Below are 71,819 nucleotides of genomic sequence, written 5' to 3'. Positions count from 1 at the left end.
CCCTCGAGAGCAGCACGATGCATCAAATCATGCAGATACAAATCAAGAGCTTCAGTTAATGTTCACAATGTTCAAACATCAGAATGGGAAAAAAAATTGCGATCTCAAAGTGTGACTTTCTTTCACTGTGGTATGGGTGTTGGCTTGAGCCAGATGAACTGGTTTGAGTATTTCAGAAACTACTGATCTCCTGGGGTTTTCACACACAACAGTCTCTAGAGTTTACACAGAATGGTGCAGAAAACAAAAAACACTGAGTGAGCAAGCGAGCGAGTGAGCGAGCAACAGTTCTTTGGGTGGAAACAAACGCCTTGTTGATAAGAGAGGGTCAGAGGAAAATGGACAGATTGGTTCGAGCTTTTTTGCCAGGAAGGCTATACAGTGGGGCAAAAAAGTATTTAGTCAGTCACCAATTGTGCAAGTTCTCCCACTTAAAAAGATGAGAGAGGCCTGTAATTTTCATCATAGGTACACTTCAACTATGAGAGACAATATGAGAAAAAAAAATCCAGAAAATCACTTTGTCTGAATTTTAAAGAATTTATTTGCAAATTATGGTGGAAAATAAGTATTTGGTCAATAACAAAAGTTCATCTCAATACTTTGTTATATACCCTTTGTTGGCAATGACAGAGATCAAACGTTTTCTGTAAGTCTTCACAAGGTTTTCACACACTGTTGCTGGTATTTTGGCCCATTCCTCCATGCAGATCTCCTCTAGAGCAGTGATGTTTTGGGGCTGTCGCTGGGCAACACGGACTTTCAACTCCCTCCAGAGATTTTCTATGGGGTTGAGATCTGGAGACTGGCTAGGCCACTCCAGGACCTTGAAATGCTTCTTACGAAGCCACTCCTTCGTTGTCCGGGCGGTGTGTTTGGGATCATTGTCATGCTGAAAGACCCAGCCACGTTTCATCTTCAATGCCCTTGCTGATGGAAGGAGGTTTTCACTCAAAATCTCACAATACATGGCCCCATTCATTCTTTCCTTTACACGGATCAGTCGTCCTGGTCCCTTTGCAGAAAAACAGCCCCAAAGCATGATGTTTCCACCCCCATGCTTCACAGTAGGTATGGTGTTCTTTGGATGCAACTCAGCATTCTTTCTCCTCCAAACACAAGTTGAGTTTTTACCAAAAAGTTCTATTTTGGTTTCATCTGACCATATGACATTCTCCCAATCCTCTTCTGGATCATCCAAATGCTCTCTAGCAAACTTCAGACGGGCCTGGACATGTACTGGCTTAAGCAGGGGGACACATCTGGCACTGCAGGATTTGAGTCCCTGGCCGCGTAGTGTGTTACTGATGGTAGCCTTTGTTACTTTGGTCCCAGCTCTCTGCAGGTCATTCACTAGGTCCCCCCGTGTGGTTCTGGGATTTTTGCTCATCGTTCTTGTGATCATTTTGACCCCACGGGGTGAGATCTTGCGTGGAGCCCCAGATCGAGGGAGATTATCAGTGGTCTTGTATGTCTTCCATTTTCTAATAATTGCTCCCACAGTTGATTTCTTCACACCAAGCTGCTTACCTATTGCAGATTCAGTCTTCCCAGCCTGGTGCAGGTCTACAATTTTGTTTCTGGTGTCCTTTGACAGCTCTTTGGTCTTGGCCATAGTGGAGTTTGGAGTGTGACTGTTTGAGGTTGTGGACAGGTGTCTTTTATACCGATAACGAGTTCAAACAGGTGCCATTAATACAGGTAACGAGTGGAGGACAGAGGAGTCTCTTAAAGAAGAAGTTGCAGGTCTGTGAGAGCCAGAAATCTTGCTTGTTTGTAGGTGACCAAATACTTATTTTACAGAGGAATTTACCAATTAATTCATTAAAAATCCTACAATGTGATTTCCTGGATTCTTTCCCCCCATTCTGTCTCTCATAGTTGAGGTATACCTATGATGAAAATTACAGGCCTCTCTCATCTTTTTAAGTGGGAGAACTTGCACAATTGGTGGCTGACTAACTACTTTTTTGCCCCACTGTAGTAACTCATATAATCACTCTTTACAACCGTGGTGAGCAGAAAAGCATCTCAGCATGCAACAGCAGAAGAACACGTTGGGTTCCACTCCTGCAGCCAAGAACAGGGATCATAGAATCAACAACAAGTTCCTATTAAAGTGGCCGGTGAGTGTATTTCTACATACCACAAGAAAATATTTCATAATTTATAGTTTGAGGGTTTAATTCACCCTTTTTATTCGCCCTTTTAATTCACCCTAACCCTTTTTAGTTTGAGGGTTTGTATTTTTCTATACAAAAATTACAAACAGCTAAAGGTACAACCAGACAAAGGAGACAGACACGGCTGAAGTTAACAACCTGTGTGTGTGTGTGTGTGTGTGTGTGTGTGTGTGTGTGTGTGTGTGTGTGTGTGTTTTTGAAACAGAGTACATCAGTAATGGTGTGCTCATAATCATTTATTTTCTCTCTACAGTATCAGACTCAATTTTCATAAATGTTTCTGCGTGTTCTCTGAAATTCTTGGGTATAGAAACAGAAACCTCATTTGTGCTCCTGCTCCTGCCTTTACCTGGGACAGAAACACAGGACAGGAAAGAGGAAAAGTTCAGCTTTAGACTCTCTGTTAAAGCTCCACATATCAAATACAATATGTTTTGTATTATTCATTATGAACACCACACAGACCAGTAGTTACCTCATTCGCTTCATCTCTCCATCCCATCTGCACCTCTGTCATTCACCCGGCTTCTCCTGTGTCCCTCTTCCTCTCACATTCTTCCTGGTTCTTCCTTTAAACTTGTTCTGCTGACCCATGAAGTCTATCAGTAGGTGTGGCCAACCTCCAATAGGCTCCGCCCCATGTTCCATAGCATACAGTGATTCAGTTTCATTCAGTGAGTCCCTCTGGTATCTCGCCAATGACATCCTCGCTTCAGCCGAACCCTCGCTGTGGAGTAAAGATCTCCCTGAGCACTTGTCCATCATGGAGAGGTTGTGGAGGATCTGCAGAGGGATTGGAGTAGAGTGGAGGTGTTGTTCCTCACATGGGACACCAGGATGTCAGTACTGTGCTGTAAATCTCATTTAACCTCATCTCAGAGAGTAAACACCTCCGTCAGTGATCAATAGATTCAACATGAAGTCTTAATTCATTACATCTCCGCTGTAACTGATGACAATATTTCAGCATTTTCATGTTTTAGAATCTGTATTATTATCAGTTCATAATTTAGGTTACAATAATTTGTGCTCAGTGAATAATGTAATTTAAAGTAAGGTTTTATCATGATCTAAAATCACAACATGAACTTTTTGTGTACTTCTGTTTAAACGTTTACTTGTTGAAATTAATTTCACGTCAGTGGATTTACTTACTCTGGAGTTGAAGCTTTGAGGCAGTGGTTTGGATTCAACCAACACTGAGGAGGAGAGGACGAGGAGTAGGATGGAGGAAAAGAGCGATCCAGAAGGAAGAGGAGAAATGAAGAAGAAGCCGGCCATCATCACCAGCTTTGAGACACGGAGGAGAAAAAGACTGAAGTTTCTCACAAGTGCTAAACATTAGAATTAAACTTTAATCAAGTGTTGCATCTGGAAATCTGGTGAAATTAGTTTTAGTGTCTCATTAGTGGAGAAACCTGAAGTAAAAATCTGGAAATAAATGGATTAATGTGTGAGGTTTTATAGTCAGAGGTTTGAGGGACATGACGTGATGTGACGTGATGTGACATGAATACAGCCCACATGTTTGGATCATTCATGACTTGTTTGTGATATACTGTGACTTGGAGAACAAGATGAATGAAAAAAAAATGTTTGATCCTTTATGAGACCAGAACAAAGTACAGAATTAGAGAAAGAAGTTCCAGAGAGAGACAGACAGACAGACAGATAGACAGAGAGAGAGACAAACAGACAGACAGACAGACAGACAGACAGAAACAGACACCACTGGCCTGATAAAAACCACAATGTATGGAGTAGTTAAAGGTGAAATAATTGAATCCTGAATCAGTCACATGGTAACAAAAAAAGTCTGAGTTAACTTCTTTAAATTATTATTGAAAGAAACCAAACTTTGGGTGAATAAATGGAGCGTTAATGAAAGCCAAAAGATGAAAAGTAGTTAATAAAATGGATGTAATAATAAGAGGAGTGATGTTAAACCCCGTGGTGTCTTTCACTCCCCTGGGGCTCAGACTGTAAGTGGCACACAGTTCTCTCTCATTTCTGATCCACAGGAGGTTCTGATCTAAAGAATGTCTGACTGATGACTGATAGCCGCTAATTACGTGGTTAGCTTTATTAATTAGCACAGTGGCAGTTCTGAGTAACTCACACAGCCACTGGCTCCTGACCACCGACGCCTTTCAGAACCATTTTCCTTTCAGTGTTCTTCAAAGAGTTTTTTACAAATTATACATTCAGTAATCTCATGAGGATTAATAATGAAACAGGGGAAACGTCAGAGCGTAGCTGAAGGTAAAGAGAAAGTTATTAGAAAAGAAGGTGAACCGAGAGAAGAGAAAGAGCAAGAGAAGGAAAAGACCAAGCAAGAGAATAAACTGAAAGAAAAAAAGAGAAATAAAAAATAAAGAAAAGATAAATGGAGGGAAGATAAAAAGACAGAGGAAGAGAAAAGAAAGATAAAAAAGAAATAGGAAAGAAAAAAATAAACTGAGAGAAGTTAAGAAATGAGAAGAGACCAAAAAAAGAGAAGATAAATGGACAAAGGAGAATAGAATAAAATCATAGGAGAAAAGGAGAATAAACAAGAAGAGAAGAGAAAAATAAAGGAAGAGAAGAATCAAGAACAAATGAGACGTGAGAAAAGATAAACAGAGAGAACTGAAGAAATAATAAATAATGAAACAGCACTCGTTTGTTCAGGAAAAGTTTTTATTAATTTTCACATCTTTGACATTCTGTTAAAATGTGTGTAACTGCAGGACTCCAACTCAAACTGAGCCTCAGTATAAAAAGTCTTTCATGAAAACAAGTGTTTAACGCGAGTGTTTAATGCGAGTGTTTGGGACAGGTGGCGACTCGGCTCCTCGCAGCTCAGTTCACTTTGGGGTGGCGGAAATTTTTCCCCGCAAACTTGGCTTTGTCTCCCAACTGCTCCTCAATTCTGGGAAAGACAGAGTGAAGAGATGGTGAAGGACGAGTGATGAGAGAGACACAATGAAGGAAGGAAAAGAAAAGAAAACTGACCTCATCATCTGGTTGTATTTAGCCAAACGTTCAGACCTACAGGGAGCGCCAGTCTTAATCTGAGGAGGGGCGACGGGAGGTCAGGGATAAACAAAGAAGAACAGAATTATTAGTAGTAAAACTAATATAAAAGATGTAGATGAAAGCGAGAGAGAGAGAGAGAGAGAGAGAGAGAGAGAGAGAGATTGATTGTACCTGTCCTGTGCAGAGTCCAACCACCAGATCAGCAATAAAGGTATCTTCAGTTTCTCCAGAGCGATGGCTAACCATCACACCCCATCCATTTTTCTGAGCCAGTTTACATCTGCACACACACACACACACACACACACACACACACACACACACACACACACACACACACACGATAACTGCAACTCAAAGGTTCATTCATTAGTGGATTAAATTTATAAAAAGAGGATCACAATGATAGGTCCTATTGCAGAGCTGCATGAGAGGGATGTAATTAGGAGTTCTGTAAAGTGTTTGTATTTCTGTCTTCATAGGCCCTGCTGTGGAACTGCACAGTGACTATAAAGATTGGCCCTAACACAGTGCCCCGTGTTTGTAGTCCCTATTGCTTACAGAGCTGTGTTCACATAAGGATAAGTCCTATTGTGGAGCTGCGTGGAAAGACTGTATTAATATGCTCAGTTGCAGAGCTGCCTTATAATAAGTCCTGTTGCAGAACTGCGTGAGAAAATTGTATGACTATATTAGCAAATGAAATGATAAAGCTGCACAAGTGGGCAGTAAGGATAGGCCATACAACAGAGCTGTGGACAGGCCCTACTGTAGAGCTGCATGAAGGGGCTGTATTAATGTAATTACAAGCCCTATTGCAGAGCTGCATGAGAGGGCTGTATTAATGAATGGACAGGTCCTACTGAGGAGCTGCACGAGGGGGCTTTATTAATGACGAAATAGGTCCTATTGAGGCGCTGCATGAGGGGGCTGTATTAATGAATGGATAGGTCCTACTGAGGAGCTGCATGAGGGAGCTGTGTTAATGTAAGAATAGGCTCTATTGATGAGTTATGTGTAAGGATAGACTGTATTGTGGAGCTGCATGGGGGGGTTGTATAAGTGTGTGTGTGTGTGTGTGTGTGTGTGTGTGTGTGTGTGTGTGTGTGTGTGTGTATAAACTTACGCCTGGATGGACTCAGTGACTGAGCCGATCTGGTTGACTTTGAGCAGCAGGCAGTTGCAGGCTTTCTTCTCCACAGCCTGCTGAATGCGTTTGGGGTTCGTCACTGTCAGGTCGTCCCCTACGATCTGGATGTCCACAGAGCCAGTAAACTTTGTCCAGTTTTCCCAGTCGTCCTGGTCAAAAGGGTCCTCAATGGACTGAACTGGATCACAGAGGAAAGTGTGAGAATTCAGCACACTTATAAACAAAAGCTTTCATTTCAATAAACATCAGGTTCATCATTTGATCACACTGACCTGGGTAATTCTTGATGAAGCTCTTGTACAGATCTCCGAGTTGGTCTCCGGTGATGTGGCGTTTGGGATCGTCGGGGGATTTGAAGTCCAGGTCATATTTTCCATTCCTGTAGAACTCAGAGGCAGCAACGTCCATGCCGATGATGATCTTATCGGTATAGCCGGCTTTCTCAATGGCTGACTTCAGGAGCTCCAGAGCTGGAGATCCCACACAGACAGAAAGATCAGACTAGATCTAGAAAGAACATCTAGAACCAGTACAGGGAATAAAAATACCTAATAATTCATTCCTTTCTGTCTAAATTCATCTCACCCTCATTGTTCTCCAGAATGTTGGGGGCGAATCCACCCTCGTCCCCTACATTGGTGGCATCTTTTCCGTATTTGCCCTTGATGACGCTCTTCAGGTTGTGATAAACCTCAGCGCCGATGCGCATGGCCTCATGGAAGCTCGCTGCCCCGACAGGAAGAATCATAAACTCCTGCATGGCCAGTTTATTCCCGGCATGAGAGCCACCGTTAATAACGTTAAACGCCTGTGGAGGGAACGAGAGACAAACAGAGGGGGGCAGTGGATGAGTGAAGGCTTTTGGAAGATCAAAAATGTAATATTGTATTCTCGATAATATTGTGATAATATTAATACTGTAATCGTAAGATTGTTATTTTAAGCACATATTGTTGCTCTAATTATAGAAGCAACATGTACGGTAACTAGCGGTCAGCAGTTACACTTATGTGAGTGTTTAATTGGGTGTTGCCATGGAGACAGACTCACAGGAACGGGCAGAATGACATCAGCATGGCCGGCGAGGTCAGCAATGTGGCGGAACAGAGGAACACCTTTCTCCGCCGCCCCAGCCTTACACACCGCCAGAGACACACCCAGGATAGCGTTAGCACCAAATTTAGCTGAGAATCGAAAAGAAACATGTGACCGCCTGAACCACAGAGTGAATCTCACCCAATTAATGATACACTCACTATTGTTAAAATTCAACACACACACACACACACACACACACACACACACACACACACACACACACATTTGTTCTCAGTGCCATCAAGTTCCAGCATGAGCTTATCGATCTTCTCCTGGTCAACAACACTCAGCTTCTATTAGACAAAAGAAGAAACGATTCATCAATTCATCAATCACTTATCAGAAAAAAATTTTAAGTTTATATGGGAGGTGAGTGTTTATCAGGGTAAACACAAACAATTCTTTATGATGAAGCCATAATGTACCTTCAACAGGTGAAAAAACCTCGTTCATTTTTTACAAGTGAAAGAAGAGGTCAAATGGAAGAATTTCTCACTTTCTCCAGCAGCTTGGGAGCGATGTCCTTGTTTACATGATCAACAGCTTTAATCACACCTTTATTATAAACACACACACACACACACACAGAAAACATCAAGTTCATCAATGTGTCCTAAAGTGTCTTGTTTAATATAAGTGCAGGTTTGTGTCTCACCTTTGCCCAGGTAGCGAGTTTTGTCTCCATCTCTCAGCTCCAGAGCCTCATGAACACCTGTGGAGGCGCCGCTGGGGACCGCAGCCCTGAACCGACCTGAGACAGACAGACAGATAGACAGAGAAACAGTGAGAGAAAGATTAGAAATATAAAATGAGTGTTTATTGGGTGCATATGACTGAATGACTCTTTGTGTGTGTGTGTGTGTGTGTGTGTGTGTGTATGTGAGAGAGAGAGAGACCTTTCGCTGTGTAAAGATCAACCTCCACTGTAGGGTTTCCTCTGGAGTCGAGGATCTCACGAGCGTGGATCTTGACGATGGACATCCTGGCTGCAGACAGAGCTACAGAGGAGGACAACAAATATAATTCTACATATTAATATCAATCTAACATGAATGTAACCTAATCATAATAGAAATATAAATGTGATATAAATGTAATACAATGATATGAATATAAATATGATATTAAGAGTGATTGTGATGAATAATCTTGTTAACAGAGTAATAATAATAATAATAATAATAATAATAATAATAATAATAATAATAATAATACAGCAGCCTCCACAGTCCCAGTGTCCTGTCTCTGTGATAAAGTCTCTCAGTGGCACCTTTGATATTCTATTCCATAAAAATAACTTTAATATTTAACATTTCAAAACTTTAATAAGGAACTCTGTAAAATGTGGAGCTGTTCTCTGCACCTGTGCTTGTTAATCTGTGTAAAGCTCCAGCTGTTGCTCTCATTTTACACAAACCCTCTGTTCTCCTCACAACAGCGGTCAGACTTTAGAGGTGGGATCTCTGCTCTGATTGGGCTATTGAGCCAGACTCACGCTCTGATTGGCCACTGTATTCTGTCACTGTTTAAACCCGGAAGTGTAATGTTATTGGTTCTATTAATAGCAGCGGTATGTGAGTGTAATCACTACTGCAGCTTAATCACTGAACTAATCCCTCATTATTAACTTAATAACATCGTTAATAGTTTATTAATTAACTAATAGTTTATTCATAACACTTCGATAAAAACAATTCAATTCAATAAACCGATTAATAAATTGATTGACATTAAATTGTGATTAATAATTTTAAATCATTCGTTTGTTAATATTATTATTGTTAATATATGAACAATCTTAATCTTATGACAGTAATTATATAATTATAGATCCTTAGTCATTGATATTTAACATTAATATTTTATCGCTAATAGGCTACCCGTTAATAATTATTTTTAGGAAGTTATGGGATCTTAAAAAAATGTAGAGGCCTTAAGAGTTTTTCTTCTTTTTGTCAAGTGTTGTCTATCTTGAATCACAGTTAATTATCAATAAATAAAAGCTATTAACTGTACATCTTTTTTCAAAATGTATAGCTTCTGGGTAAAATGTGAATTGTTCCATTAAATGTGCTTTAGATTTGTTTGTTTGTTTGTTTGTTTGTTTGTTTGTTTGTTTTACGTGTAAATCATTCTAAGAGTTCCCATTACTCATAAATATTCTATAAAGATTATTATATTTACAATTAAAAATAAATTATTAATAATAATAATGCAATTATTTATAGTTAACATTAATAGTTTTTTTAATTCTTAACACAGCTGAATAGTTATTAAATGGTTATTATAAGTTATAGTTCTCATTTATAGACAATAATTTATCTTAAAGTTTATAAAGTAGCGTATCACTCTGGCCTGATCTGGACTTCATCATCTGCCTCGTTCCATCTCTCACATTCGTCCTGAGTGACTATGAAGTCCTTGACATTTACAGAACACAAATAGCTCAGCAAGAGTGAAACGCCATATGATCTTATCTCCTAACATCAACATCACTCATTATAACAAGACTAGGTCAGTGTCTCCTCCTCTTCATCTTCATCCTCGTCTGGCTCGTCCCTCAGTTAACCATGTTTCAGTATCATGACAATGCTCTCACCATTCCAACTCATTCACTAATTAACATGAAGTCAAAATCACTTCCAGCACCAGAGCGATGATTTATAGATAAACTGTATATGTAGCTATTATGTATATTAAAAGAGCAGTATGTATTGTCGGGCGGCACGGTGGTGTAGTGGTTAGCACTGTCGCCTCACAGCAAGAAGGTCCTGGGTTCAAGCCCCGGGGCCGGTGAGGGCCTTTCTGTGTGGAGTTTGCATGTTCTCCCCGTGTCCGCGTGGGTTTCCTCCGGGTGCTCCGGTTTCCCCCACAGTCCAAAGACATGCAGGTTAGGTTAACTGGTGACTCTAAATTGAGCGTAGGTGTGAATGTGAGTGTGAATGGTTGTCTGTGTCTATGTGTCAGCCCTGTGATGACCTGGCGACTTGTCCAGGGTGAACCCCGCCTTTCGCCCGTAGTCAGCTGGGATAGGCTCCAGCTTGCCTGCGACCCTGTAGAAGGATAAAGCGGCTACAGATAATGAGATGAGATGAGATGAGTATGTATTGTGTAGCGCCCTCTGCTGCCTGTCAGGTGAATAAAAACAAGAAAAACATGAACATTAATCCATCCATTATCTGTAGCCGCTTATCCTGTGCAGGGTCGCGGGTGGGCTGGAGCCTATCCCAGCTGACTCTGGGTGAGAGGCGGGGTTCACCCTGGACAAGTCACCAGGTCATCACAGGGCGACACACAACCATTCACACTCACATTCACATTCACATCTACAGTCAATTTAGAGCCACCAATGAGCCTAACCTGCATGTCTTTGGACTGTGGGGGAAACCGGAGCACCCGGAGGAAACCCACACAGACACGGGGAGAACATGCAAACTCCACACAGAAAGGCCCTCGCTGGGCTCAAACCCAGAACCTTCTTGCTGTGAAGCGACAGTGCTAACCACTACACCACCGTGCCGCCCCCTTTACTATTAATAACTATTTATATACACAGGAGTGTGTGTGTGTGTGTGTGTGTATGGGCAGCTGAAAGCAAATACTGTATACAGCATTGAAATAAACTCAACACACACTTACTGCCAAGTCTCTCTCTCTCTCTCTCTCTCTCTCACACACACACACACACACACACACACGTTTTCTGTCCTTCAGCTGACATAATTACTGTAGCTAATAAACACTAAACACAACTCCAACCTTAACCTCACTCACCAAAATGAAATTAGTTTTTCAAATAAAAGCTGTAAAATATATTTTAAAATCTTTAAGCTCTTGCGTGCGCACACACACACACACACTTTCATTTGAATCAACATATCGTTGTACAAATATTCAATTTTATTCAATTTAACAGCTTTCTAACTCAGGTTCTTGTATTTCCTTCACTCCACTATCCTGTAATTCTACGATATAAGACACTAAAGAAGTTTTTTTCTCATCACCGTCACCTCCTGCTCACATGTTAAAGGTCTGGATTGCTTTGTTAAATGTGCTACATAAAATATATATCATACGTTAAACACATTTCTGAAACTCTGTATTCCTGCTACAGCGACTCACACACATGATCACAGAGGAGATTTTCATTAACATTATAAATGCATTTACAACCTGCAAAAAACCTGCATGTGCAATTTTAGTAGTCATTATTACACCTGCAGCTCTGTTCAGTAACATCAACTGAGTTCCTGTCAAGTCAATTAACCCTCAAACAACATTATCTACAAAAACAAAACACAGAAAACAATGTAAACACACTCACCTGAGTGTGTGTGTGTCTAGCTTGAAGGCTCCAGCTGAGTGCTCCTCCTGGCCTTCTGGCTGCCTATTTTAAGACGCTCCCTAATGTCAGTCATCAAAAATGGATATGGCACCTCGATCAAATATGGGACCATCTCTAAACTACCCTCCTGCTGGAAAGGTCAGGGATCAGCGCAGCCTTGAAGGCGCGTATGATCACCGACACACTGAGGCTGTGGATGTTATCTAAAACCCTAAACCTTCCCAATCATGGCGTGATTTAAGATTAAATCTTATATTAATGCTGTAGTGATTTAATAATGATGAATAGTTCCTGAGGTGACCTTTGATTAAATACTGGAAATGGGAAACCAGAAAAAGGTCAAAGGTCACTTGTGCATAAGTGGGCGGTAACATGAACCTGAAGGTCATTTCAGATATAAAGGGCAGACGGATATGACCCAGATGCACTTAAGGTCTGGGGTAAAATTAGACTCCTCAGATATGCATGTGTTCATTCTTGAACTTCAGTGCACTACTGAGTGTATCATCATCATCAGGTTTTGAAAAAACGTTTACAATTTTAATGCCGTTCCACAACTGAGCTGAACGGCGATGAAGCAACATCACTACAGCTGTGGTTCGGTCATGGCCAATCGCCACCATCCTGATATACAGTGCAACAGCACATACACGAGTGTGATATCGATTTTATACAAGAAATTCATATCAAGTTTGTGACATCTCAGAAACAATGTGGCCGAAGGTTGTTTATTTTCACTTTGCAAGCAGAAACAGATCCTGAAGAAGCCACACCCACTTTAGAGCACATCAGCTAGCTAGCTAGCTAGCTCACACTGATGTATACTACACTTCCAATAAAGGCGTGTCCGGTAAAACTGGCATCCCATTGTTTCGTCTTTAGCTTTCATATTTGAAAAAAAAAGTTACATTCCTGAAAAGTACTGACTGCAATGTTGGCTAATGATGTCACTAACAGTACTGTAGAAATCGTTTCAAACTAGGAAGTGGTATTTCAGGCAGCACGGTGGTGTAGTGGTTAGCACTGTCACCTCACAGCAAGAAGGTTCTGGGTTTGAGCCCAGTGGCCGACGGGGGCCTTTCTGTGTGGAGTTTGCATGTTCTTCCTGTGTCTGTGTGGGTTTCCTCCGGGTGCTCCGATTTCCCCCACAGTCCAAAGACATGCAGGTTAGGTTAATTGGTGGCTCTAAATGGAATGGAATGGAAAAGGCAAATGAGCTGAATCTCTACTTTAACAGATTCGATGGCGTGACCCCAACCCACCACCATCACTCTTCTGCGGGATGGCTACAACCACACACTTTACATTCTCTCCCCTCCCCCGCCTCTTCTTGCAGGAAAATCAGCAGGCCCGGATGGTGTTAGCCCCAGGACCCTGAAGACCTGTGCCCTCCAGCTAAGTGGAGTACTTCAGCATGTCTTCAACATGAGCTTGGGTCTTCAGAGGGTCCCCGTGCTGTAGAAGACGTCATGCCTCGTCCCTGTACCGAAGAAGCCACATCCCAGTGACCTCAAAGACTACAGGCCCGTGGCATTGACGTCACACATTATGAAGACCCTTGAGAGACTCATCCTGGAGCAGATCCGGCCTATGGCCCAACCACTTCTTGACCCCCTTCAGTTCGCCTACCAGCCCCGTCTTGGCGTAGAGGATGCAATCATCTACCTGCTCAATAAAGTATATGGCCACCTGGACAAGCCAGCCAGCACTGTGAGGATCATGTTTTATTTCTCCAGTGCTTTTGACACCATCCGTCCGGCTCTGCTGGGTGAGAAGTTGACAGCGATGCAGGTGGATGCCCCACTGGTGTCCTGGATTGTAAATTATTTGACTGGCAGACCACAGTACGTGCGCTTGCAGTGCTGTGTGTCGGACAGAGTGATCAGCAACACCGGGGCTCCGCAAGGGACTGTCCTTTTTCCTTTCCTTTTCACTCTCTACACCACTGATTTCAACTACTGCATGGAGACCTGCCACCTCCAGAAATTTTCTGATGACTCTGCAGTGGTTGGACGTATTACTGGTGGTGATGAAAGTGAGTACAGGATGGTGGTGGACAACTTTGTCACGTGGAACAGGAAGAACCACCTACAGCTCAACGTGACGAAGACAAAAGAACTGGTGGTCAATCTGAAGAGAATCAGGGCTCCGGTGAACCCTGTTAACATCCAAGGGGTCAGTGTGGACGTGGTAGAGGAATATAAGTACCTGGGGGTGTACTTGGATAATAAACGTGGACACCATACAAAAGGGCCAGAGCCGTCTCCATTTTCTGAGATGGCTGAGGTCCTTCAACATCTGTCAAATGATGCTGCGGATGTTCTATGAGTCTGTGGTGTCCAGCGCCATCCTCTACAATGTCGTCTGCGGGGCAGCGGCTTGAAGGTGAAGGACACTAACAGACTCAATAAGATCATCAGGAAGGCCGGCCATGTTGTAGGCGAGGAACTGGACTCTCTGACAGTGGTGTTGGAGAAGAGGACACTGTCCAAAATAAAAACAAACAATCTTAGACTGTCCTTCCCACCCTCTCCATGAGGAACTGATCAGCCACAGGAGCACGTTCAGTCAACAGCTGATTCTTCCACGCTGCACAACTGAGAGACCCAGGAAATCATTCCTACCTGCTGCTGTCAAGCTGTACAATGCCACTGTATAACTGTGCTACACTGTCTTACCATGTATACTGTATCCTTAACTCAGGTGCAATATATGTATATAGGAATCATTGTATATAAAATCATTTTGCTTTTACTTAAGTTATTGAACTTATTTAAATTTATTTTTATTTATTCTTTTTTTAAGACTATTTTATCTTCTATTTTTAGACATGTTTACTTCTTCTTTGATTCAGGAGCTTGGTTGCAAATTTGAATTTCCCTCCGGGGATTAAGTAATTCTGATTCTGAAATTGACTGTAGGTGTGAATGTGAATGTGAATGGTTGTTTGTGTCTATCAGCCCTGTGATGATCTGGTGACGTGTCCAGGGTGTACCCCTCCTCTCACCCATCAGCTGGGATAGGCTCCAGCCCTGCAACCCTGCACAGGATAAGTGATGATGGATGGAAGTGGAATTTTATATGGAGGACATGGACGAGTGGCGTGATGCACACAAAAGCTGGGCTTCCACTGCAGTGTTGCACGAAAAAAGAAGCAATTTAAAAAAAAAAATTAAAAAAAGTCGACAAAACAGAGTTATGACTGCTCTGTCAACACTAAGTGATGTGATTAAAGTTGGTTTTCTCTCATTACAGCTCTGACAGAGTGCTCTCCTTTCAGAAAGGTAACGTTCCCCTCCAGTGTCCTGAAGATTTCAGGAAACTTAAAGCCACAGCTTTACCACTGACCGTTACGGACACTGGACACTCCTTCCATCAAAGCAAAATAAATGTCTCTTCAACATTTGACGATTTTTCACATTCGTTTATGTGGCGAGTCTCTGTGAACAAGCTGTTACTATAGAAACAAGTGCATCAATACAAACCTGCACTATTGTTCTAGAAAATTAATCAACGCCTTACGACTAATCAGAGTCCAGACCTCAGCAGTGCAGTGAAATTAATGTGCGTTACTGAAGTGAAACTGCTCATCTGGACTCAGAATGTAATTACAGAGACGCTCAGCTGCACAACAAACAGATAAAAATCCTCTTTATGGCACAAAAGATAGTGTAGGATATTAGGAATGCAAAAATCATTATTATTTTCTTTTTATTATTATTTGCATTTTCCATACCACCCCAACGTTTTCTGATTTGGGGTTATAATACGTCAGGAAAGCCAAAAACAACAACAACAACAAAAAAAAAAAAACAGAACAGCACTGAGTGAGTGGTCCCAGTTGTGCACCATAACAGTATTCAATTATAGTGTTATTCAAAAAGTGTTTAAAATTACATTCAAAGACTAAAACAGAGAGAAACAGATTAATGCTGGACCTGTTGTTATTTCTCTAACATTGTGGGAAAAGTTCAGTTCCAGTCATACTTATTTTTTTTAAACAAAACATAAAAACATAAAACCACAGACACGGCTTAATAAAAGGTCATGAAACTCATAGCAGGTCCTAAAGAGAGCCGGATTATGGCGTGTTCAATCCAGGTACAAATTCAATACCTTATACATTATTCATGACTTAAGACACACCCATTTTCACTTCCTCCAGTCATCGAACACTCACAACTCCATCACTTTTACCCCCAGCTCAAATCTGTGTCTTTAGTTTCACACCAGAGCTATGAGACTGATATAGCGAACAAAGAATGTTTAGCATCAACTGGAGGCCAGAAACTTCCTGTTGTTAGCTACATTAGCCTTGTAGCTCCAGTGTGAAAAACTTGAGACGGTGAAGATGATCAGGGGAATACAGAATATTAGGCACAGCATTTGACATTTTTGGTTGAACTGCACCTTTTAGTGCACTTCTGACTTGACTTTAGGTGATAAAACAACTTCCCCTAACCACTCAAAGTGTCTATCTTGAGAGTGTGTGGAAAAAAATTAAAATACACATTTTATTTTATATTTATATACAAGGGTAAGTCAAAAAGTTCTAAGACAGATGTTATAATTTCAAAAGGTGTGAAAGACATCCCCCAGAATTCTAAAAGGAAGGAAGTCTCTGATGGAAACATTGCTTGTGTTTAGACTTAAACAGAGGATATGTAGAGAAATAGCTTTATTTTCATAAATAAAGATTTTTTTCAATTTGTCTTAGAACTTTTTGACTTGCTCTCGTATATTCGTTCATTAATTCATTTATATATATATATTTATATATATATATATATATATATATATATATATATATATATATATATATATATATATATATATACACACACACACACATACACACACATACATACACACACACAGTGGGGCAAAAAAGTATTTAGTCAGCCACCAATTGTGCAAGTTCTCCCACTTAAAAAGATGAGAGAGGCCTGTAATTTTCATCATAGGTCCACTTCAACTATGAGAGACAGAATGAGAAAAAAAAAATCCAGAAAATCACATTGTCTGATTTTTAAAGAATTTATTTGCAAATTATGGTGGAAAATAAGTATTTGGTCAATAACAAAAGTTCATCTCAATACTTTGTTATATACCCTTTGTTGGCAATGACAGAGGTCAAATGTTTTCTGTAAGTCTTCACAAGGTTTTCACACACTGTTGCTGGTATTTTGGCCCATTCCTCCATGCAGATCTCCTCTAGAGCAGTGATGTTTTGGGGCTGTCGCTGGGCAACACGGACTTTCAACTCCCTCCAAAGATTTTCTATGGGGTTGAGATCTGGAGACTGGCTAGGCCACTCCAGGACCTTGAAATGCTTCTTACGAAGCCACTCCTTCGTTGCCCAGGCGGTGTGTTTGGGATCATTGTCATGCTGAAAGACCCAGCCACGTTTCATCTTCAATGCCCTTGCTGATGGAAGGTGGTTTTCACTCATAATCTCACGATACATGGCCCCATTCATTCTTTCCTTTACACGGATCAGTCGTCCTGGTCCCTTTGCAGAAAAACAGCCCCAAAGCATGATGTTTCCACCCCCATGCTTCACAGTAGGTGTGGTGTTCTTTGGATGCAACTCAGCATTCTTTCTCCTCCAAACACGACAAGTTGAGTTTTTACCAAAAAGTTCTATTTTGGTTTCATCTGACCATATGACATTCTCCCAATCCTCTTCTGGATCATCCAAATGCTCTCTAGCAAACAGACGGGCCTGGACATGTACTGGCTTAAGCAGGGGGACACGTCTGGCACTGCAGGATTTGAGTCCCTGGCGGCGTAGTGTGTTACTGATGGTAGCCTTTGTTACTTTGGTCCCGGCTCTCTGCAGGTCATTCACTAGGTCCCCCCGTGTGGTTCTGGGATTTTTGCTCACCGTTCTTGTGATCATTTTGACCCCACGGGGTGAGATCTTGCGTGGAGCCCCAGATCGAGGGAGATTATCAGTGGTCTTGTATGTCTTCCATTTTCTAATAATTGCTCCCACAGTTGATTTCTTCACACCAAGCTGCTTACCTATTGCAGATTCAGTCTTCCCAGCCTGGTGCAGGTCTACAGTTTTGTTTCTGGTGTCTTTTGACAGCTCTTTGGTCTTGGCCATAGTGGAGTTTGGAGTGTGACTGTTTGAGGTTGTGGACAGGTGTCTTTTATACTGATAATGAGTTCAAACAGGTGCCATTAATACAGGTAACGAGTGGAGGACAGAGGAGCCTCTTAAAGAAGTTGTTACAGGTCTGTGAGAGCCAGAAATCTTGCTTGTGTGTAGGTGACCAAATACTTATTTTACCGAGGAATTTACCAATTAATTCATTAAAAATCCTACAATGTGATTTCCTGGATTCTTTCCCCCCATTCTGTCTCTCATAGTTGAAGTGGACCTATGATGAAAATTACAGGCCTCTCTCATCTTTTTAAGTGGGAGAACTTGCACAATTGGTGACTGACTAAATACTTTTTTGCCCCACTGTGTGCGTGCGCGTGTATATATATATATATATATATATATATATATATATATATATATATATATATTTATTTCACACTGACACAGGGTGAAACTGAATGCCATTTTTACAGTTAAGTCATAAACAGGATAAAAAGATGATCAATTATACAAAAAAAGCATAGTGTTATTGCACACGTGTTTTGAGAGCGAGTGTGTGTGTGTGTATATATGTGTACACACACAATAATTAAGGGAAACCGAAGCCAAAAAAGAAAGGAAGGAAGAAGAGATCAGCAGGGATGAACAATATATCATTAGTTTGTCATTATTGTGATACTGCACTCCTGATACTCAAACAGTCCTGATGTGAGATCAACGATCCCCTCAAAATTATTTTGGTCCAATTAATTAATGCAGATCTTTAAGTGTGACACCTCACTGAGTCTCCAGTTTGTTTAAAATTGTTAGATTACAAGGCAAATTTCAAATCATTAATTATGTATAAATCTAGTCACATGTCCATATTATGCATCCTGATTAGACACAGAGAACATTTTTCTATCAATGTTACTTAAAAAATAAAATAAAACAAAACAGACTGACGTGAGGTTTGTATTGCACAATCAATCATCGCTGTGTACACAACTTTACAATCTTAAAACCACCGCAAAATCCTGCTGCTGCTTTTCCTGAAACAGGAACCTGCTTTCCGGAGACAGGAAACTCGACACTACACTCTGGCTCCTTCCCGCTGTCCCAGTGTGTCCCGAGGGGCATCTTACCTCAAGGGGGCGCTGCTTCACATCAGAGTTCTAAATCTACAGTTTTTACATTGCTGTAACTTCACACTATACCAACTAGCCCAAAAAATTAGGTTTAAAAAAAAAAAGTGAAACGCTCGTGTTTTTAATTCTGCTTCCCACGATGCTTTGCTCTCACACCCTGATGGCGCCGCGCCCAATCAGCTGCGCCGTATCATCGTCACCATCATCGTCGTCATCCTCTGTTTCCTCCATGTCCTCCTCAGAACCCTCCACGGGGGAAGAGTAACTGCTGTATCCTAGCAACGGTGAGTCACGTTGAGGCAGGCACTGGGCTGAGGTCGTCACCGTGGCGACCGTGGCGTCGTAGGTGCCTGAGGACGGAGGAGATGGGTGAAGCAAAGGTGTACGCTCAGACTGCTCCTCGGCTGCAGATCCGCCCTCTCTGTTGTCACCTGTGTGAGGCCCCGCCTCCTCCTCAGAGTCAGACGAGTCGGAATACTCGGGGTTGGTGCGCGTGACTCGCTGCTTGCACACGGGACATGTTTTCTTGGTCTGTGTGAGCCACGGGTCCACACACCAGCTGTGATAGGCTGAGAACCACGACACACACACACACAATATCACAGTTACAACTTAGTCATGTGTCCAAAAACATACCCCTCCGCAAAAAAACCAAAATAAATACAAACACACACACACCGTGTGAACATGGCAGCACTCGCAGCTTATCCCCCTCTTCATATTCATCCAGACAGATCGCGCACACATCATATTCGTCACCTGACAGAGAGAGAGAGAGAGAAAAGAAAGACAGCGAGAACAAGAGAAAGACAGAGGGGGGGTAACAGATGATTCTTTTGGTTGGAAGGGAATCAATCTAATTTGTGATACATTTTTGATTCATGAATCAATTCAGTGATTCAAGCGTCAGTAAGAAACATTATGATGCAATTCAAGTTTTTTTCGTCGAAAACCTGCTGTAATATTTCTTAATATTTCTCAGCTAGTCTCTCAGACGTGGCGTCAGTCTCCTTTCAGTAAGTCATCATTCATTTGATTCACATCATTTCAAACCAAACTGTGCCGAATTTTTTCTCAGTATTGTGAATCGTTTGGAACGTTCCCATCCCCAGCACCTGCTTCCTCACATGAAGGAAAGCACATGACACCACGACATCTCTATGAACTGCTGTTGTGGGTTTTAAAAAAGAAAAAAAAAAAAAACGGGGATGACATCAGTGACCAGCCAAAGGTCACAGGGAACAGAGGTGCATTGTGGGAGTTTATTGTTCCTCACCTTTAGTGAACTTGTGAATAGGGATTTTCTTCAGCTGCTCTTTTGTCAGTCTGTTCTTCCTCAGTTTTTTCCTGTACTGCACACAGCGCACCACCTGCACACGCACGCACACACACGCACTTTTAAAAAATCCAATAAAACTATCAATGTGAGAGAATATAACCAAAACGTTTTATAGTCTGTAAAATTATTTGGCTGCAACAGACAGTATGAAGAATTCCTGATCACCATGGCAACTGTGGATTTCACTTCCGTTATTTAGGTCATAATTTGTACAACTGCCTGATATCCTCGGCTTATTCTCATAACATGATAATCTCTAATTCCGCTACAATAATCTGAAGAATTACTGCAATTCTGATCTGTTCATTTGTTCAGACTCAGAAATGGCTGTTTCCGTAGTAACACAGACAAAATGAATCATTGTGGGCATATTATCTGCAATTACAGCTAGTAGATAACGAGAACGGATTTTAGCTCTATACCAGTTTGTTTTCAGAGAAAGCGAGCTGGAAGCTGGAAGGCTACAGTTCAGGATAAGAAGGTGATGAGGTCAGGATGACAAGGAACATGACCATATACTTTCATCAGGGCACACAATGAAAAAATAGGTACCCTATGGGTACATGTGGCTACTACTTATAAATAAAATTGTTTTCTGATCCCATGTCCATACAGTAAATATAGCATATATACATGTTCTCAATTATACAGTGGTGCTTGAAAGTTTGTGAACCCTTGAGAATTTTCTATATTTCTGCATAAATATGACCTAAAACATCATCAGATTTTCACACAAGTCCTAAAAGTAGATAAACAGAACCCAGTTAAACAAATGAGACAAAAATATTATACTTGGTCATTTATTTATTGAGGAAAATGATCCAATATTACATATCTGTGAGTGGCAAAAGTATGTGAACCTCTAGGATTAGCAGTTAATTTGAAGGTGAAATTAGAGTCAGGTGTTTTCAATCAATGGGATGACAATCAGGTGTGAGTGGGCACCCTGTTTTATTTAAAGAACAGGGATCTATCAAAGTCTGATCTTCACAACACATGTTTGTGGAAGTGTATCATGGCACGAACAAAGGAGATTTCTGAGGACCTCAGAAAAAGCGTTGTTGATGCTCATCAGGCTGGAAAAGGTTACAAAACCATCTCTAAAGAGTTTGGACTCCACCAATCCACAGTCAGACAGATTGTGTACAAATGGAGGAAATTCAAGTCCATTGTTACCCTCCCCAGGAGTGGTCGACCAATCACTCCAAGAGTAAGGCGTGTAATAGTCGGCGAGGTCACAAAGGACCCCAGGGTAACTTCTAAGCAACTGAAGGCCTCTCTCACATTGACTAATGCTCATGTATCCACCACCAGGAAAACACTGAACAACAATGGTGTGCATGACAGAGTTGCAAGGAGAAAGCCACTGCTCTCCAAAAAGAACATTGCTGCTCATCTGCAGTTTGCTAAAGAGCACGTGGACAAGCCAGAAGGCTACTGGAAAAATGTTTTGTGGACGGAGGAGACCAAAATAGAACTTTTGGTTTAAATGAGAAGCGTTATGTTTGGAGAAAGGAAAACACTGCATTCCAGCATAAGAACCTTATCCCATCTGTGAAACATGGTGGTGGTAGTATCATGGTTTGGGCCTGTTTTGCTCCATCTGGGCCAGGACGGCTTGCCATCATTGATGGAGCAATGAATTCTGAATTATACCAGCGAATTCTAAAGGAAAATGTCAGGACATCTGTCCATGAACTGAATCTCAAGAGAAGGTGGGTCATGCAGCAAGACAACGACCTTAAGCACACAAGTCGTTCTACCAAAGAATGGTTAAAGAAGAATAAAGTGAATGTTTTGGAATGGCCAAGTCAAAGTCCTGACCTTAATCCAATGGATATGTTGTGGAAGGACCTGAAGCAAATCAGTTCATATGAGGAAACCCACCAACATCCCAGAGTTGAAGCTGTTCTGTACGGAGGAACGGGCTAAAATTCCTCCAAGCCGGTGTGCAGGACTGATCAACAGTTACCGCAAACGTTTAGTTGCAGTTATTGCTGCACAAGGGGGTCACACCAGATACTGAAAGCAAAGGTTCACATACTTTTGCCACTCACATATGTAATATCGGATCATTTTCCTCAATAAATAAATGACCAAGTATAATATTTTTGTCTCATTTGTTTAACTGGGTTCTGTTTATCTACTTTTAGGACTTGTGTGAAAATCTGATGTTTTAGGTCATATTTATGCAGAAATATAGAAAATTCTAAAGGGTTCACAAACTTTCAAGCACCACTGTACCAGCCTCATCTCTTGCAAGCATCACCAAGCTGTGAGCAGCATCAGGACTTGGAGTATTTTGGTTACCAATTTTGTTTACTGTGTTTTGTTCAAAATACAGTACTGTGAAATAGATCTATTTTCAAAATAGTAAAAAAGTACTTATTCATGAATTGTCTTAGAAGTATTATTTACTACTAATGAACACTTTCTGTTTCACAGGTGTAGTCAAAAGGCTAAAACAATATACAGATTTAGGCACTGCCTAAAAGCAGCGCCTAAATCTGTATTTATTTATAAGTAGTAGCCACATGTACCCATAGGGTACCTATTTTTCCACTGTGTGCCCTGATGAACTATGTATGTAAATATTTTTCCCCAGATAAATTCCGTAGCCTCCCTGTTTTCAAATCATCCCTGTTAGAGCTGTACTTTGAATTACTGACCTCCACCTATAATACGGACTTTTCATGTACTTGGTCTGTGTACTGTGACTGTGGTTGCCACAGATCAATTTAGTCTAATTTTAATTGTACGATTTTTCTCTTTTATGCCTTCGGGGAAACGCCTTGCATGGGTCGCCCATTCGCGTTCTCCCCTTTGGGCTGATTTACTTTATTATGTTTATTTTTATGTTTATTTCTTTTTTTATGTTTATTCTGTTACAGTCCAATAAAGTTGGTAAAATAAAATAAATAAAAAATAAAAAAGCAGAGCTCCCATCTGTTTCACACTAGGCGGTGTGCGTGACTGGTAATTACTAACACTGGCCACTAGGCGGTGTGCGTGACTGGTAATTACTAACACTGGCCACTAGGCGGTGTGCGTGACTGGTAATTACTAACACTGGCCACTAGGCGGTGTGCGTGACTGGTAATTACTAACACTGGCCACTAGGCGGTGTGCGTGACTGGTAATTACTAACACTGGCCACTAGGCGGTGTGCGTGACTGGTAATTACTAACACTGGCCACTAGGCGGTGTGCGTGACTGGTAATTACTAACACTAGCCACTAGGCGGTGTGCGTGACTGGTAATTACTAACACTAGCCACTAGGCAGTGTGCGTGTGTGTGTGTGTGTGTGTGTGTGTGAGAGTGACTGGTAATTACTAACACTAGCCACTAGGCGGTGTGTGTGTGTGTGTGTGTGTGTGTGTGTGTGTGTGTGTGTGAGTGAGTGAGTGAGAGAGAGAGAGAGAGACTGGTAATTACTAACACTGACCACTAGGCAGTGTGTGTGTGTGTGTGTGAGTGACTGGTAATTACTAACACTGGCCACTAGGCAGTGTGTGTGTGTGTGTGTGTGTGTGTGTGTGAGAGAGAGAGAGACTGGTAATTACTAACACTGGCCACTAGGCGGTGTGTGTGACTGGTAATTGTCTGAAGATTCTCAATCATCCAGGTCATAGTAAACTGGGGGTGGTAGAAATGGGCAACTGGACTTGCTTGAAGATTCTTGAAAACGTTTCACCTCTCGTCCAAAAGGCTTCCTCAGTTCTGTCTGACTAACAGGGATATCTGACTAATATCTGATACTCCCTATTTTTTTTTTCATTTTTTATTGAGGGTTACATTAAATATCCATAGATAACATACACATGGCCCTCAGAAAAATAACTGGCAAAGATGAAATTAACACTATCAAAAAGGTAAACAAAATTAAAATATTCTATCTATTTAAAAACAATATCTAAGAGTGATACAATTCTAAAAAAATGTCATACTCAGCCTTCGGCTGAACTCGATGGGCGATTTACACAACTTCATGTCACGCGGTAAACTGTTCCACAATTTCGCCGCACTAAACCTAAATGATTTCTGACCAAATGATTGTCTGCATTTTGGGAGAATTACATTACAGCTACTGTTCCTGGTGTTCTTTTGATGAATCTGGTTATAAACTTTGAACTTTTCGCTGATGTAACCAGGCGCCTGACCGTTCAAGGCTTTGAACACCAACTTCACTTTAGCGCGTGCGACTTTTTCTTTGAAAGGGACGATATTCAGCTCATCAAATAGGGCCTTCGATGGTGCATCCCATTGAGCATCCAGAATAATCCGCGCAGCTCGCTTTTGTAGACGTAGCATGGTGTCACTGATACTCACTGAAGAATCTCCCCACACTACCGCACCATAGTCCATAACAGGCTGGATCACAGCATTATAATAACTAATTCTTGCTCTTTTATTTAGAAATTTTCTTGTCCGCTTTAACAAACCCAGTCTCTTGGATATCTTTGCAGCCGTTTTCTTGGAATGAACCGCCCAAGAAAGTGTGTCATCGAGATGGATTCCGAGTAACTTGCTGGTTTTAACACTGTTGATAAGATTTCCAGAGATTGTTACAGCAAGGGACTCGCCTTCCGTCTCCAGCTTACTGTGCTTAGGTCTACTGCACACCAGCATGGTTTTAGTTTTCTCAGCATTCAGTGCCATTTTGTTGTTTCTTGCCCACTTATCGATAAGCGAAAGATCTTCCTGTAGCAATGCTTCCACTGTGTGGATAGCACGTCCTGATGCAAGTTGTGTAGTATCATCTGCATAAATGTACATGTTGGTCTTCTTCACGTGTAGAGGTAAATCATTTATGAAGACAATAAACAGCAGCGGACCCAATATTGACCCTTGTGGGACACCAGATGTTACAGCAAGAGAGCTGGATACCTTTCCTTGGACACTAACTTTCTGCAAGCGCCCTTCCAGGTATGATCGGAACCATTCTAAAGATTCATCAGAGAACTGGTATACCTTAAGCTTCTTTAACAAGATGCTGTGATCGACCAGGTCGAAGGCTTTTCTGTAATCAATGAGCGCAAGTCCCGTCAACAGGCCATTATCCATGTTCGTTAGCAAGTTATCCACAAGTTCAATAAGTGTGGTTTCGCAGGAGTGAGACGGTCTGAAACCAGACTGGTGTTTGAATAGTAGTCCATATTGAATGAGGAAATCATACATTGCAAGGTGAACATGGCGCTCCAATACCTTAGATACAACAGGTAAGATGCTAATGGGTCTGTAGTTTCCAACACTAAGATGGTCACCAGCCTTGAAAACAGGGGTTACTTTAGCAAGCTTCCAAGACGCTGGAAAGATTTTCTTGGAGATGGATAGATTAATGACTTTGGTGAGGGGTTTTGCTATGGCTGGTGCAGCTACTCGTAGTAGATGTGCAGATAAGCCATCCAGACCAGTTGCTTTAGTAGGCTGTAGTCCTCTGAGATATTTATAGACGAAGGCCTCTTGTATTTCAGGGATGTTGAATCTAGATGTTGAAGGTACTTTGGCCTGCACAAACTCTATAAGTGGCTTTAGGTTTAGTTCGTCATCACTGGATGATCTATACTAGACTGCCACTGACACAAAGAACTCATTGAAAGCATTAGCAATTTCTAGGGGATCGTGGATGACACCATCGTCCTTATTGATCGATAAGACTGAAGCTCTGTCTTGCGATCCCATGGCATTCTTGAGGTGCTTCCAGAATTCCTTTGCACTTTGGCTCTTCTCAAGTGAATCTTGGAAATACTTACTCTTCGCATTACGGATGGCCCTAAAAGTACCGTTACGCTGGTCCCTGTACTTCCTCCAGTCTTCCGGTGTGTCTGATTTACGGGCCTTCTTTAATAAGAAATCTCGATGCTGTATCTGTTCATATATATTGGGTGCCATCCATTCTGGCTGCCTTTGTCTCCTAACCCGTTTTCGGATGAGAGGGACGTGTATGTCGGCAGCATCTAGAAAGGTACGGGTGAAAAACTGGATAACATCCTCTGGGTCACCATACATGTCAAGTACATTCCAAGGGACATTTTGAAGGTCACTTAGAAATGCCTGTTCGTCAAGGTTTTTCCATTTCCTGTAATGTATAATGTTCTCCGCTTGAAAAGAGGACTGTTTCTTGTACTTCCGTACGATGCTGACGGGGAGGTGATCCGACAAGCCACAGTTAAATACCTTCGTGGCGAGGATGTGCTGCGGGCGGTTAGAATAGACATGGTCCAAGCAGGTTTTACTAGCGGGGCGAGTTATTTCCTTTATAAGCTGGGTCAGACCAAGACCGGATAGGTATTTTACCAGCCGGTGATCACTTTGTTCTTTATCAAGCATATCGATGTTGATGTCACCCAGAAGAAGGATTTCTTTGTCGGTAATGTAGAGACGCTCTATTGCACTCTCGAACTTCCGATCATATTCAGCTGATTCATCAGGGCGATATGCGCCAACTATGAATAAGGGACAATTTGACTTGAACGGTGCAACTTTGACACAAAGAAGCTCAAGCTCATCCAATTAAAATACTTTTTGTCGGCTGTAGGTGACTTCACTTGAGATGTACATCAATACTCCACCACCGCTCTTGCCCACCCTGTCTTTACGCTCGATCTTGTAACCTGGGATGTAAATCTCGGAGTCTAGTTTTCCATCATGCAACCAGCTCTCGGTGATGAGCACATCTAGTTGGAGTTTACTGGTAATAAGGAGAGCGCGTATTTCCTCATACTTTTCATTGCTTAGGCTCCGTACATTCCAATGACATACTCTCAGACCTTTTTCAGCCAGCGAAATATTAAACGGGATTTGCGTATCGGCTGGGCCAGGGTTCAGCTGAACATCATTACACAGTTGGATCATCAGAAGTGTCATAAATGATCGTCTCAGGAGAACCAACCCTGCGCACGTAAGAATGTTTGGTGACAGACACGAAGAACGAGTGTGCTTAAAATGCCGACCGAGCGAAGGTACTTGAACCTGAATCTTGATTACGTTTTCTGTAGAAAACAATATTACTGGAGAGTTTAGACTTGGTCTACTGATGCTTTGGAATGAAAGCCACATGAAGAGAAAAATACACACTTCCCTGTTAAATGTCATTGTTCGCGCAGTTTTATCTTCCAATGCACGTGCGAATGTCCTCCTTACTGTGGTGCATGCAATCAGTGCGAGCATCGGACTCTGCACACACTTCCGGTCCTCACTTCCGCAAATGAATGAAACCTATTAGTCAGACAGAACTGAGGAAGCCTTTTGGATGAGAGGTGAAACATTTTCAAGAATCTTCAAGCAAGTCCAGCTGCCCATTTCTACCACCCACAGTGACTGGTAATTACTAACACTGGCCACTAGGCGGTGTGTGTGACTGGTAATTACTAACACTGGCCACTAGGCGGTGTGTGTGACTGGTAATTACTAACACTGGCCACTAGGCGGTGTGTATGACTGGTAATTACTAACACTGGCCACTAGGCGGTGTGTATGACTGGTAATTACTAACACTGGCCACTAGGCGGTGTGTATGACTGGTAATTACTAACACTGGCCACTAGGCGGTGAGTATGACTGGTAATTACTAACACTGGCCACTAGGCGGTGTGTATGACTGGTAATTACTAACACTGGCCACTAGGCGGTGAGTATGACTGGTAATTACTAACACTGGCCACTAGGCGGTGTGTATGACTGGTAATTACTAACACTGGCCACTAGGCGGTGAGTATGACTGGTAATTACTAACACTGGCCACTAGGCGGTGTGTGTGACTGGTAATTACTAACACTGGCCACTAGGCGGTGTGTGTGACTGGTAATTACTAACACTGGCCACTTCAGTAGCCTCGGTGAACCATGAGGTAAATTTCATTTCTCTTTTTATCTGCTGATTATCTTCCGATACTACAAAGTTATAATGAGGTTTCTCTTATTTCGTTTCTGGTTCTGATTGGTTCCGAAGTTTATCAAGAAGTAGAACGGGTAATCGAACTTGATCAGGATAAGTGCTGATTGGTTATGAAGTTTCACTCCTGTTACACTCATTCTTACAACACAGTGATATAGTGGCTTCACCACTCATTCTTGTGTACCTTTGATAACGCGAGATCAACTGTTCGTATCGCAGGATCACGATTCACCGTTCTGGTGATTGTAATGTTTATGCGTAGTGTGCTATTGTTACACTCATTCTTACAACACAATGACATATGGCCCTTTTCCACTACCCTTTTTCAGCTCGCTTCAGCCCGACACGGCTCGCGTTTCGACTACCAAAAAACAGCACGACTCAGCTCGCTTCAGCCCTGCTTAGCCCCTAAAACTCGCACCGTTTTGGAGTGGGGCTGAAGCGAGCCGAAGCGAGCTGAGTGAGGCTGGGGGCGTGAGCAGACACTCCCCTGTGCACTGATTGGTGGGGAGGAGTGTCCTCACATGCCCACACACGCCCCGCGAGCACGCTGGGATCTGTAAACACCGCAAACCCGGAAGAAGAATAATTACGAATTACGAGAATTTCTGAAGCCTTATGCGCCTCGCCTCATCTATACGCTCTTGCCAGTATCTGTTGGCGTTGTCGGTGACAACAAGCCACAGCACCAAGACCAGCAACACTAACGACTCCATGTCCATGTTTATTGTTTACTATTCGGGTCGTGAGACTACCGCTTAAAAGCTCACTGATGTCACTGTTTGCGCTGCTTAACGACATCACGTGATGTCCACCCACTTTCGCTAACTCCACCCAATGTGTCTACCCACTTCCAGCCAGCACGGTTCAGCGCGGTTGTAGTCGAAATGCAACTCCAACAGCCCCGCTCAGCTCGACTCAGCCGCGTTTGTAGTGGAAAAGCGGCAATAGTGGCTACTGCCTTGCTTAGCTTCACTGACGCAATAGCCACAAAAACGAATGCTGCTTGATGCAGTGGATCTCGCAGCTTTATTACGTCTTTAAAATAATCATTACTGTGCTTTATTAGATAATTATTTATTTGATCATAAAATGCTTACAAAGCACGAACAAAATCAGGACACTGCTGCAGGGGTTTATAATTACTGAGATTTACTTAAATATCAAAGAATATTCACAAGAGATCTCTCACCATGATAACCACCATGACGATGATGATCAGACCCACGATCCCGGTGAAGGGGATGAGGTAGAAGGTGATGGGGAAGGAGAAATCAGGCTTCAGGATCACGTAGGCCCTGCACATCAATCACAGCAGCATGAGTGACCTCATCATCTATAAAAATATCCTCAATTATTTTTGAACTGTATGATTTATTTATTTATCTGTGTCTCCTGCAAAAGGCACACCTGAAACTGAACACAGACACAACGGAAATATATCTGTTTTGGGAGACACACTGAAGAAAAAAAAAAAAACCAGCAACAAATATACAATCTCACTATTTTCTATTCACTATAAAAGTTACCGTATTTCAAATCAGGAAAGTCCACCATGGCACACACTGTTTTATTTATTTTCCAAATGCAGCACTATTTTTTTGCATGCAGTCAGCTACCAAACCTGAGACGTATCGTTTATTGTAAAAATGTCCTTGAGTATTGTATATGACTTTTTTTTTCCTTCTCACTCAGCTCTGATATTTTTCTGTGCCTCTTCTCACCCTGGGCCTTGACTGATGAACATGCGGAGGACCTTGGAGGCGGAGTAACTGGTGAATACGGATGGGATGTCGATCTCATCGGCTATTGTTTCTGAAATACAACACACAAATTCAAACACACGTCCATTTTTATCCATAATGTAGGAGAGGGAGACAGAGAAAGAATTATATATAATGTGAGAATCTCACACCATTGCTGTAGTTCATGCTCAGAAGTGTGTCGGAGTAAACGTTGTGAACGATAGCAGCGCTGTATCCGGCCTGCTGAGCATGCAGCACCTGTGTGAAGGAGGAAAAAAAAAAAAAAAGAAAAAAAATCGAGTTTATTTCCAAGTGCGTTTTCATATACAAGAATTTGCTTTGGTGGTTGGTGCTTGAACAGTTAAGATATAAGAATTTAGTAAAAGACAAAAGTAGCTATATACATATAGAATAAAAACAAAGAAGAATCTGAAATATGCAAATGTGAAAAGTGGACAAATTTAAGGGGAATGTGCACGAGTTGTTGAACTCCAAGCTGTACAGTGTGTCCTGGAATGTGCAAAAACAGGTCACATGATGAAGATGAAGAGGATTCAGATGCACTTTATTTGGTCATTTCCCTGAGTATTTACACACGGAAAGAAACCATACACAGAAACGGCACCATGATCTGTTGATATACACAGCCAGGCCGCCTCCCCTTAGCTTACCGGCTAGCAAAGCTACTCGGTGGGCTCTGTGTAGCATTAGCCCCTCCAGCTGTATCACAGCGTACGTGATGTTCTGGTTCAGCCAGGTCTCTATGAAAACGTAAACACAGCAGTTCCTCACGTTACACTGAGAAGCTCTCCACAGTCTGATGTAATCCATCTTGTTATCGAGGGAGCGAACATTTGCCAGCACGAGTGTAGGCAGTGCAGGCCTGTGTGGATTAGCGCTTATCTTAGCGTAGACTCCTCCGCACTTGCCCCATTTTCATGTCCTCTCACACCGTGTTGGTCGTACTCCAGGTGCAGCCGTGGCCTTTCCTGGGCCTACGTGGCGTAGAAGTCCTAGCTTGCCCAGTACACTCGGCAAGTGTTTGTCGTAACAAGATGATTTATTACAGATGTCCAACAAAAACTGCTGTTCATACCTTCGCACATTCACATACACTATATTGCCAAAAGTATTCGCTCACCTGCCTTGACTCACATATATGAGCTTAAGTGGCATCCCATTCCTAATCCATAGGGTTCAATATGACGTCGGTCCACCCTTTGCAGCTAGAACAGCTTCAACTCTTCTGGGAAGGCTGTCCACAAGGTTTAGGAGTGTGTTTATGGGAATTTTTGACCATTCTTCCAGAAGCGCATTTGTGAGGTCACACACTGATGTTGGACGAGAAGGCCTGGCTCTCAGTCTCCGCTCTAATTCATCCCAAAGGTGTTCTATCGGGTTGAGGTCAGGACTCTGTGCAGGCCAGTCAAGTTCATCCACACCAGACTCTGCCATCCATGTCTTTATGGACCTTGTTTTGTGCACTGGTGCACAGTCATGTTGGAAGAGGAAGGGGCCAGCTCCAAACTGTTCCCACAAAGTTGGGAGCATGGAATTGTCCAAAATGTCTTGGTATGCTGAAGCATTCAGAGTTCCTTTCACTGGAACTAAGGGGCCAAACCCAGCTCCTGAAAAACAACCCCACACCATAATCCCCCCTCCACCAAACTTTACACTTGGCACAATGCAGTCAGACAAGTACCGTGCTCCTGGCAACCACCAAACCCAGACTCGTCCATCAGATTGCCAGATGGAGAAGTGGGATTCGTCACTCCAGAGAACACATCTCCACTGCTCTAGAGTCCAGTGGCAGCGTGCTTTACACCACTGCATCCGACGCTTTGCATTGCACTTGGTGATGTATGGCTTGGATGCAGCTGCTCGACCATGGAAACCCATTCCATGAAGCTCTCTGCGCACTGTTCTTGAGCTAATCTGAAGGCCACATGAAGTTTGGAGGTCTGTAGTGATGGACTCTGCAGAAAGTTGGCGACCTCTTCGCACTATGCGCATCAGCATCCGCTGACCCCGCTCCGTCAGTTTACGTGGCCTACCACTTTGTGGCCGAGTTGCTGTCGTTCCCAAACACTTCCATTTTCTTATAATACAGCTGACAGTTGACTGTGGAATATTTAGGAGCGAGGAAATTTCACAACTGGATTTGTTGCACAGGTGGCATCCTATCACAGTTCCATGCTGGAATTCACTGAGCTCCTGAGAGCGACCCATTCTTTCACAAATGTTTTACAAAACAGTCTGCATGCCTAGGTGCTTGATTTTATACACCTGTGGCCATGGAAGTGATTGGAACACCTGATTCCGATCATTTGGATGGGTGAGCAAATACTTTCGGCAATATAGTGTACTTAACTTCCACACACTTTGCAATCACACCAGTCGCTCCACTAACACATGAAAGCACTGCACTTTCACTGAGAGAGGCCGCCGCAAGCATCGGTCACGCCGCCATGACTCTCCAAGGAGTCATGATGAGAGTGTGTGTGAGGAAGAGAATGTGTGTAATGGGATAAGTCAATAACCAAGCTGTACAATGTGAACCGGAACGTGCAATTAAAGTTCATACAATGAAGCTGTGTGACATGACCTTGAAATGTGTAAACCGCAGTTCAGAGACAAAGTGCATTAATGTTACAGATTAGAAGTGCGAGGTTAGAGTTTAGAGTCAGTGGGGTCTCGGACCTTATAGATGAGGCAGCTGCAGTGAGGAAAAAGCTGGCCTTACGGCATGAGGTTTTGGTTCTAATGGACCACAACCTCCTACCAGAGGGGAGTGATTAAAAAAAAGATTCATGTCTGGGGTGAGGGGGGTCGGCCACAATCCTTTCTGCTCTCCTCAGGGTCCTGGACTCATACAGGTCCTGAAGAGATGGAAGGTTGCAGCTGATCATCCTCTCAGCAGAGTGGACGATACGCTGCAGTCTGCCCTCGTCCCTGGCAGTGGCAGCAGCGTACCAGGTGGTGATGGAGGAGGTGAGAATGGACTCAGTGATGGTGGTGTAAAAGCGCACCATCATTGTCTTTGGCAGGTTGAACTTCTTTAACAGGAAGAACATCCTCTGCTGTGCTTTCTTGGCGAGAGAGCAGATATTTGTCTCCCACTTAAGGTCCTGGGTGATTGGATTAGATTAGATAAAACTTTATTGATCCTTTTGGGAGGGTTCCCTCAGGGAAATTAAGGCTATGGTGCCCAGGAAGTGGAAATACTCCACAGAGGTCACTGGGGAGCCAAACAGGGTGTGGCAGAGTTCCTCCTGAAGTCTACAATCATCTCCACTGTCTTTAGAGCACTGAGCTCCAAGTTGCTCTGCCTGATCATCTGGTGTCCTGGTGCAATCTCCCACCTGTAGGCAGAGTCCTCCTCATCACAGCCGAGTCCAATGAGGGTGTTGTTGTCTGCGAACTTTAAGAGCTTGACAGACTGACGACTGGAAGTGCAGCTGTTGGTGTAGAGGAGAAAGGCCGCAGGCTTGGGGGGGATCCGGTGCTGATGGTTCGGGAGTCAGAGACGTGTTTCCCCAGCTTCACGTGCTGCTTCCTGTCAGACAGGAAGTCAGTGATCCGCCTGCAGGTGGAGTCACGCAGGTTCAGCTGGGAGAGCCTGTCCTGCAGAAGAGCCGGGATGGTGTTGTTGAATCCACAAACAGGAACCTAGTGTAGGTTCCTGGAGAGTCCAGGTGCTGGAGGATGAAGTGAAGAGCCATGCTGACAGCATTGTCTGCATATCTGTTGGGTCTGTAGGCAAACTGCATGGGGTCCAAGAGTGGGTCAGTGATGGCTTTGAGGTGGTAAAGCACAAAGTGCTTGAAGGATTTAATGACCACAGAAGTTGGGGCGACGGGTCTGTAATCATTTAATCCTGTGATCCTAACCCTAGCCCTGAGTGCGTGATGTCACAGCAGGAACCAGTTTTAACACCGAGGCCTTTTACAGCTATAGAGCAAAGTCATATAAATAAAAATTTATGGTGAAAGTAAGGAATACCGTTACCGACTTGCTCAACTAAGACTGATTTGACTTCATTAATTGTGGGTTGACTCTCATTAAAACAGGATGGGTGTTATAACTTATGCAATATACATGTACATGCATGCATTTTCACTGATAAAACGCTCATTAAATAATCAGATGAACTGAGACAATCACATTCTGAAGCAAATTAAATAATTTTATACCGCTAACTTAAACACACAATACAAGTTACATGGATTAATCTAAATGCAGGGAAACGTGTATTTTTTTTTTATCCAAATGAGAGTCGGAGCTTACCCGTCTGTGTTCTCGCTTCTTGAAGGCTGATCATCTTGTGGCCGATTGTTTCAAAACAATCTGACTCAGTTGTTCGTTCGGTTCTCCGTTCATTCATTTCTTCCACATAAGGGCGAGATGGCAGCAATATCCAGTTTAGAAATAAGACAGCTTAGTCTGGCTAATGCGACTTCAAAGCTCTGCGAGCATTGGTCTGGCAAAGATATTAAGCCCAACCGTTTCCCAAAGTGCGTGGCTGACCCGCCTCCCTGAAATGCCTCCGTTTGCTACTGGTCGAAGCCAGAAAAGGCTGTGACGAAGCTTAAACCAATCACATCACTCTTTCCTCTGACGCATGTGATGCGACGGGGCTAACTGGTAGATTAAACTCTTACCGAAGCCGGTCGGGAGCAAGGCAAAAACGGCCTTCCTTTCAATAAATACCTCCAGGGCTGCTCTTTGCTCCATTTTCAATGAGAACTTGCTCCATGTTCGTAATGTTTCTAGTGAATGAAGCGCTTCCGGCATAGATTCTGTAAACAATCTATGGCTTCCGGTCGCAGTTCTACTACGTCACTGCCTTGAACACGCCTCTACCCAGGGCCGTTGGAGATGCTCAAAGTTGATTGGCTCCCGATTTTTCGGGAGCTTGGAAGAGCTGTAGATAGCTTGCCTGGCCAGACTAAGCTCGCAACAGGCCCTCGTGTTGCGTCACACTTAGGATGGGCGGGCCCAGGCTAAAGACAGCTGCTCCACTCATTCACTCCATACTGTGTATTCCGCCATTACTGCTCAGCTCAGGCAATTACTAAAACCTGGGACGGAACAAGATGTCACCGGTTTTAGCAATAACCGCGGGGAGGTCACTGCCCGAGCAATATGTCCCATCCCGTTCCGTCCTGGGTTTTACCAACAACCCTCGGCTCACGCTCCAGGAGGACTGGTACAACTGAACTCACTTTAAATAAAATAAGTATTTTACTTTTGTTTTATTTTTCTTTAATTGTTGGTACTGCACCCTCTTTCAATACGGGCTTATAGCCAACGCTCCTCAACAGATCAGAGGTCTCGTACGAGTCCTCAGTAAAATGTGCAGAGCAGAGGAGAGACCACTTCATAGGTGCCCAATGTGCTCGTGAACTTCTTGCAAAACGCGTCCAAATCTTTGCAGTTTGAACATTTCTTGGGCCGTGAATGCAACGTAAATCCACCTTCTGTTGTGTTGCTGCACCGGCCAAAAACACATCTACGTGGCATGGCGATAAATTAGCTCAAAATGGAGGCTCGGAGTTGCAGTCAGCTCTGTGTTTTAGTCTAGCGGAAATGGCAATGAGACCGATAGACTTCCTGTTGTGATGTTACGGACGTCAAGGTCATTCACTCAGACCGCTACCTATATGAATCACTTTAATCATAAAAATTACTATATTAGATTTATTGAAAAAAGAAAGAAAGCACAACTATTCACACACTTGTGAAATTCCTCTCTGCATTTAACCCATTTGAAGCAGTGAACACACATGCACGCACACACACGTGAGCAATGAGCGCGCACACACACACACACACACACACACACACCCAGAGCAGTGGGCAGCCATGCTAACAGCGCCCGGGGAGCAGTTGGGAGTTCGGTGCCTCACTCAAGGGCACCTCAGCCCAAGGCCGTCCCATATTAACCTAACCACATGTCTTTGGACTGTGGGGGAAACCGGAGCAGCCGGAGGAAACCCACGCAGACACGGGGAGAACATGCAAACTCCACACAGAAAGGCCCCCGCTGGCTGCTGGGTTTGAACCCAGAACCTTCTTGCTGTGAGGCGACCGTTAGAACCACTACACCACCGTGCCGCCCCATGGTGGTGTAGTGGTTAGCACTTAAGACTATTCCTGTTTCATTCTTGAGGTCTCAAAGCATTTATAAACAAAAAGTAAGGCCATGGTTCTGCGTATATGCTTTAAGAGCTTGTTGATGTCCCTCTCCAGAATAGAGGGAGTTCAGGTTGCGGTGGTGGCCTCTGAAGTGTGAAGTTGTCAAGAGGCCCTGGCAGCAGTAGAGGTGGAGGAGGTGTGGGTGATGGGCTAGAGTGTGGAGTCACAGGGAATGTTATCAGGATCGTCCCTTTGCCATTCAAAGTGACAGTAGGGACCCTTTTCACGTGACGTCACGACAAACGCGGCCGCCATTTTGGACATGTACTACCAGTAGTTTACCACAGCCAGCATTGAGGAACGGCAGCAAAGAAAGTGTTTATTTTCAGCAAGACTTCCATCATGCCACTATACTGTTGTGCACCTGGATGTAGTAACCATCAACAAACAAGGCAAGGGTTATCATTTTATCGGATCCCGACGGAGAAGATGGATAGCGGCCATTAACAGATTGGCAGCCCTCGGCATACCAGCGCTTGTGTAGTGACCACTTTGTTGGAGGTAAGACAAATAAAATTAGCCAGAAAAGGCATTACATTGCTGTTAACATTCTGTGGCGGCGAGTGTGTAACCAAATAGGCTAAAATAACCCATTGTAACCTCTTTGTTCTTCTGTAGTAGCTATTAGCTAACGACATTAGCTAGCGTTGTGTTCCTTTGCTGTTGGTAGACTGTAGGACAGATCAGAGGCAGTGTTCTACAAACAGCGCTTAATTTGAGGGGGAGCAAGCCGGAGCGCGCTCCGGAACCTCGGGCGTTGGCTCCGGCAGCTATTTACACTGGATCCAGTGATCCGACACCTCTCTTGACTATGTAACAAAAAAAAAAAAAAAAGATTGCCTTTAGGCTTGCCATCCTTCCACTTGCGAGTGGTAAGTGACCTGCGCTGGGATCACACACACAGCGGCTCAGTCCCGAATCGTGGCTCGTGCGCTTCACTCGCGCGCTGTGTGAGCTGCGCAGGGCCGGAGTGCGCACCCTCCAGAGGGCACTCGCTGTTCAGGGCGGAGTGATTTGGAGCGCAGGATGCCTGCGGAGCCGAGCGTATCCGTGTATTGGTGTTGCTGTGTGCAGACGAATCGTGTATTGGTGTTGCTGTGTGCACACTAATCGCTTTTAAAAACGTTAATCTGATGATCCGCTGATACGGTCTAATGTAAACATGGGCTAAGTGTTCAAAACAAGAGGAACATGTATTTGTCTCTTAAATCCAGGCCGTTCCCTGTAATCTCTAACAGCGGTTGGAGAAAGTAATGGCAAATAGTGAGTGCACAAACCATAGAAGGTAAACTGTACACAGCGCCAGGGCAGTGTGATGGTATGTCTACTTTTAGATTGTGTTAGCTTATCAATGAACACACTCGTCACTCGACGAGTTTCACGTCTTTACGACGGATACTTAAATGTGTGTTAGGTATTATTGTTGCAGTCTAAGCAGTCATTGTAGCAGCTAGATGAGCGAGAACCGAAAGGGTCTGTGCCATAAACTGTTATTTCTGTACGGCGTTGCTAATGTGTCGTTACTGTTATTTCTCCCTCTGCTCGCCCTGTAAATGCCCTACGTCGCTGGATAGCGAAGGTGTTTTCTGCATCTCGCTCCTTTTTCTTGTATGTTCTCCATTTGTCGCCTTCCTCGCATTCAAACCAATTCGAGCCGAAGTCCGCTACATGTCCAAAATGGTGGTCGCGTTTACGAAGGTCACGTGACTGAAAAGGGTCTAGAGCTCATTCAGTCGGTTGGCCAGGTGCAAGTCGTTAACAGAGTGGGGGGCTGAAGGTTTGTAGTCAGTGATCTGTCTGAGCCCTTTCCAGACAGACGCAGAGTCGTTGGCTGAGAAACTCCAACACCAGTTCTCAGGCTACGTTTACATTAGACCGTATCTGTCTCGTTTTCTTCGCGGATGCACTGTCCGTTTACATTAAACCGCCTGGAAATGGGAATCCGCCAGCGTCCACGTATTCAATCCAGATCGTGTCAGCTCCGGTGCTGTGTAAACATTCAGAATACGCGGATACGCTGTGCTGAGCTCTAGCTGGCGTCTCATTGGACAACGTCACTGAGACATCCACCTTCCTGATTCGCTGGCGTTGGTCATGTGACGCGACTGCTGAAAAACGGCGCGGACTTCCGCCTTGTATCACCTTTCATTAAAGAGTATAAAAGTATGACAATACTGCAAATACTGATGCAAATACTGCCCATTGTGTAGTTATGATTGTCTTTAGGCTTGCCATCCTTCCACTTGCAAGTGGTAAGTGATATGCGCTGGGATCACACACACAGCAGCTCAGTCCCGAATCACAGCTTGTTCACTTCACTCGCGCGCTCTGTGAGCTGCGCAGGGCCGGAGTGCGCACCCTCCAGAGGGCACTCGCTGTTCAGGGCGGAGTGATTTGGAGCGCAGGATGCCTGCGGAGCCGAGCGTATCCGTGTATTGGTATTGCTGTGTGCACGCAAATCGTGTATTGGTGTTGCTGTGTGCACACTAATCGTTTTAAAAACGTTAATCTGATGATCCGCTGATACGGTCTAATGTAAACATGGGCTCAGAGTGCAGTCGTTTAGCTTCTCTCACTGCCTTCCTAAACTCTTTAAACCTGTTCCTGTCCCCACTTCTGAACGCTTCTTCCTTCTGCACCCTTACCTGTCTGAGCTAATCTGTGAACCAGAGTTTGTCATTACTGTAGCTCACCCTGGTTCATGATGGAACGCAGCAGTCCTCACAGAAACTGATGTTAGCCGTCACAGCCTCTGTGTACTCATCCAGACTGTTGGTAGCAGTCCTGAACACATCCCAGTTTGTACAGTCCAAGCCCGGCTGACTTTCCCGCCTGAAGGTTCACCGCATTGCTCCACGTCTTTGAAGTCCTCACTACAGGTTTCCTCAGCTTTAATTTCTGCCTGAATGCAGGAATCAGGTGGACCATGACAGTCACAGTGGCCCAGTGCAGTGCAGACGATGGCGTGATCGGCATTGCTGACCGTAGTGTAGCAGTGATCCAAAACATTCCCCTCTCTGTTCGGGCATTTAATAAACTCTTTGTATTTTGGTAGTTCGTGGCTGAGGCTACCTTTGCTAAAGTCACCGAGGACAATAACTCAGGAGTCTGGGTTCATCTGCTCCACACCCAGTATCTGATTGGTCAGCATACGCTGTGCGTTCTGCACGTTGGCCTGCAGTGGAATGTAAACACCAACCAGAATAAATGAAGCGAACTCACAAGGGGAGTAGAAGGGTTTACATTTAGAACAGTGCTGCAGGATCACTGACACATCACTGCACCAGCCACTGGTTACATCAAAACAGATTCTGCCACCCTTTGTTTTACCGGAGAGATCCATGTTATGGTCCACTCTGAAAAGTTGGAAGCCAACCAGCTGCAGTGCAGAGTCTGAGATGAGTCCGCATAGCCACATCTCCGTGAGGCATAAAACGAAAGATGAAGGAAAGTCCCTGTTTCTCCTCACCAGCAGCTGGAGTTTGTCCAGATTGTTGCACAATGAGCGCACACTGGAGAGAAATATCGTGGTGGCACAAGCACACCAGTGCCTTTCCCTCTCCTCCAGCGTCTCACAGAGGAAGCAAAGGTGAGAGCACCTTTGACCAGAATGTCCAAAAATTCCATGGATGACAACAGAAAAGTGGTAATAAGTCCGCTGAAGTTGTTCCCCTGATATTCATGAGCTCTTCTCTGGTGAAAGAGATTTGAGTATCGCAGCAGTGAACTGAGTTTACAAACAAAATCAGAGAAAACAATGTGCACCAACACACCGAGGCAGCCATCTGCAGCGCCATCTTACACATCATGCAAAGAAACTCTCATTATTCATTAACAGTTACAATCCATAAGGATGTCTTTAAACTCCACATTTCACTTGATCGTGCAGAAATATCCACTTTTCAGTCATTGCTCAAACAGCAATTTCCAAAAAACACAAGCTCGAGTTGCTCTTTTATCTCTCAGATGTATAGTAGTACACTATGTAGAGAGCATATCTAGGGAACATGATGACATTTAGAATTTAGCCACACTGTAAACGGGATGAAAGAGACAAGCTAAATATATCAACTAATTTAACATGCTGTATTAACCCATTGACGCCTGAAACGCCTACAAAAAAACGTCTGCAAATGCGTAAGCCAGTTTCTAGAAAAAGGTCCCCATCTGCCTGAGAGTTTTCTGAAATAAAAATAATTAATTGAAAACGCCTATGAAAAATTTAATATCTCAGCCTCTGAAGCACATAAAGACATGAAATAAGTTGCATTTAAAAGATAAAATTCTCTGCTTTTATTGGATCGTGCTCATTCAGCATTAACACTTAACACATTTGTTAACACATAGATGAGTCTTGAAAATAATGACAAATCAACAATGCTGCGTCATGCAGCAACCGGCATTTGGGGCAATGTTGCGTTATGCAACAACCGGCGCTAGGGGCAATGTTGCGTGACGCAGCATCCGGCGTCAATGGGTTAAAGTAATTAAACTCTGTTTATGTGCAAATTAACTTGTAGATATTCGCGGCTGAGGGACACGACATGGAGCTTTCAGAAACACGAAACCGGCCTTGATATCAAAGTTGCAGTCATAGCGGCGGATCAGAACGACGAATCCGACGGTACTGTTGGGATCAGAAGAAGTGGGAGGGACGGGAGGCGGATCTATCGGAGAGCAGGCATTCAGAGGGCGAGACTCAACCAGAAAACCCTGAGAGAGAGAGAGAGAGAGAGAGAGAGAGAGAGAGAGAGGTTTTGTTCATTTACAGAGGTATGGAGAAAAGATCAGATTTTTCTGATTTTCTGTATTGTTCTGTTCCTCACCATCAGTCCGTCTGTGGGGAGCGGAGAGCCAAAGAGAGCAGGCCAGTCCTCGAACAGCATGGAGCTCATATTATTGAGATGCTGCAACATAAAGCAGAGTGAGACTGGAAATGAGTCAGAGAAAGTGAAGGAACACTTAAAGAAGCAGTTCAGACTCTTTTCTCTTTAAAGTCAGTAAATTCTAAGTGTTGCGATCTGCGCATCATTAACGTCTATGAACTTCACTTACAATGTAGATGTAGGCATGTCCAGGGGCAAAGGTCAGCATGGAGCAGAGAGCAAAGGTCAATGTCTTCAACCAACCCTCCACACACCACACACACACCATCCTGATACACAGCAGGACTGAGAGAGAGAAAAATATAATATGTGGTGCTTTTATTTTTCATTATTACTGCATTAAATTATGACACAATAAAAACCATGACAAGTCATCACTGACATCACTCTGTTTAACTATACAGGGAAAAGGGGCGGAGCTTGTCTGTTCCAGAAGGGCCAAGGTTCATTTCTGGCCCAGAAAAATCTAAATGTTTTAATAAGAACACCACACACAAAAAAAATGTCTGCTGCATCTCGAATTTCTGATTTTTTTCTTCACTTTTAAAAACTACAAACTGCCACTTTAAGAATCCAAACAAGACACTGTTAAAGTTGATTTACTGATAAAATATAAAGTGTTTAGCCGAAGAATATATGGACAAACAAGTGCAACTAGTTCACTCCTTAATCAGGACATCTCTTAATCACACGGTGTGTTATCTGCGGTCCAGTCGGAGTGTTGCAGCGCGTTATCTCCACACGTAGGAAGTTAAAACAAACCCCACAGCACAGGATCTCGAGATTCCTGATGAACAAATCACTGAAACCATATTTAATCACAGAACAGAAGGATCACGTCACACTGAAGGCCTCTGCATGCTCTTGCGACAAGGCTTTCGCAGATAGCTTTTCGCAGACAGTTGTAATTTATCGTTGAGCGGGGAGTAATAGGCGTGCGCGATGTTATTCACCGCCACAACGCAAGGGGGCGCGAAGTCGCTAGGAGTAGTTGGTGGGTGTGGTTAGTGGAGTGTTTATCCTCCGGTTACTTATAATGACTAGAACTGGAGTCGTATAGATGTACGTACTTCCTCACTTCCTCGATCAACCGCTCTTCGTGCTGCTCCATCTTCGCTCGTGTTTTTAAAAATGGCGGTCATGAAAACAAACCAAACCGGGAAAGTAGGGAAGCGGAAGTGCGTGTACAGCGGATGTAGAGTGGACCAATCAGAGGCCTCTTGTCTGCGACGCTGTCTGCGAGGCTTCTGTGGTGGTCACAATTTTTGGGAGGTGTACGCAGAGCATCTGCGAAGGTGGGGGGGGCTACGCAGACACTGTTTGCGACGCTATCTGCGAGGACTGCATTGTCAGCATAAATTGGCCTTGATACGGGCCTTAAACACAGAGAAACACTCAGAAAAGCACTATCACTGATTACTGATGACTAAACCTGCTCTTTTTTACCAAGAAAAACAAAAAATAAAATTTGATTTGGGATAAAATGTACGTTTTTAACTATATACAGAAAAAACAATAAGTTTGTTATACACTGTATATTACATTAGCATAAGATAAATAACGAGATGTTATAAACAGCTCCAGCACCAGCTTCTCTACTTCCTCTCTTAAGTTAATATATTTAAAAATAAATAAATAAAAACAGCTCATTGTGCTACTGAGAAACTGTAAAGAAGTGTAAACTCCTCCATCCTGAAGACATCACAAAACTTGTTGCAGTTTCACCTCTGACTGATACACAGCACTGACACTGGAGACTCCTTCCATCATTTAAAACACACAAATAAGCACATTTTTGTCAACGAGCTGTTACTATAGAAACTATAACGCATTAGAACGAGCACTACTGTCAGAGCTGCTGTGATAAGAGAATTAATCAACACCTTCTGACCAATCAGAGTTCAGGACTCAACAGCACCTTGGACTAACAAATGGACTACAGCAAAAATGTTCATGAAAGGTCTGAGACAAGTTATGGCGGAGCGTGTTACCGAACCAACCGAGGACGAAATAAGTCTATTCAAAAACAATCACAAAAAAAAATTTACAAAAAAATAAAAAGCAACAAAATATGGAAAAAAAGTATTTGATGGTAAGAATGCATCTTTTTTTATTTTTCAAGAATTATTATTATTATCAGGGATCCCAGACGTCCGCTATTTAGCGGAATTCCGCTATTTTTCTAGCCAAAGTGGTGGTGTTTTTTTTTTTTTTTAAATCTCTTGTATATCCGTTAAAAATATGTTTATGTAAAATGACCAGCAGAATACGTTCTGATTTGGTTTGCTTGTTTAGCGATGTTTTTGTCAGCTTCGTTTGTTCTCGTTGACATTCGGGAACACTCGGAAGTTAAACTGATGTAAATACCGCGAGACTGTACGCGATAGAACGAGAAAACAATATGGCTGCGCCCATTTGCTAGAAAATGTGTTTTAACTCCGTTTGTGCTTTTGTTTCTAATGCGTTGAACTTCATTCAATATGTCGTGGAAAAAAGATATCGTCCATAAAAGAGATAGCGGAACAGTGTCCGGGTTAGAAGAAGTATATTCTTCAAAGCTACAATTTCATCTAATTTTTATAAATAATTTTTTTTTTTTGCCACTTATGTCATTGATTACAAAATATGGCATCAAATAGATACACATTATTGTTAAATTCTGTTGCTTTTCTATGTTAAATCTATGTAAAAAATGTGTTCTATAGTATCTTTAAATGTTAAAATCTCAACAGCTTCAGGGGGCTTGCAGCGCCCTTGACCCCTGCTGACAGTTTCTTACATTCCTCTATTTTTTTCAATTACTGCTGGGATCCCTGTATTATTATCATCTCATCTCATTATCTGTAGCCACTTTATCCTGTTCTACAGGGTTGCAGGCAAGCTGGAGCCTATCCCAGCTGACTACGGGCGAAAGGCATTTTTCACAAATTGCTCCTGTCATTTCGCCGGTTTGTTTATATTCTAAGCAGAAATTATTGTGTCAGACATTTTGTGTAAAGTCTTTATGTATGGAATTTGCAAAAAATAAAAATGCTCCGTTTCTCAAAATCCAGTGAATGTGGACAGAATAAAACAGTTATTCCACTCAATCTCGGTGCTACACACCTCGTCGGCTATCAGCTCATTTACAACTCGATTTTGTGGAATAACTTAAATATTTTATAATCATTTACATTTTGTATTCATGGGCAATCATGTTTTTAAAAGTTGTCTACACACACTACACTAACCTACACATACCCCTTTTCCACCAAATCAGTTTCAGGGCTGGTTCGGGGCCAGTGCTGGTGCACAACTCGTTCAACTTGCGAGGCAGCTGAGAACCAGTTTGCTTTTCCATAGCTCGCGGTGCTAAGGGAAGCCACGTCATTACGTCGCTGTATACGTCAGTTATGTTGCTGTATATGTCAGTTACGTCGCTACGTTTGTGTAAACCTTGGCGCAAATTACGAAGCAAAAACAACACGGAAGAAGCAGCAACAACAATAATAATAATGGATGACTTCGCATTTGTACAGCTGTGGCTTCTCGTCGCTTAAAAATGGCAATCTTTCGCGGTCTTGTTATTGTTTTTGGTCTTAACAACTCCGCCCCCCCGCTGACTTAAGCGGTTCTTTCCTCTGGCCCAGCAGAGAGTTGGTGCTAGCCTGGAACCGGTTTTTCTGGCCCCAGAGCCAGTTCTTTGTCAGTGGAAACAGAAAACCCGGTTCCAAACTAAGCACTGGCCCCGAACCAGCCCTGGAACTGCTTTGGTGGAAAAGGGGCAATATAGAGGTTTTCGACGTGACGTCACAGGTGACGTGACGCCCCGGTGTCCGCCATTTTGAAGGTCAAGCTAGCTAATGTCAACAACAGTAGCTAGTATGTTACTGTAGCAATGTTTACGTTCAGTCATTTGGATGACTGTTAAAACCTTTCAGTCTCAAGGTTTTCCTTTACTGTATTTACTAGTTTGCTGAGCTAGCGCGCTCGGGCAGGCTGGGAGCGAGCGCGCTAGCTCGGGCAGGCTGGGAGCGAGCGCGCTAGCTCAGTAAACTAGTAAATACAGTAAAGGAAAAACTTGAGACTGAAAGGTTTTAACAGTCATCCAAATGACTGAATGTAAACATTGCTACAGTAACATACTAGCTATGATGTTGTTGACATTAGCTAGTGCTAACAGCTAGCTGCTAGTACACTGCTACAACACAGACACCGACCCTAATAATACAGTTCTTGGTCATTGCCTGGTAACAGCAAATTTATAACGGGCCATGTCTCAACAGACTAAGAAGTTATTTCAATGACATTTAATAACATTTTGTTTATCCTGAGGACCGAAAGTAAATGAAAATGTGAACAAACCTTAGCTGTAATAAGATGGCGACCACCGGCTCCAGGGACGACCCGCTGATGTAGGCATGTTACCCAGCCTGGTTTTTAACGACATAGGTATACAGATCACGTGGGCCGAAGTCAGGTAAAGACGAGGGCTTCGTGTACTTCCGTACGTCAGTGAACAATCCTGGTGGAAGCAGGTAAACGTCGTTCTCTAAGCCTGCTAACCTCAATTTTTGCAAATACCTCTCCCTCTGCTCGCCCTGTAAATGCCCTACGTCGCTGGATAGTGAAGGTGTTTTCTGCATCTCGCTCCTTTTTCTTTTATGGTTTTTCCCTGGTATTTCCCACACGCCTGACTGCAGGTCAGGAAGATCACCCATGCTGCAGCGCTGCAAAGCCAGAAAAAGATAGCCTGGTAACGTGTACGGATCACGCACACCAGCATCATTGATTTTCTGGTGATATCGCTTCTTACTCGCGTCATCTAGGCCGGATAAAATACTCGACAATGAGACTTCGTCATGATCAACAGTGTATCGATATCGGTAGTCGCCATATTTGTGACCGTCAAAATGGCGCCGGCTACTTGTTGACATGGCAACGGTCACGTGGGTCGAAAACCTCTATACACCTCACTTAATTGTATAAGACATGGTGGGCATGGTGTAGAACATAACACACAATGATGGACATGGTTTATAACATTCTGACTGACAATTTCAGTAAAAACAGACAGAGACAAAATGTACACCATCATTTCCATCACGGCACGTTTTCAGGAAAAAAACAAACTGTTTTCCAAATTTAGAATTAAATTTTGTCAGCCCTGTGATGACCTGGCGACTTGTCCAGGGTGTACCCCACCTTTCGCCCGTAGTCAGCTGGGATAGGCTCCAACTCGCCTGCGACCCTGTAGAACAGGATAAAGCGGCTACGGATAATCAGATGAGATGAGAATTAAATTTTTCATTAGTGCTAGAAAATATGTAAGTAACTTTAAAAATAACTATGAACCTGCAAAAACTGAATTTCTGATGATGGAAAACAGCTCATGGCATTTTGCAATGGTGAGTTAAAAAAAGTCAGTTTATGAAGTCATAGGATTTGTTCTGTGGTATGATGAGGTCATCATCGTCATGGCAATTAAAACAAACAATGAGTTCTATTCTATTATCTCCAAAATAATGGACATAAAAACTGTGACGTGGTGAAAATTACTTTTTTTTTAATGATGCTTGAGAAAAATGGGATAACAACAACAACAACAATAATAATCCTCAGTCATGCAAATGAGCCCAAGATCACACGGTGTTACAGGGCAAATTAATGAAACTAGGAAGTGTGTTTTGAGAGGATCCATTTATTAAAAGATGACAGGGCCAAAAGTGTCAGGAGCTGAAAAAACGCCCAATAACTAACAGGTCCACTCTCTCACTCATGGGATTTTAACCCACAACCTTGTGATTATTAGAACACAGAGAGAGCAGCATTAAAGCCACAGTTACTGATATTAGTAACTAATCCTCCGTCTTCCTCAAAATGGAGTCAGCAGAGCCACAGGAGTCCAAGGAGCACAGCCATCATTTTTATTTTATTACATGAAATAATAATCCACCATGATCTGTGGGTTATGTCTTTCGAAAGCTCCAGAATTAAAAAAAAATTGCTCAGAGCTCCAATTATTAAATTTTTTTTTTTTATAAAACCAGAGTATTTTTCATACTTGTTTCTGTAACGACTCTAACGGTTAACTTGTTGGATTATGTGTGGACAGGGCCTAAGGTGGGGTTTACATTAGACCGTATCAGCGGATCATCAGATTAACGTTTTTAAAAACGATTAGCGTGCACACAGCAACGCCAATACACGATTCGCGTGCACACAGCAACACCAATACACGGATACGCTAATCACATGACTAATTCGGCACGCAAGTTGAGAAATGTGTCAGTGCGGCTCATCGCTTCCTCCTCAGCGGCTGCGCTCCAAATCACTCCGCCCTGAACAGCGAGTGCCCTCTGGAGGGTGCGCACTCCGGCCCTGCGCAGCTCACAGAGCGCGCGAGGTAAGCGCACGAGCAGTGATTCGGGACTGAGCCTCTGTGCGCAAGTCACTTACCACTTGCAAGTGGAAGGATGGCAAGCCTAAAGACAATCATAACTACACAATGGGCAGTATTTGCATCAGTATTTGCATACTTTTATACTCTTTAATGAAAGGTGATACAAGGCGGAAGTCCGCGCCGTTTTTCAGCAGTCGCGTCACATGACCAACGCCAGCGAATCAGGAAGGTGGATGTCACAGTGACGTTGTCCAATGACGACGCCAGCTAGAGCTCAGCACAGCGTATCCGTGTATTCTCAATGTTTACACAGCACCGGACCAGACACGATCTGGATTGAATACGTGGACCCTGGCGGATTCCCATTTGCCGGCGTTTTAATGTAAACGGACAGTGCATCCGCGAAGAAAACGAGACAGATACGGTCTAATGTAAACTTGGCCTAAATCTGTGCTGTTCCCTGGATGAGATCTGTGACATTTACTTCACAGTTAAAGCAGTTCCTGTTTCTGAAAGGTCTGAGAACTGCAGCCTGAAAGCAAGTTTCATCCTTCAAACAGCACCGTCACTCTGAAACGCCGTCCTGATCATTTCCTGTTGGTTCACTGAGAAACAGGAAGTCTGATCCTCCAGGCTCGCACCAGATCCCTGTCTAAGCACGTCCTGATCATCAGATAAATGACTGATACACACGCACAATCATGCTAATATCATAATTGTGGCTGTCTTGAAATATCCTCACTTCCTTTGGGGAATATTCAGAACAAAGGAGTGTGTTCAAGCATCCGAGACAGAGACAAGGACAAATCTGAAGGAGCGTCATATGAATCCTTCAGTCATGCCGACTGAGAAATAAGTTTACAAAATGTAAGAAAGCAAGAAATCTTATCGATGAGGATATTATTGTATTTCTGCAAATATCTCTAAAGCCCCAAATTGGAAAGAGGCAAATAACAGAAAAAATAAAATTTGCATGAAAAAATAATAAATGTAGTAGAAATAAAGTAAGCAAGTAAATAGAGTGAAGAAGTAGTTAAAGTAACCAAGCAAGCAAGACAGGAAAGAAATAAACATCTGGTTTCTTTATGAAAATCGAGAACCTCTGAACGCAGCACTGAACACAATGGATCCTGTTCATGATTCACAAGCCTCGTTTTTACATTTGTGTCACTAACCTACTTTATTAATCAGGTTTTAACCCTGAAAAAGGATTTTTTTCCAGACATAAAAAAATTCCAGTGATTTGGAACACAGCCTTATCATACGATTAGGCAATGCACTGTGGGGTTTGGACTCTGTGTGTGTGTGTGTGTGTCTCTCTCTAGCATGTGATGTTTTTAGCCACAAGAGATTCTAACTATCTTCTACAAGTATGAAAGGAAGTTAAAGAGGAAAAGACAGAACAGGAACTTCTTCCCTGAACTGCTTCTGATTTTTGAGGCTCTGAACTGATTATCTCCTGGTTTTTCTTGGTCATACACCAAGGGGGGGGGGGGGGGGGGGGGGGATAATAATAATAATAATAATAATGTGTACACATGCATTAGACTGAATTCTGGCTGTAAATTAATGATAAGGGGCTTGATACTGTGTGTGGGTGTGGGTGTGTTAAACGCTGAGTTTCTGAACAGTACCAGCTCTTTGTTCATGCTCTAAAAACAGAGCATTTATGATATAAATCAACTTCAGAAGTTAATAATGACTCAATCTGTATTTCTATCAGGACTAATGGACTCCACATGAAGTGAAATTCCTGTGATGGTGCACTATTTTTATCAATAACAAACCATATCACTAGTAATGTGTGTTAAAAAAAATACGTATATAAACATAAATAATGCAATACTAATTCAGATTTATGGCCACTTATAAAATGTCAGTCACACCTCAATATTATAAATAATAGGTAACGACAGTAAATAAGGCTTACTTACTGTCCAGCAACTTGAGTCCCTAAATAATAGTAATATTAATAATAACTCTCCTTTCCCTTAAAAAACACACAAATCCTCGTTGTCGTCTTACTGCACAACCACTCACTTGAAAACAAAATCTACTTTTAATCCCAGCAACATAAAAGTAAACGTTATAGCTGTGTCATTGCCAAAACGTCGAAAATCTTCCTTTGTGGTGTCCGTGTGTTTACTCTGCCTTCTTCAACTAGGCCAGCCAAGAGGCGCAGGTCTCGCGATATCTCCCCTCTACACAACCACAACTCCAACACACACTAAATCTCGCGAGATCCTGTTTCCCAGCCTGGAATCAGCTGATAGAGGAGTTCGAGATCTCGCGAGATCGTACAACTAGTACAGTCAGCCTTTAAATCTCGCGAGAAGTGTCGTACACACAGAAGTCAAGTCAATCAAGTCAACTTTATTGTCAAATATGCTCTACATGCCCGACGTACAGCACAGATGAAATTTCAGTCCTCTCTGACCCACGGTGCAAACAGGCAATACAATAAATAAAAATAGAATAATTGAAAAAACAAACAAACAATATAAACAGTGTAAACACTAGATAAGAACTAGACAAAGATTAAACACTCATAAACAGACAATATAAACAGTGTAAACACTAGATAAGAACTAGACAAAGACTAAACTAGCAGCTGTTAAGGTGAGGTAGTGCGGAATAGTGCAAATGGGCGAGGTAAAGTGAGATGTGCGGTCCCTGAGTTCAGTGTGTTGATGAACGATGAGATGTATGTATGTGTGTGTGTGTGTGTGTGTGTTTGGGGGGGACTGTGAGGATGACAGGTCAGATGTTGAAGGGGGCAGTGTAATTATAATTGTAATTAATTTTTTAAAGAAATTTAGTGTCTAATAGTTTAAGTTAAAATCTGTAGCTCTATCTACTGATTTCTCTATTTCTATTCAGCTTTCTTTGCTAAACTACTCAAATGATGCAGACTTTATCATATATATAAATAAAACAAAACAGTTTCTTCTGACCTGCAGCAGTTGTATTAATTAAAATTCATATACTAATACATAAAATTATATAGTAAATAATTACTGATGGGCGGCACAGTGGTGTAATGGTTAGCGCTGTCGCCTCACAGCAAGAAGGTCCGGGTTCGAGCCCCGTGGCCGGCGAGGGCCTTTCTGTGTGGAGTTTGCATGTTCTCCCCGTGTCCGCGTGGGTTTCCTCCGGGTGCTCCGGTTTCCCCCACAGTCCAAAGACATGCAGGTTAGGTTAACTGGTGACTCTAAATTGAGCGTAGGTGTGAATGTGAGTGTGAATGGTTGTCTGTGTCTATGTGTCAGCCCTGTGATGACCTGGCGACTTGTCCAGGGTGAACCCCGCCTTTCACCCGTAGTCAGCTGGGATAGGATCCAGCTCGCCTGCGACCCTGTAGAACAGGATAAAGCGGCTACAGATAATGAGATGAGATGAGATGAAGAATTAAAGCCCCTCCTTCACAGATGAGTGAAAATATTGAATAAATTTCCTCTTTTTGATTGCTTGGGTTAAAAATGCCAAGTTATGATGACTGAATTGATTATAGACTTAAATATGAATAATATGATACATTTCGGGTATTTGATATGGTGAAATAGGACACAATGGAAAAATCAAGAACACACCAGAAAGATGAGAATAACGGCGGTGGTAAAAGAGCAGCAACTGTACCGGCTGAAGGTCGTGCGGGTCTCTGCTGAGGCGCGCGAGCAACGGGACATCACTACCGCACCGGACGGAGCACGAGGCAGGGGCGGCGCAAAATGACTGGCCGTAGATTCTGTCAAAATTTCGATCTAAATTGACCATGGTTGCAAAATATTGGCCAAAAATACACAAACACTACGAAATATGAAAGTAAGATGAAAAAGAAACATTCTATTGCCTTATACTGCAAGACTAAAACAAAATAAAACTGTCAAAACTCACCTTTTCAGCGATAACGTCCGAACAGATCACTCGCGTAACAGAAAGACCGCAAATGGAAGCACGATCAACTTCTAACTATTGGAGTGGAAAATTCCATTCTATACATGCAAATTGTTAATGTGTGTCCTTCCCCGCACACAAATAACACACTACGGTAAAAAATAGACCACGACTCATTTTATAGCTCAGAAATTCATACAAGACCAGCTACCATCGTAACATATTCTGTAAGAAACATATTCTATACCTAACTTTCAGCTTTCGTTTTAAAAAACAAAATCACAGATTTATAACTAAATGTTTATATGGCGTAGTGATTTTAAGTTACTACTTTTGGTGAGGTAGTGACCTTGACCCTGAGGCTTTCCGTTTAGATCAAAACACACGATTGTATTGGTTTTGGGTGTGCGGAAAATGGAGTTACAAAGGTGATCAAATATTTTGCATGATGTTTTATTGTGGTAATGATTATTCTGTGAGCGCACCAATCCTTAGGTGTATAAAGTTACAACTTGAAATACAATTAGTGATAACTGTAGACTTTTCAGTGGACTACAAACTTTTTAAGGGAATGCGATGTAGTCCACCATTTATTATGTCCCAGATCAAGCCGCCATTTTTCCACAAATTTGCAGAATTTTTGCCAAATTCTGAAAAGAGTATTCACATCAAAGATTTAGTTTTATCTGTATTATTTCTTTCATCATTTTATTTCAAATTAAAACCAACATCACCATTCAAAACCATATAGTTTACTGACTGAGAGTATATTTAGTGGGGTACCCCCACAGTACCCAGTTTCTGAGACAGACCCATATATATACAGCTGTGCTCATAATTCTACATACCCTGGCAGAATTTTTGCTTTCTTGGCCTTTTTTCAGAGAATATGAATGACAACACACAAACTTTTTTCCCCACTCATGGTTAGTGGTTGGGTGAAGCCATTTATTGATAAACAACTGTGTTTTCTATTTTTAAATCATAATGACGACAAAAAACATCCAAATGACCCTGATCAAAAGTTTACATACCCCAGTTCTTAATACTGTGTATTGCCCCCTCTAACATCAGTGACAGCCTGAAGTCTTTTGTGGTAGTTGTGGATGAGGCTCTTTATTTTCTCAGATGGTAAAGCTGCCCATTCTTCTTGGCAAAAAGCCTCCAGTTCCTGTAAATTCCTGGGCTGTCTTGCACGAACTGCGCGCTTGAGATCTTCCCAGAATGGCTCAATGATATTGAGGTCAGGAGACTGAGATGGCCACTCCAGAACCTTCACTTTGTTCTGCTGTAGCCAATGACAGGTCGACTTGGCCTTGTGTTTTGGATCGTTGTCATGTTGGAACGTCCAAGTACGTCCCATGCGCAGCTTCCGGGTTGATGAGTGCAAATTTGCCTCCAGTATTTGCTGATAACGTGCTGCATTCATCTTTCCTTCAACTTTGACCAAGTTTCCTGTGCCTTTGTAGCTCACACATCCCCAAAACATCAGTGATCCACCTCCATGCTTTACAGTAGGAATGGTGTTCCTTTCATCATAGGCCTTGTTGACACCTCTCCAAATGTAACATTTATGGTTGTGGCCAAAAAGTTCAATTTTGGTCTCATCACTCCAAATTAACTTGTTCCAGAAGTTTTGAGGCTTGTCTCTGTGCTGTTTGGCGTATTGTAGACGAGATACTTTGTGGCATTTGCTTGGTTTTAACAGAGCCTCTGATTTTCCATTTGTTAATCACAGTTTGAACACTGCTGACTGGCATTATCAATTCCTTGGATATCTTTTTGTATCCCTTTCCTGTTTTATACAGTTCAACTACCTTTTCCCGTAGATCCGTTGACAATTCTTTTGCTTTCCCCATGACTCAGAATCCAGAAACGTCAGTGGCTGGATGAAAGATGCAAGAGTCTGTCTGGATCCCAGAAACTCACTCAGCTTTTATGCACACACACTGATTACAAGCAAACAGATCACAGGTGAGGATGTTAGCTTTAGTAGCCATTCAAACCCATTTGTGTCAACTTCTGTGCATGTTATCAGGCCAAAATCACCAGGGTATGTGAACTTTTGATCAGGGTCATTTGAGTAGTTTCTGTTGTCATTATGATTTAAAAAGAGAAAACACAGTCGTTTGACAATAAATGGTTTCACCCAACCACTAAGCATGAGTGGAAAAAATGTTTTTGTGTTATCATTCATATTCTCTGAAAAATGGTCAAAGAATCATAGATTCTGCCAGGGTATGTAAACTTATGAGTACAACTGTATATACAACCCCGATTCCAAAAAAGTTGGGACAAAGTACAAATTGTAATTAAAAACGGAATGCAATGATGTGGAAGTTTCAAAATTCCATATTTTATTCAGAATAGAACATAGATGTCATATCAAATGTTTAAACTGAGAAAATGTATCATTTAAAGAGAAAAATTAGGTGATTTTAAATTTCATGACAACAACACATCTCAAAAAAGTTGGGACAAGGCCATGTTTCCCACTGTGAGACATCCCCTTTTCTCTTTACAACAGTCTGTAAACGTCTGGGGACTGAGGAGACAAGTTGCTCAAGTTTAGGGATAGGAATGTTAACCCATTCTTGTCTAATGTAGGATTCTAGTTGCTCAACTGTCTTAGGTCTTTTTTGTCGTATCTTCCATTTTATGATGCGCCAAATGTTTTCTATGGGTGAAAGATCTGGACTGCAGGCTGGCCAGTTCAGTACCCGGACCCTTCTTCTACGCAGCCATGATGCTGTAATTGATGCAGTATGTGGTTTGGCATTGTCATGTTGGAAAATGCAAGGTCTTCCCTGAAAGAGACGTCGTCTGGATGGGAGCATATGTTGCTCTAGAACCTGGATATACCTTTCAGCATTGATGGTGTCTTTCCAGATGTGTAAGCTGCCCATGCCACACGCACTAATGCAACCCCATACCATCAGAGATGCAGGCTTCTGAACTGAGCGCTGATAACAACTCGGGTCGTCCTTCTCCTCTTTAGTCCGAATGACACGGCGTCCCTGATTTCCATAAAGAACTTCAAATTTTGATTCGTCTGACCACAGAACAGTTTTCCACTTTGCCACAGTCCATTTTAAATGAGCCTTGACCCAGAGAAGACGTCTGCGCTTCTGGATCATGTTTAGATACGGCTTCTTCTTTGAACTATAGAGTTTTAGCTGGCAACGGCGGATGGCACGGTGAATTGTGTTCACAGATAATGTTCTCTGGAAATATTACTGAGCCCATTTTGTGATTTCCAATACAGAAGCATGCCTGTATGTGATGCAGTGCCGTCTAAGGGCCCGAAGATCACGGGCACCCAGTATGGTTTTCCGGCCTTGACCCTTACGCACAGAGATTCTTCCAGATTCTCTGAATCTTTTGATGATATTATGCACTGTAGATGATGATATGTTCAAACTCTTTGCAATTTTGCACTGTCGAACTCCTTTCTGATATTGCTCCACTATTTGTCGGCGCAGAATTAGGGGGATTGGTGATCCTCTTCCCATCTTTACTTCCGAGAGCCGCTGCCACTCCAAGATGCTCTTTTTATACCCAGTCATGTTAATGACCAATTGCCAATTGACCTAATGAGTTGCAGTTTGGTCCTCCAGCTGTTCCTTATTTGTACCTTTAACTTTTCCAGCCTCTTATTGCCCCGTCCCAACTTTTTTGAGATGTGTTGCTGTCATGAAATTTCAAATGAGCCAATATTTGGCATGAAATTTCAAAATGTCTCACTTTCGACATTTGATATGTTCTCTATGTTCTATTGTGAATACAATATAAGTTTTTGAGATTTGTAAATTATTGCATTCTGTTTTTTACAATTTGTACTTTGTCCCAACTTTTTTGGAATTGGGGTTGCATATATATATATATATATATATATATATATATATGGGGGCGTCGTGGCTCGGGTGGATAAGGCGCCGCGCCATAGACCCGGGTTTGACTCCGACCCGAGGTCATTTCCCGATCCCTCCCCGTCTCTCTCCCTCCTGCTCATTTCCTGTCTCTGCGCTGTCCTGTCCAGTGAAGGTGAAAAAAGCCCAAAAAGTATCTTAAAAAAAAAAAAATATATATATATATATATATATATATATATATATACATACAGCCCCAATTCCAAAAAAGGACAAAGTACAAATTGTAAATAAAAACGGAATGCAATAATTTACAAATCTCAAAAACTGATATTGTATTCACAATAGAACATAGACAATATATCAAATGTCGAAAGTGAGACATTTTGAAATTTCATGCCAAATATTGGCTCATTTGAAATTTCATAACAGCAACACATCTCAAAAACGTTGGGACAGGGGCAATAAGAGGCTGGAAAAGTTAAAGGTAAAAAAAGGAACCAAATTGCAACTCATTAGGTCAATTGGCAATAGGTCATTAACATGACTGGGTATAAAAAGAGCATCTTGGAGTGGCAGCGGCTCTCAGAAGTAAAGATGGGAAGAGGATCACCAATCCCCCTAATTCTGCGCCGACAAATAGTGGAGCAATATCAGAAAGGAGTTCGACAGTGTAAAATTGCAAAGAGTTTGAACATATCATCATCTACAGTGCATAATATCATCAAAAGATTCAGAGAATCTGGAAGAATCTCTGTGCGTAAGGTAGCCTGGCAAGCCAGACTAAATGTGAATATTTAGTCTGGCCTCGATCCGTAGACATTTCCGAAGTGGGTAGGAGGAACAAACCGCTGTCTTTCAGACTGTCTCTGTGCGTATAGGCCAATGCTCTGACCAATCAGCGCAACAGTGACTGTGACGTAGTCAGAGCGACAGAAAGCAGTGGGGGAGGCCTTGAAATTAAATAATTTTTCAAAATGCATATTAATTAATAAACAGGTTCTAGATAGGCGGCACGGTGGTGTAGTGGTTAGCGCTGTCGCCTCACAGCAAGAAGGTCCTGGGTTCGAGCCTCGGGGTCGGCGAGGGCCTTTCTGTGCAGAGTTTGCATGTTCTCCCCGTGTCCGCGTGGGTTTCCTCCGGGTGCTCCGGTTTCCCCCACAGTCCAAAGACATGCAGGTTAGGTTAACTGGTGACTCTAAATTGAGCGTAGGTGTGAATGTGAGTGTGAATGGTTGTCTGTGTCTATGTGTCAGGTCAAGGTCAGGTCAAGTTTATTTGTACAGCGCTTTTAACAATAAACATTGTCGCAAAGCAGCTTTACAGAATTTGAACGACTTAAAACATGAGCTAATTTTATCCCTAATCTATCCCCAATGAGCAAGCCTGTGGCGACGGTGGCAAGGAAAAACTCCCCCAGACGACATGAGGAAGAAACCTCGAGAGGAACCAGACTCAAAAGGGAACCCATCCTCATTTGGGCAACAACAGACAGCCTGACTATAATATTAACAGTTTTAACAGGTATAACCCTCAACTGTCCTCATGGGGCCGTCCTTCACAGGAGTGGGGCGATAAAACTCCGACCAGACACAGGGCACCAGGATGGATCAAGCAGGTCCGAGGGGCAGAAGAGGCCAGCATCTCAATCCCAGGATCAACATGTAACTCAGAGGGACAGATGGGGGGGGGGGGGGGGGGGGGGGGGAGAGAGAGAGAGAGAAAGAAAACACGTTGTTAGGTATGCCCTAAAAATGACAAGTATTTAAATCTGTGTGGTAGGCTCGCAGAGACGAGAGTCTTTACATCAGGCATAACACACAATGGCATGTTAATATGGTAAAAAATATATCATGACCTGCTCTGGCTGGATGCTTGATTGGGTGATGGGAGCACACTCCTCAGCAATGATGAGATGCAGATGGGACCCTTAGGCCTGGCCAAGACAATTCAGTTACATTTCACCGGGTCTGGGACATGCGACAGAATGTCTGACGGCCGATTCCCTGCAGGCTACGATAGCCAGTCAAGGTCCCCACCGTCTCCACCAAAAGATTTCCTGTTGACTCCATGTAACTCAGAGGGACAGATTTGGGGTGGGGGGGAGAGAAAGAAAACACAGGTGGTTAGGTATGCCCAATGTCACCTGAATAAGTAGGAACAGTATACATATTGCACCGAGTACAAGCAGGGACTCCGGCAACTAACTATGACAGCATAACTAAAAGGAGAGAGCCAGAAGGTAACACAGGCATGAGGGAGCCCCGGGACATAAAGCAGCCAGCCACTACACCGTCAACAAACTCGAGTGAGCAAGCGAGTGGGGACTGACAGCATCCATACATCCCAGTTTACCAAAACACTCTATGTCTGAGGACCCTCCAGATCTACTCCTTTACCTCATAAACACCATTAACAAAAGGCTTGACTAAACAGATATGTTTTCAGCCTAGACTTAAATGCTGAGACTGTGTCTGATTCCCGAACATTACTTGGAAGGCTGTTCCATAACAGTGGGGCTTTGTAAGAAAAGGCTCTGCCCCCTGATGTAGCCTTCACTATACGAGGTACCAGCAGATAGCCTGCACCTTTTGATCTAAGTAGGCGTGGCGGGTCATAGAGGAGCAGAAGTTCACTCAGGTACTGTGGTGCGAGACCATTTAGTGCTTTAAAGGTCAATAGTAGTATTTTATAATCAATACGAAACTTGATTGGGAGCCAATGCAGTGTGGACAAGACAGGCGTGATGTGGTCATATTTTCTAGTTCTAGTAAGGACTCTTGTCAGCCCTGTGATGACCTGGCGACTTGTCCAGGGTGAACCCCGCCTTTCACCCGTAGTCAGCTGGGATAGGCTCCAGCTTGCCTGCGACCCTGTAGAAGGATAAAGCGGCTAGAGATAATGAGACGAGATGAGATGAGGTTCTAGATATTAAGAAGTTTGGAGATAATGACCACAAGTTTGGAGTCTGTACCACATTGGGACAGGGGCAATAAGAGGCTGGAAAAGTTAAAGGTACAAATAAGGAACAGCTGGAGGACCAAACTGCAACTCATTAGGTCAATTGGCAATAGGTCATTAACATGACTGGGTATAAAAAGAGCATCTTGGAGTGGCAGCGGCTCTCGGAAGTAAAGATGGGAAGAGGATCACCAATCCCCCTAATTCTGCGCCGACAAATAGTGGAGCAATATCAGAAAGGAGTTCGACAGTGCAAAATTGCAAAGAGTTTGAACATATCATCATCTACAGTGCATAATATCATCAAAAGATTCAGAGAATCTGGAAGAATCTCTGTGCGTAAGGGTCAAGGCCGGAAAACCATACTGGGTGCCCGTGATCTTCGGGCCCTTAGACGGCACTGCATCACATACAGGCATGCTTCTGTATTGGAAATCACAAAATGGGCTCAGGAATATTTCCAGAGAACATTATCTGTGAACACAATTCACCGTGCCATCTGCCGTTGCCAGCTAAAACTCTATAGTTCAAAGAAGAAGCCGTATCTAAACATGATCCAGAAGCGCAGACGTCTTCTCTGGGCCAAGGCTCATTTAAAATGGACTGTGGCAAAGTGGAAAACTGTTCTGTGGTCAGACGAATCAAAATTTGAAGTTCTTTATGGAAATCAGGGACGCCGTGTCATTCGGACTAAAGAGGAGAAGGACGACCCGAGTTGTTATCAGCGCTCAGTTCAGAAGCCTGCATCTCTGATGGTATGGGGTAGCATTAATGCGTGTGGTATGGGCAGCTTACACATCTGGAAAGACACCATCAATGCTGAAAGGTATATCCAGGTTCTAGAGCAACATATGCTCCCATCCAGACGACGTCTCTTTCAGGGAAGACCTTGCATTTTCCAACATGACAATGCCAAACCACATACTGCATCAATTACAGCATCATGGCTGCGTAGAAGAAGGGTCCGGGTACTGAACTGGCCAGCCTGCAGTCCAGATCTTTCACCCATAGAAAACATTTGGCGCATCATAAAACGGAAGATACGACAAAAATGACCTAAGACAGTTGAGCAACTAGAATCCTACATGAGACAAGAATGGGTTAACATTCCTATCCCTAAACTTGAGCAACTTGTCTCCTCAGTCCCCAGACGTTTACAGACTGTTGTAAAGAGAAAAGGGGATGTCTCACAGTGGTAAACATGGCCTTGTCCCAACTTTTTTGAGATGTGTTGTTGTCATGAAATTTAATATCACCTAATTTTTCTCTTTAAATGATACATTTTCTCAGTTTAAACATTTGATATGTCATCTATGTTCTATTCTGAATAAAATATGGAATTTTGAAACTTTTACATCATTGCATTCCGTTTTTATTTACAATTTGTACTTTGTCCCAACTTTTTTGGAATCGGGGTTTTGTGTGTGTGTGTGTGTGTGTGTATATATATATATATAAAAGCAAATAATGTGGTATATGCAGTAATTTGGACATACAGGTAGTTTTCTAAACACATTAATGTTATAATCCATGTCAGTTCTCATTATAGCTACTTTAAAGTTTACTGTCTTGGGGGGACGATGTGGATTTGTGGCCTGGTGTTGCCTACATAGATATTTAATGCTTCCTATGCATTGGACATCTATGTCAGTAACACTAGGCCTACATTGTCTACATAGTGTTGGCTCACTTGTGAATGTGTTCATCACTCGCAGTTGGACTTTGCATCTTCATGCAGCCATGTGGTGTCCTCTATATATTGTCATAATTGCCTGTTATTCTATATACGTATACTATTTTGTCATTTCCATTCTCATCTCATTCTCATTATCTCTAGCCACTTTATCCTGTTCTACAGGGTCGCAGGCGAGCTGAAGCCTATCCCAGCTGACTACGGGCGAAAGGCGGGGTACACCCTGGACAAGTCGCCAGGTCATCACAGGGCTGACACATAGACACAGACAACCATTCACACTCACACCTACGCTCAATTTAGAGTCACCAGTTAACCTAACCTGCATGTCTTTGGACTGTGGGGGAAACCGGAGCACCCGGAGGAAACCCACGCGGACACGGGGAGAACATGCAAACTCCACACAGAAAGGCCCTCGCCGGCCACGGGGCTCGAACCCGGACCTTCTTGCTGTGAGGCGACAGCGCTAACCACTACACCACCGTGCCGCCCTCATTTCCATTCTATACCATCATAATGCTTTCTATCAAACTCCCTTATTTTATCTAATATATTCTAGTATCTTATCGTAACTATCCTACTCTATTTAGAATATGTATAGCATTTTATTGTATTCTATATCTTCATAATGCTCTCTATCCCACATAGTGATAATTCTATTATACTGTCATGCAATTCTGTACAGAATATGAATATTTTCTTTACTCCTAAACTGTATTCTATATAGAATGTCTGTAGTATTTTGATGTATTCCATATGGTCATAATGATTTTGATTCTACTGTGATAATTCTATTTTCATTCGTTTCTATACAGAATGTATTTTGTCATATTCTATTTTATACCATCATAATGCTTTTTATCCCCTCCTAGAACTGCCACCTTATTGTGGTGGAGGGGTTTGTGTGCTTGAATGATCCTAGGAGCTATGTTGTCGGGGGCATTATGCCCCTGTCAGGGTTTCCCAAGGCAGACAGGTCCTAGGTGACAGGCCAGACCAAGAGCAGTTCACCATAAACCCCTATGGAGAAAAAATCAAGGACCATGACGTCGCCCGGTATGACGCAGCCGGGGCCCCACCCTGGAGCCAGGCCCGGGGTTGGGGCCCGTATGCGAGCGCTTGGTGGCCGGGCCTTTGCCCATGGGGCCCGGCCGGGCTCAGCCCGAAGAGGTAACGTGGGCCCGACCTCCTGTGGGTTCACCACCCACAGAGGTAGCAGTAGGGGATTGGTGCAGTGTGGATTGGGTGGCAGTCGAAGGCAGGGGCCTCGACGACCTGATCCCCGGACACAGTGGCTGGCTGTTGGGACATGGAATGTCACTTCACTGGGGGGGAAAGAGCCTGAGCTTGTGCGGGAGGTTGAGAGGTACTGGCTAGAGATAGTCAGGCTCACCTCCATGCACAGCTTGGGCTCTGGAACCCAGCTCCTCGAGAGGGGCTGGACTTTCCACTTCTCTGGAGTCGCCCGTGGTGAGCGGCGGCGGGCTGGTGTGGGCTTGCTTATAGCTCCCCAGCTCAGCCGCCATGTGTTGGAGTTTACCCCAGTGAACAAGAGGGTCGCCTCTCTGCGCCTTCGGATTGGGGAGAGGGCTCTTGCTGTCGTTTGTGCCTACGGGCCAAATAGCAGTATAGAGTATCCGGCCATCTTGGAGACCCTGGGAGAGGTACTGAGGGGTGCTCAGACTGGGGACTCCATTGTGCTACTGGGGGACTTCAATGCTCAAGTGGGCGACGACAGTGACACCTGGAGGGGCGTGGTTGGGAGGAACGGCCTCCCCGATCTGAACCCGAGTGGTGTTTTGTTATTGGACTTCTGTGCTAGTCACAGTTTGTCCATAACGAACACCATGTTCGAGCATAGGGGTGTCCATAAGTGCACGTGGCACCAGGACACCTTAGGTCGGAGGTCGATGATCGACTTTGTAGTCGTTTCATCTGATCTCCGGCCCTATGTCTTGGACACTCGGGTGACGAGAGGGGCTGAGCTGTCAACTGATCACCACCTGGTGGTGAGTTGGATCCGCTGGCGGAGGAGGAAGCTGGACAGACCTGGCAGGCCCAAACGTATGGTGAGGGTCTGCTGGGAACGTCTGGCCGAGCACTCTGTTGGGGAGGTCTTTAACTCCCACCTCCGGGAGAGCTTTTCCCAGCTTCCGAGGGAGGCGGGAGACATTGAGTCTGAGTGGACCATGTTCTCTACCTCCATTGTGGACGCAGCTGTTCGGAGCTGTGGCTGCAAGGTCTCCGGTGCCTGTCATGGCGGCAATCCCCGAACCCGGTGGTGGACACCGGAAGTAAGGGATGCCGTCAAGCTGAAGGAGTCCTATCGGGCCATGTTGACCTCCGGGACTCCTGAGGCAGCTGACGGGTATTGGCAGGCCAGGCGTGCTGCAGCTCGGGCAGTTGCAGAGGCAAAAACTCGGAACTGGGAGGAGTTCGGGGAGGCCATGGAGAAGGACTATCGGTCGGCCTCGAAGAAATTCTGGCAAACCGTCCGGCGCCTCAGGAGGAGGAAGCAGTACTCTGCCAACACTGTTTACAGTACGGGTGGGGAGCTGTTGACCTCGACTGGGGACATTGTCAGGCGGTGGAAGGAATACTTTGAGGATCTCCTCAATCCCACCGTCATGTCTTCCACTGAGGAGACTGAGGCTGATGACTCAGAGGTGGACTCGTCCATTACCCAAGCCGAAGTCACTGAGGTGGTTTGCAAGCTCCTCGGTGGCAAGGCACCGGGGGTGGATGAGATCCGCCCTGAGTATCTCAAGTCTCTGGATGTTGTGGGGCTGTCTTGGTTGACACGCCTCTGCAACATCGCGTGGCGGTCGGGGACAGTGCCTCTGGAGTGGCAGACTGGGGTGGTGATCCCTCTTTTTAAGAAAGGGGACCGGAGAGTGTGCTCCAATTATAGGGGAATCACACTTCTCAGCCTCTCAGGGAAGGTTTACTCCAGGGTACTGGAGAGGAGAATTCGACCAATAGTCGAACCTCGGATCCAGGAAGAACAATGCGGTTTTCGTCCTGGTCGCGGAACACTGGACCAGCTCTATACCCTTCATAGGGTGCTCGAGGGTTCATGGGAGTTTGCCCAACCAGTCCACATGTGCTTTGTGGATCTGGAGAAGGCATTCGACTGTGTCCCCTGTGGTATTCTGTGGGGGGTGCTTCGGGAGTATGGGGTTCGGGGCTCTTTGCTAAGGGCTGTCCGGTCCCTGTACGAACGGAGCAGGAGTCTGGTTCGCATTGCCGGCAGTAAGTCAGACCTGTTCCCAGTGCATGTTGGACTCCGGCAGGGCTGCCCTTTGTCACCGGTTTTGTTCATAATTTTTATGGACAGAATTTCTAGGCGCAGCCAGGGGCCGGAAGGAATCCTGTTTGGGAACCACAGGATTTCATCTCTGCTTTTTGCGGATGATGTTGTCCTGTTGGCTTCTTCAAACCAGGACCTTCAGCATGCACTGGGGCGGTTTGCAGTCGAGTGTGAAGCGGCTGGGATGAGAATCAGCACCTCCAAGTCCGAGGCCATGGTTCTCGACCGGAAAAGGGTGGCTTGCCCTCTCCAGGTTGGTGGAGAAGTCCTGCCTCAAGTGGAGGAGTTTAAGTATCTCAGGATCTTGTTCACGAGTGAGGGAAGGATGGAGCGTGAGATTGACAGGCGGATCGGTGCAGCCTCCGCAGTGATGCGGTCGCTTTACCGGTCCGTCGTGGTGAAGGAGGAGCTGAGCCAAAAGGCGAAGCTCTCAATTTACCGGTTGATCTACGTTCCGACTCTCACCTATGGTCATGAACTTTGGGTAATGACCGAAAGAACAAGATCGCGGATACAAGTGGCCGAAATGAGTTTCCTTCGCAGGGTGGCTGGGCGCTCCCTTAGAGATAGGGTGATAAGCACAGTCACTCGGGAGGAGCTCGGAGTAGAGCCGCTGCTCCTCCACATCGAGAGGAATCAGCTGAGGTGGCTCGGGCATCTTTTTCGGATGCCTCCTGGACGCCTCCCTGGGGAGGTGTTCCAGGCATGTCCCCCCGGGAAGACGCCCTGGGGAAGACCCAGGACACGCTGGAGGGACTATGTCTCTCGGCTGGCCTGGGAACGCCTCGGTGTTCTTCCCGAGGAGCTGGCCGAGGTGTCTGGGGAAAGGGAAGTTTGGGCTTCCATGCTTAGACTGCTGCCTCCGCGACCCGGCCCTGGATAAGCGGAAGAAGACGAGACGAGATAATGCTTTTTATTGTTCTATTCCATTCTATTCTGTCATTCCACTCTTTTTTCCTTTAATGTATTCTGTTATATTGTCGTAATTGTATATCTATACAGAATATGTATAGTATTTTGTCGTATTCTATTCTGTATCTTCATAATGCTTTCTATTCTACCATATTCCCTTCTTTTCTCTTATAACATTCTATTATATCATCCTCATTGTCTCTCCTATTCTATATTATGTATTTTGTCATGTTCTCTTCTGTTCTGTGACCATGCACTCTATTCTCTATGCTCTATCATTCTGTCTACTATTTTGCCATATTCTATTCTCTATCTTCTGCATTTGTGAATTTTACACAAATTTTAAGATGAAAACTTGCACATTTTGAAAACTTTAAACAAACACAGCAGACACTTTCACCATGTAATCCTTTATTTAAAACCTGAAACGTGAAGAACAGTGGAGTCTGTGATGGTCAGAGGCGTCTCAGATACAGTGTGTAAAACGTGGACCGTTACAGGATTCGTTACGGACACGGACTTGTTTCAGCTTCATATTTATTTCAAGGTGATAAACAGTCATTGAAGGCTTTAAAATTCTATAAATAGGAAGGAAGTGTTCAACCGGACATGTTTTTCTGATCTTTTGCTGCATCAAATATGAACAAAACAGACCTGAGTGATGATAGAGTTTTATTCTACGACACCAAAATGTTTACTACAGGTCTGAACATGCGCCATTGATTAAAATCCTTATTTCTAGCACAGGAACCATTTGAAGGTGATATAAAGGTTTAATAATTGATCCGTTAGCGTTTTGTAAAATGATGCACACTTCACGTGAACACACTGCAGAAGCATGAGTTTGGATAAAAAGGGATTTAAACAAACACTCAATATAAAACACGTAACTCGACATCTGTTTGCTGTGGTGCCTTAAATTGAGGACGCGCTGTCTGTGAAGAGATGAATGAGTGTGTCTTTGTCCACATATGACCTCAAAGACACGCCCTTCAAATGAGTTTTAAACAAATCTGAAAACACTTTTACATCAATGCCAATGATTTCTTTATACTGCCATATATGGACTCAAAGACAAACCCACATTTCCATCAATGATCTCAGGGGTGGGTTTCCTGAAAGCCTCTTAAGGCTAAGAGCATCTTTAACTGCCTCTTAAGATCCATCATTAAGCTAATGTGGTTTTCCCAAATAACGTTGTAGCCAAAGTAGTCCTTTAGTTCGCTCTTAACTTACGATCCGCGGCGCCAGCTTCAATGGAGTAGTACAGTGACTATACGATATATTAACATATTTTAACACTTTATATTTAATTGGTTTTTGGTTAAAAACTAACACCATGTGACCTCATCGACTGGATTTAGCAGCTACTAATGTCTTTAGCGATTACTAATGCCCATATATTGAAGAAACGCGCTGCAAAGACGCTCTTCGCAAACTTACTCTTAAGACTCCTCCTACTGAGTGAGTTCGTTAAAACCGCGTACAGAGACAACATTCGTCTTTAAACGCGCTCTTTAGGGCTAAAATGCAATGTTATCAGGAAACCCACCCCAGATCACTGCCATTTAGACATGCTCATATTTCCATATATGGCTCCCCAGCGACACACCCACATTTCCATCTGTAGCCTCAATGACACACCCACGTTTTATTTCTTACTCCTGACTTTCTGAGCACATTTACTCAGAGCATCTCTCATTTCAAAAACACACTCGTAGCCACACCCACATTCCCAAACATGGACGATAAAACCATGTCCATGATCTGCAACACAGACCTTTACGGCCAAATATTGCCTTTACACATATTTAACTAACGCTAAAAACTTTTTTTTCTTTTAAGTGTCTGTTTAGTGCCTTAATTTCATATCATATCAGGAAGACACACGGAAATAAAATCCACTAAAGCTTTAAAACAAAAACACACACTATGAGAAGCAGCAGACCACACACACTCACACACAGAGGTATTGCTAAAGAATACAATACTGTACAGGGACACATCTATTAATAGACACACACACGTCTCACAGGCTGCCAGTCCCCGTGTCCTCTTCTCCTCTCTTGAGGCGTTTCTTAGCTCGGATGTCGTTCATGGCCTCCTCGATGGAGCGCGTGTCTCTCTTATTGGCCACAGGGACTATCAGAGGGAGAAAGAACCAATCAGAGATCAGGAAACTGACTTCAGTATTTTTAAATACGACAGGAACAGAGTCTGATGGAAGTGTGTGTAAGACAGAGTGAAGATCAGATTTCACTCTAAAATGCTAATTTAAAGTAACAAGGGTGACTTTTAAGGGCTTCGTTTCAGGTACACTGGTAAATCATGTGATTTTTCAATTTCAGCAAATAAATCCTCAACATGCTGTCATGCTTTGAAATTTTTGAGAGTCCAGAAATAAAATATGACCCCAATCAGTCATAATAACTTTTCATATAAACACACTGATGAAAGTTTAATGCAAAACTAACAACCAGCAATATTTATTATAAACTAGGATAAGAGACTCCGCCCCTCCTCTCCTGCTGCTCTCTATGTTACAGACTGGTCTGTATTTGGTTTAACATTCGCGCGCGTGTGGGTGTGTCTCACCGCAGCCATACGCCCGGTTTGCCTCCAGTGTGTGGGCAGCGTCTTTAGCAGCAGATGTGCCAATCAGATGGCTGTATTTGTCTCTGTAGTTGGAGCTGGGAGACAACAGCCTCGTCTGACTCTGACTGGCTGCTTCCTCTTCCAACGCTGCTTGTTCCTGAGGAGGAAAGTGGGCGGGGCAATAGGATACAACCCAATCAGATCTATGCTAATCGAATTAACAATACTGTTTGCTTTAAAGTGTCCCTGTGAGAATCTTCGTTTCTTCCTTTTATCTACAATTTGACACTTTGTTGGAAAGTATTAAATTGCAAGAGAGGGTTGTTGAATTTGTTTAGAAGCTGGATTTGTTTCAGTTTGAGGGGTTGAAATATTTCTCAGAATATATGCGCTCTGAAAATCAGTGAAGTTGTACTGGAATTGATCAGAAGTTGTTCAGTTTCTGTGAGAGCTGTCGAGCGTTTCTCAGCCGCGAGCAGATGATCATTAGTGGCGCATCTTGGGAATAAAGTTGAAGTCCAGGCAACTTTACAGTCATGAACTAGAACACGGTTCAGCAGCAGCCAATCAGAATTTCGAAGCGCTCCGATCTAAAGAATCCAACAGAACACCATCGTGTAAATTTGGTTCTGTTCATACCGTTCACAAGTACAATGGAGGAGAGTTGTGATGGTGAGTTTCCACGCTATTTATGATGCGTCCCTGTTTCAGCTACAGTTAGGTCAAACCACACAAAGGGCTTTTAATTCATTTATATGGTTAGTTTATTTTCTTACCAAACATGTAATCCTAGTTGTTCATTATTTTCCTTCATCGATCAATTTCTAAACTTCACATTTAAAATATTTCATGAGGTTAATTTATACCCCACTTGTGTTGTGGTCAGCTGGCACAAAGATGCGTTTGCTTTGCGTCCTCTTTAAATAAATTTTGTAAGACGAAACATTCTGAACGACCTTGTAGTCGATTATTTCATCTCCATCACAGAGCGCCCACAGCAGAGCAGCCTGAGCCCAATTTAATGCTCTCTCCACGTTGGGTCTGAACGAACTGTGAGGCTTCTTCTCTTTTGTCTTTTTCGTGTCAAGACAGAGCAGTGTTATGAAAGTGCTATGAAGGTCTAATGTATGTAACCTTTAAATATTTATTTAAAGGGATATTTTTTCTTGCTGGTTACCTTCAGTTTGCGTCTTTCCTCCGCTTTGGTGTGATCCCACTCCTCTCCCTTACGATACGCCTCCAACTCCTCATCTGATGGGGCGAACTCCTGCACACATGCAGTAATAATCACTTCCTACTGTGAGTGTATGATGTGTAATCACAAGCAGATCGATATCATTGTTCACCTTTTTAAAGAGCATCACGTATCTGCTTTCTTCATCCTCCCCGAACGAGAACGAGGTCAGACCGGCCACCTCGGCCACATCATGCCTGAGTGACAAGAGAACAGGGAAAAGAGAGCATCAACTGTAGAAGTATTAGCACTTTGCAAATAACAACTAAAAAACATGTAGTGCTTGACTCACAGGATGCTCCTCTCGATCTTCCCCATGGGTTCGTACTTCTTCTTCTGCAGACTGCTGTCCTGGATGAAATTGGACACGTCCTTCTCCATCTGTCCCAAAAATCAGCAACAAGATCATTCAATCAATTAAAACTCACACCCTCACACATGCCAGGTTTCTATTTGCACACAAAACCACTCATACCTTCTTCCTAAACTCTGCTTTCTTTCTCTTCTCATCCTCCTGCATCTTCTTCATGCGGGCAGCCTGCTCTGTGATGCCCCACAGAATCAGGACCCACCAATCAAGGAAGTCAACATGGACATTTAGAAAGCATTATGTAGTGCACTAAACACAGCATGAACCCACAGTTTCTCTCAGCGGTCTTAAATTGTCTTAAGATGGCAATTATATATTTAAAAAAAGAGAGAGAGAGAACACAGGCCTGAATCCTAAACGCCTCCTTACTGAAAGTATAGTGCACTAAACAGGATGCATATTCTTTTATTCTTTTTATGTAGTGCACTTAGGAAGCTGAAACCTCGTTATAATTTATTTGTGCAGAATCACCACCATATTATTCATGATGATAACCGGCCACGTCCCAAACTGCAGTCTACCCAAGGCTACTAAACACTACATTAAATCTAGGGCTAAACTTTAGGTGATCTTAGGTTTTTTTCAGTTGTAAATTAAAAAAAATGTATATATTAACAACAAGGAACAAAAATATGTATAAACCAAAGTTTTCACAAAGAACAAGAACAGTTTTTTTTTTAACTAACACTATTTCGAAGGCGATTTGGGACACAGCCCCTCCAGGTTCCAATGGAATATTTAGAGCCAACCAATCAGAGTTAAGCACAGCAATGACGTCACAAGCACAGCCCCATTTCTTGACACGCGAGTGAAGGGGCTTTTTTTTTTTCCCCCTCAGCGCGCGAGCGCCACAGACGAGACGGCAGCAGCGGCTGAACAACAAACGGCCAAAAAATACCTCATAAACTCCATAAACCCGAACCATTAGGAGTATAAAGTGTTTAACGACTTCATTCACCTGGTATTAAAGCGTTTAAAACTGCGTACCTCGAGCTTTTCGGCGGCTTTCCTGGTCGCCGACCGTTGGAGGTTTTTCCATCGAGCTCAAGATTGCGCCCAGGAGGTCCGCCATCTTGGACAGAATGACTCTCACCGGAAACCGGAAGTGTTAGGAATAGCAGTGGTGCTATTGCGAGGTTTAACCGCTAGAGGGCGCGCTGAATGCATCCATAAATGCAATGCGTCCATTTTTATTCAAATAAAACGAGTCATAGCTAATAAATTGCTAATAAACTAAAAAGTCATAAGTAATTTATATAATTATAAACATATTCTCTTAAATACAATGCCTTAAAGGAGCCCTTTGTCTCCATTTTATTTCTCTTTAATCTCTGCCTGACATTCAGCTCCTTAAACACTGGGGAAAAATTACTGTATTCTAATCCTAAAAATGCATTTTAAAAAAAGGAAATAAAGTCAACATCTGAATTTGTTCCAATATCAATCATATTTTAATATCCTTAATTTTTGTATGGATGGTATGTTAATAAAAGGGGGGGGGGGTAGTGGAAACCAATAAACTGAGAACACCACCTTAGAGGTTTTACACATTTTCACAAAATAAAAGAAAAAGAACTAAATTACTCAACTCCCCTGGAATCTCAACTGTTTGTTTTCAGAAAGAAAGAAAAAAAAATGCTGCGACTGTAGGATTCACATTGGATTCACATTTAGTGTTAAGTCTCAAACATGCCGTTGTAGGAAATTGTCCTCCAAGAAAGACACAAAAGTTAAGTGTTAATAAAACTGCTCCCTGAAGCCACTTGATTTCTGCAAATGAAGCATTCAGATGTTCCAGTCTGTAAAACTTCACCCAGATGTGACTCATGTAAAGATCTCAGGATAAACAGTGTCTCTTCAACGGATAATAGTGGGACATTTTCTAAAAAAAAATTTAACCTACAAGAGGAAATTCAGCCTCTCGATAATCGCTTACTAAAATGGAGGCCTTTTATTTTTCCATTCTTGTGTTTTGGCTATAAAAGTATGAGTGTAACCTCAGTAAAACAATGCACAAGCAGATCATAGGATGTATTTAATGATCTTTACCCCATGTGCTTGTTTAACACTTTATTCATACAGTCTATTGGTAGAACTGATGGGAGACATGATACAAAAAGAAAGATTTAGAAAGGTCATTAAGTGTCTGTCTCTCTCTCTCTCTCTCTCACACACATGCACACACTAAGACTGGATTTACACCAAGGAATTCAGACTCAGTCTTTTTAATTTAGGGACAGAAAATAATCTCTATCATTGTGCAGCTTCATGTACAAGACAGGAACCTTTTTTTTTTTTTTTGTTCCTTGCACTGTTTGTTCTTAAAGTCCAATAAACGGCACAGGGTTCTGAGCAGAGTCCCTCTGGGTCAGTGTGCGAAAGAAAAACAAACCCCCACCAGGACACACAGCGAACAATGAGACGATCAGTACAACAGTAAGACCAGTGGCTGTGTTCCAAAACCTCTCAAACACACCCTTGCTGACTTCCCCTTCATCTAAAGAATCATTCTGCTCAAGTCAGAAATCGACATGACAAAGGCAGATGAAGCAGTTTTACAGATGGGACAGTGCGCAATAAAATATGCAACACTCCCACATTACTCTACCAGCTAATTAGCACACTAGTGCAGAGGACTCTCGCTAGTTAGCTGATGAGACTTGGGTGACGACCTCACTTATGAGTAAGGGGAAGTCAAGAATAGTGTGTTAGAAAACACAAAACAGGATGCTGCACCTCTCTCTCTCACACCCCCCTGAAAACAGCTCAGAACCGTAGCTGAGAGTTCCTGTTAGAACTCTATGAGTCCAGGAAGTAAATCTTGTAGAATTTGTTCATCTGCTCAAGGAAGATGAAGGTGAGGACTGTGTGTGGGCCGAGACGGGCGTAGTACGGCGTGAAACCCTTCCACAAGCTGAAGAATCCCTCCTTCCTCACCACCTTCACCAACACGTCCTGCAGAGACAAGAAACCGTGAGAAAAACACACACACCCTTTATTTACACCACACTGATCCAAATCTGGACCCATCGGTACCCTGGGAGAGTTTCTGTTTCCCGGCATATCACACTATCTTCATCAGTAGAAGTTTCTCTGGAGGTTGTGGGGCAGATCTTAATTAAATTACACTTAAAAGGTCAGGTAGGTAGTTTTATTTAGAAAGCATTTTTTGTGGCTACTGCCTCACATAGGGGCTGTACCCACTGTCATTGTGCTGTAAGAATGTAACAGTTGCGCACTGCACATGCAGAAGTTTCTATTAAAATGGCCGGTGAGCGTATACAATTCGGTTCACCATTTGAAATAAATGGACTAAAGAAATCGCTTTCAGACATGTTTATGCTCATTACAGAGGGGAAGTGCGTTCCTATTTTAAAATCTACTCCAGGTCGTCCCCCTTTCCTCGCCTTTTTCGGCCAGTGGTCCTGTGTATGATGGAGATGTGACGCACTTCAGAGTTGTTACAGGAAGTTGTCAGAGTATTGAGACCACTGAGCT

The 71,819-nt window shown here is 43.2% G+C and overlaps 4 protein-coding genes across 4 annotated transcripts in view; all 4 read right to left on the bottom strand.

Annotated features, from left to right (window-relative positions):
* Positions 1-4,844: 4,844 nt before the first annotated feature.
* On the bottom strand, positions 4,845-11,859 carry LOC132875802 (beta-enolase). Its single transcript, XM_060912874.1, has 12 exons — positions 11,774-11,859; positions 8,346-8,447; positions 8,105-8,200; positions 7,946-8,004; positions 7,673-7,742; positions 7,402-7,535; positions 6,937-7,159; positions 6,624-6,821; positions 6,328-6,529; positions 5,373-5,481; positions 5,178-5,236; positions 4,845-5,094 (listed from the first exon to the last, which is right to left on the bottom strand). Exons 2-12 carry the CDS (start codon positions 8,428-8,430, stop codon positions 5,025-5,027), a joined length of 1,305 nt encoding a protein of 434 aa, XP_060768857.1. The 5' UTR covers positions 8,431-8,447; positions 11,774-11,859; the 3' UTR covers positions 4,845-5,024.
* A 6,991-nt stretch (positions 11,860-18,850) lies between these two features.
* On the bottom strand, positions 18,851-49,672 carry rnf167 (ring finger protein 167). Its single transcript, XM_060912869.1, has 10 exons — positions 49,418-49,672; positions 41,271-41,386; positions 41,042-41,122; positions 40,788-40,928; positions 30,188-30,275; positions 29,997-30,087; positions 29,465-29,570; positions 20,313-20,406; positions 19,715-19,795; positions 18,851-19,605 (listed from the first exon to the last, which is right to left on the bottom strand). The coding sequence occupies exons 2-10, from the start codon at positions 41,367-41,369 to the stop codon at positions 19,187-19,189; spliced, it is 1,200 nt and encodes a 399-aa protein (XP_060768852.1). The 5' UTR covers positions 41,370-41,386; positions 49,418-49,672; the 3' UTR covers positions 18,851-19,186.
* Positions 49,673-64,516: 14,844 nt separating this feature from the next.
* spag7 (sperm associated antigen 7) lies at positions 64,517-69,408 on the bottom strand. The gene is made up of 7 exons (XM_060912162.1): positions 69,309-69,408; positions 68,427-68,494; positions 68,244-68,332; positions 68,064-68,148; positions 67,895-67,984; positions 66,718-66,874; positions 64,517-66,264 (listed from the first exon to the last, which is right to left on the bottom strand). The coding sequence occupies exons 1-7, from the start codon at positions 69,391-69,393 to the stop codon at positions 66,152-66,154; spliced, it is 687 nt and encodes a 228-aa protein (XP_060768145.1). The 5' UTR covers positions 69,394-69,408; the 3' UTR covers positions 64,517-66,151.
* A 935-nt stretch (positions 69,409-70,343) lies between these two features.
* Positions 70,344-71,819, bottom strand: part of slc25a11 (solute carrier family 25 member 11) — a 7,402-nt gene continuing 5,926 nt past the window's right edge. The window contains exon 8 of the mRNA XM_060913326.1: positions 70,344-71,276. Within this exon, the coding sequence (XP_060769309.1) occupies positions 71,121-71,276 (156 nt within the window). The 3' untranslated portion in view covers positions 70,344-71,120. The remainder of the gene's footprint in view (positions 71,277-71,819) is intronic.

This window comes from Neoarius graeffei, chromosome 28 (assembly GCF_027579695.1).
Source record: "Neoarius graeffei isolate fNeoGra1 chromosome 28, fNeoGra1.pri, whole genome shotgun sequence".
NCBI classification, from domain to species: domain Eukaryota; kingdom Metazoa; phylum Chordata; class Actinopteri; order Siluriformes; family Ariidae; genus Neoarius; species Neoarius graeffei.
The sequence above is the reverse complement of the archived record's forward strand: the minus strand, read 5'-3'. Positions and strand labels throughout refer to the sequence as shown.

Excerpts from the sequence above, each read along its gene's own strand:
- LOC132875802 (XM_060912874.1), bottom strand. The coding sequence starts at position 8,430 with ATGTCCATCGTCAAGATCCACGCTCGTGAGATCCTCGACTCCAGAGGA. Across the intron at positions 7,743-7,945 it reads CTCCCAAGCTGCTGGAGAAA|AAGCTGAGTGTTGTTGACCA; the intron begins GTGAGAAATTCT and ends TTTGTCTAATAG. Across the intron at positions 5,237-5,372 it reads TTGGACTCTGCACAGGACAG|ATTAAGACTGGCGCTCCCTG; the intron begins GTACAATCAATC and ends GCCCCTCCTCAG.
- rnf167 (XM_060912869.1), bottom strand. The coding sequence starts at position 41,369 with ATGGTGTGTGTGTGGTGTGTGGAGGGTTGGTTGAAGACATTGACCTTT. Across the intron at positions 20,407-29,464 it reads TCGTCATGGTGGTTATCATG|GTGGTGCGCTGTGTGCAGTA; the intron begins GTGAGAGATCTC and ends GTGCGTGTGCAG. Across the intron at positions 19,606-19,714 it reads AGTGCTGCCATGTTCACACG|CCTATCACAGCTGGTGTGTG; the intron begins GTGTGTGTGTGT and ends CGTGGTTCTCAG.
- spag7 (XM_060912162.1), bottom strand. The coding sequence starts at position 69,393 with ATGGCGGACCTCCTGGGCGCAATCTTGAGCTCGATGGAAAAACCTCCA. Across the intron at positions 66,875-67,894 it reads AGGAAAGACGCAAACTGAAG|GAACAAGCAGCGTTGGAAGA; the intron begins GTAACCAGCAAG and ends TTTCCTCCTCAG. Across the intron at positions 66,265-66,717 it reads AAACCGGGCGTATGGCTGCG|TCCCTGTGGCCAATAAGAGA; the intron begins GTGAGACACACC and ends TCCCTCTGATAG.